The 54,206-nt window shown below is 32.9% G+C and overlaps 3 protein-coding genes, 1 non-coding gene and 1 pseudogene across 4 annotated transcripts in view; 3 read left to right on the forward strand and 2 right to left on the reverse strand.

Annotated features, from left to right (window-relative positions):
- The first annotated feature begins 2,375 nt into the window (after window positions 1-2,375).
- LOC136974883 (cytochrome P450 4V2-like) lies at window positions 2,376-15,735 on the forward strand. The gene is made up of 11 exons (XM_067269856.1): window positions 2,376-2,562; window positions 2,626-2,738; window positions 2,810-2,895; window positions 6,624-6,811; window positions 6,935-7,004; window positions 7,537-7,663; window positions 7,738-7,923; window positions 8,567-8,740; window positions 13,821-13,887; window positions 13,959-14,138; window positions 15,520-15,735. The coding sequence occupies exons 1-11, from the start codon at window positions 2,376-2,378 to the stop codon at window positions 15,675-15,677; spliced, it is 1,536 nt and encodes a 511-aa protein (XP_067125957.1). The 3' UTR covers window positions 15,678-15,735.
- On the forward strand, window positions 13,434-13,506 carry TRNAR-CCU (transfer RNA arginine (anticodon CCU)). Its single transcript has one exon. It is a non-coding gene; the product is annotated as a tRNA-Arg (tRNA).
- Window positions 15,736-33,100: 17,365 nt separating the features above from the next.
- Window positions 33,101-38,771, reverse strand: LOC136974877 (glucose dehydrogenase [FAD, quinone]-like; annotated as a pseudogene).
- Window positions 38,772-39,644: 873 nt separating this feature from the next.
- Window positions 39,645-41,420, reverse strand: LOC136974878 (SCAN domain-containing protein 3-like). Its single transcript, XM_067269852.1, has 2 exons — window positions 41,138-41,420; window positions 39,645-41,020 (listed from the first exon to the last, which is right to left on the reverse strand). Exons 1-2 carry the CDS (start codon window positions 41,418-41,420, stop codon window positions 39,645-39,647), a joined length of 1,659 nt encoding a protein of 552 aa, XP_067125953.1.
- A 3,988-nt stretch (window positions 41,421-45,408) lies between these two features.
- Window positions 45,409-54,206, forward strand: part of Rad1 (Radiation insensitive 1) — a 10,629-nt gene continuing 1,831 nt past the window's right edge. The window contains exons 1-6 of the mRNA XM_067269858.1: window positions 45,409-45,574; window positions 45,801-45,956; window positions 46,113-46,207; window positions 47,774-47,885; window positions 50,256-50,378; window positions 52,834-52,898. Coding sequence (XP_067125959.1) covers window positions 45,464-45,574; window positions 45,801-45,956; window positions 46,113-46,207; window positions 47,774-47,885; window positions 50,256-50,378; window positions 52,834-52,898 — 662 coding nt within the window. The 5' untranslated portion in view covers window positions 45,409-45,463. The remainder of the gene's footprint in view (window positions 45,575-45,800; window positions 45,957-46,112; window positions 46,208-47,773; window positions 47,886-50,255; window positions 50,379-52,833; window positions 52,899-54,206) is intronic.

Here is a 54,206-nt window from a genome sequence, read left to right on the forward strand (position 1 = left end):
TCATCAGGGTTTTATATATGTTTCTAATTCCCTAATCGCTTAATTATTTAACTACTACTTAAGTAAAAATAAGTTGAAACCGGTTACTTTGTATCTGAATATCTGTAGTCTTGGGAAAACAGTGGAAAGACAAATTTTTATGACAACGGATATATAAATCGTAAATTTAAGGAAAATAAATTCTAGAGCTTTTTTCTGTACCATTGTACGTCTCATTCATTAAATTTGGTTGTAAATGATGCTGCCAAAGTAACAGTTAATTTTTAACACTGTACTAGAATTGTACACGTTTTTTCTGCATCCCCTTACAGATGGGACATACTAAATCGTAATATCGCCGGTTTAACATTGAAATCCGTAAATAATATAAGATGGGAGAGCAGAATAAACGCAGCATGAATATATCAAATATTTTAATGGATTTTTTTTAAAAACTCCTGTCAACTACACAGAACTATCATAAAAACATGCCAGTAAACTCCTATCGGTTGGGTTAAGTTATAAATCTAGTCCAAGGGTGAGCAACCTTTTTTATAACATGGGCCAGAATAAATTTTACGTTTTTCCCGCAAGCCGTAGTAGTCAATTGACGTTCTTGTGACTTGTACTTTTTTTAGTCTGCAAATATGAAATAAATAAATAAAAAGTTAATTACTACATTTATTTCTCTTATCGTTTTCGAAAATTATAAAGAATAGGAAAATTCCAATTTAATAATCTATTAAAGATTTCGCGGGCCGGATAGAAACTTTTCGCGAGCCGTAGCTGGCCCGCGGGCTGGGGGTTGCCCGCCGTTGATCTAGTCTGCTCGTGATTCACATAATCGGGCGAGGGTGGCTGAATATCTAGCAGGCGGCTAACAGCCCACAACCGCTCTGGGATATAAAATGCTTTATGCCTGTGTTGCTTCTACCAGCTAAACCGGGTGAGGTTGGTGCACTGTAAACCGCATGTGCTAATGCCTATATAATCTGGCTGATTAGAAACTGACCCGGTTTCGACATTCCTCCCGCCACTGAGTTATTCGAATATACGATAGCAATCTTATCGTTTTTTTTCACATGTAGTATAGAAATTTGTAAAAGATACATAATGCAGTTATAATAAAATATTAATTTTAATTAATTCAAAGTACGTTAAAGTATGAAAATTTATATTTTCATACTTTAAGGAACTTGGAAGGTCATTGGAAGGTGGAAGCGGCGCTTCCATCGCTTCCAATGACGGCACGTCACTGCTTAACACTATTTTTTTTTAATCTTTTCTGTTTTATATTTTTTTATATTTTTCATTTACTGCTTTTTGCTTTTTTCCTTCACTTCCACCAGCACTTTCACTGGATAGAGGTCGCTTGGTAAAATATCTATCCAAAGAGGTTTGGATTTGCCTACTTTTTAAAATGTTTCTGAAATGACTTAGGCAAATGTCATTAAACTGAGCAGCAATGCGGCCAGTGTGAACCTTTTCGGGATGTTTCTTTTCAATAAAATCGGTCACAGTCACAATCAGAAAGAACACGTGATCATGACGGTGGCGCTGCGAACTAATGTAACGTCGTATGGTGAGCTTTTGTTCGTACCGTGGAGCAAAAATATGTTCGAATTTCATGTCGTATACTGAAAATTTCGTAAGCTGAAGCGTTCGTATGTAGAGGTATTACTGTATTTAGTTCTGTTTTATATTTGTTGTGTGCATTATTTCTTGTGGGAGAGGGAGGTGGCCCGGTAGGAAGAAATGTCTTAGGCCCCAAAGTGCGTTAATCCGGCCCAGCCTACAATAAACATATGTTTAGTCGAAAATTCTTCCAAATACAGTTATAAAATAGAAATATACACTTATATCGAGCGGATAATCGCACTTAAATATACACTTAAATGTAAGACGGAACGTCTCACATTTAAAGTCATTCTGTGCATCGCCTTCGATTGTTTTGTTCTTAAACCGCCTCTTTCATACCTGACAAGTGCAGGGATGGCTTCTTTCTTTCCGACTCCGCCTGAATTCTATCGCGATACGACAAAGTCGCGCGATTTTCTATTTATTTTTGTTATTTTTAAGAATGTTTTGGAGACAAATCTGAGATCAATAATTATTTAATCGATGGACTGGACTTAGATAAATTATAAGGAGTTGACTCATACATAAACCATGTGACTGACGTATGATATCGACTGAGAGGAGTCGAAAGTCTCTTAAATAATCTAATATTTTTTAAACTAAGATATCTATACATTTACTTATTGGTTATTTTATTTGATATTTCTTAAGGGATGTTATATTACGCTAATTCTTTCATTAGACTAATATAAGTTTATTCGCCATTGATATGTTTTTAAAATCGTAAAATTTTAAGGCATTAATTTAGAACTCTTATAATGTTTAGTGAGTTATTAATTGTGGCATTTTTCTCGATATTTTTCGGATTTTATTTTTGGATAAAACACAGCAGAAAAGAAAGCGAAATCCCTATTTGTTCGTCACTTCCATTCATCTATACTTTAATTAAGATAAGATTAACCAAAAGTAAAGAGCAGAGAGAAAAAGAATATCATCCTGGAGTATGTGAGTATTTTATAAAATAATTTTTACGTTTATAAAAATTTATATAAATAAATATTTAAATAGGGCTTAACAATACTGTTAATTATTGGTGCAATATCTACAAAGATGAAAAAGTATATCAAATTCGATGGAACTTCTTCAAACTTGTTATAATTCATTGTCCAAAATTTGCTGAAGTAAGAGTGTTAATAACCAAAAAAGTGCTTAATTAATAATTTTATATTTATGTGCATCATAAAATATTTAGGTAGTTTTAAACGACAGTGATCTTATCGATAAGAATTGGCCCTATACCTTTCTGCAAGGATGGTTAGGAACTGGATTGCTGACAAGGTAAGTGTAATATAAGCTGGTTATGTACGGTACACGATATTCAGCAGATGGTGTTAAAAATATAATACTTTTTCGATAGAAAAAAAATTTTTTTTAAATTCTTTAAAATTGAAGCTAGAGAATCCAAATAGTTTTCCCATTTATAGTCTTGAAAAATCATTTAAAATCCCTTATTTATAAATAACGTATATGAAAATTTAATGAGCTATATACAGTAGACCCCCTATAACACGGGAGATACGTTCCGTGTTATATGAATCCGTGTTGTACGAGTCACTTAAATACATGAGCCAATCACAGCCTGGCACTTGTGCCGTTAGGGGCTATGGCTGTTTGAAAGGTTTTCTTCCATAAAATTAATCGATTCTAGACTAATTTGACTCAACATTTCCAAATCACGTATAATTTTCTTGGCTATAATCCATATAAACTATGCTACAAACAAAAAATTGTAGGATTACTTACCGAGTGTGCGCCATTCGACGACGACATTGCTTAAGCTTGTTTTCGTCGCGGAGCGGCTCATCGAATGGTGGGCGCATGTTTCCTGATTGGGGAATTTTTCGCAGAAAAATAACTTAACTTTGGAGACATCGTTAATAAAAATATAATTTTTACGGCCGTTAAATAATAAATGTTTTTTAGTAGGTCCAGTGCTCGTTTAAACTGAAGGGTTTGTACAATATCCGCTATTGGTCCAGATTCGACCAATCCTGTTGCGACACGAGTCGGCAATGACGTTTTACCGTGTTGTACGAGTCTCTTTTAGCGTATTATTCGAACCCGATCGCAATTTTTTAGCCGTGTTATACGAATCCGTGTTACATGAACTCGTGTTATAGGGGAGGTCTACCGTATATACTTTTTTAAAATTTCGTAAAAAAATAAAAATTATATTTAAATTTAAAAAATTTGATTTGTTATTGATAAAAATATATAGAAAATGGAATACGATATATATTTGAGGCGAAGGGTTAGCGAAGCTTCTAAAAAGCTTAAAGAATTATGTTCGTTCTCAAAATCTGTTCGATCGATTTTTATTAAACTTTGCCATTTTCCATTAATTGAGACGAAGAATTCAGAAATGTATTGTAGGTCCATTTAAATGTAAAAAATTTAGCAACGAATTAACTTTCCTGGCAATATTTTGGTGGCATCTGTTACGATATTTTATTAAAAATCTACATTTTTAATTACTATAAAATGGCAAAAAGCTTTACTTTGAGTGTAGGGATGAGTTTTAATAAATAAAAAAAAAATTGTAAATGCTAATAACCAGTAAAATCGTCATTAAGTCTGATCCTACTCGAGACACGACACACGACTCCCCTTTTCTTCCCATCCTATGAACTTTTAATTACCAAAATTTAATAGCATCAACCCCCCTAATAAAAAGCCAACCTGCAGAATTTTGGAAATTTTCGAAAGGACAGGAGTTATAACGCTTCACAGATGGCGAAGAAAATCGTTCTCCCCCCCATACACATTAACATCCATACAAACAGAAAAAAAACCCGAATATTTTTTCATTTCTAATGTTTGAAGGTTCCCTGAGTCCAAAAATGCAAAAATCTTTGGAGAGGGTTGATTTTTGACCAATTATCATACTTTTCCTCTGTTATCTATAACAGAACCAGAAAAGGGTTGTATTCCTATGGCTCTGTTATAGATAACAGAGCCATAGGAATCCATGACTTCTTTTTCGATGTACAAAAGTATTACAGTGACAATATCCGTGCCCTCTAATGCGACTGAGCGCACCTAACGGAATTTAGGCCAAGAGGTCAAAAATAAAAACAGCATTGCGTGGCCTAACGGAAAATAGGCACGAAAAATGGACAAAACACAAGAACAAAGCAATTGCCATCGATTGCTTTGTTCTTAGATCGTCTCTCCGTACTTGGCCAGTGCAAGGATCGTGTCTCCTGTGGCCTGCAGGTACCAAAAAGGGGCAAGGGCAACGTTCGCCAGTCCGCGTCCGTCAAGTACAAGAATCGCTTCTTCTGTACCTTACAGGTGCAGGGATCGCTTCTTTACTTTCGGCCCCGCTTCAATTCTATCGCGATGCGACAAAGTCGCGCGATTTCCTAGTTTTTATAATATAGTAGAGTTGTTTTTATATTGTTTTGTCTCTTTCCATCTTATGGATTAAGAAGATCTTTTTCATATCAATCATGGTTAGACCAGGCTCACAATGGGAACTACCGGGTATAGGGATGGGCTGCCGGATTCGATCTAAGGTCCCCCGGAGCAATAAGGCTGACGCCTTAACCGTTTCGATCACCAAGAGTAGAATCGAAATACTTGTAAGGATTGAGAACTTTTAAGATTTGAATAAGTTTCTGAGAATTGAATTCCTGAGAACAAGCAACGAATATAATTTTTTAAAACAGCGGGTCATGTGATTAGAGTTAAATGTAGGCGTTTAATTGAAGATTACAGATTTTTTGATTGTAAGCTAGTTTTTACTTATAGCTTACTAGTAGTAAAAGGTTGAACCGTTTACTTGCTTCCCAAATGAATGCTTAAGTTGTGTGATAAAACACTAGCAATTTTCATTTTTCTAGTAAATGCTTGAAATTTTCCAATTTGCTATTATAGCAATTCGATTCACAAAATAGTAATATAGAGGAAAATAAACAGAGAAGAATAGAAATGTTATTGTATTGAATGGATGACTTTTGGAGATAGCGCTCCAACCATATTAAGTGGTATTTGTGCCTGAGAAATAGCACTGAATAAGGATGGAGCGCTATCACCAAAAAATTAAGATGATATTTTTGCAATATCTAGCAACTGTGCTGTTGATGAAAATTTGGATAATTGATCATATCACAGTTTGCAAAACTATAAGGTAAGTAATAATGTACAGTACTTAGTATACAACTTACATATATACTCTTATAGTGTAGTAACCAACAAGTTAATTAAATAAACAGATACCACTTCTGACTAGGCATAATTTAACTTGAGATATTTAGTTTTAAGTTTTATCTAACTTAAAACATAGTTTTCAAAAACACGTAACTTATTTTCCTTAAAAATTTGCTTACCGATCGACATTTATTTTTTGTATATGACATATAATCTATTACCATTTTGACCAGAATCTATGAAACAGCTCGTCATCACATTATATAATATTATCTTTTCGGATATGATATAAATAAGTTCAATAGACAGCGATTCCAACACTCCCGGTACAGAAGCCGGGAGTGTTGGAATCGCTGTCCTTTGAACTTATTTATATTAATATATCATCTGATGTTATCAAAATATGATAACATCAGATGATATATGAATAACATTTTTATTATGATCGCTCTTACATAACAATATTACAATACAATATACTTATACAAATACGTAGTACATAATTTTAATAGGAGAATGAAAGAATTGTTCGGATTTTTTCCTGGATAATCTATGGAAAACGATTATCCATAGAAAAAGCATTACTCTATATTTGAAACTCCATCCGCAGGATATCGTATTCATAAAAGAGGTTGCATTCAACCTGATTGTATTAATTTGTCCATAAATTCTTCTCTTATTCTAAATAATTTAATTTATAAAGTATTAATAAATTTAAATATATATATATATATTTTTATTTTATATATATATATTATATTATTATTTATAATATATATTATATAATATATAATATATTATATATATTATATTCTTATATATATATATATATATATAATTATTTCGGTAATTAGTTCAGGGACAAAATGGAGAAATCGAAGAAAATTGTTAACGCCAGCTTTCCATTTCCGAATTTTGAATGATTTTATTTCTGTTTTTAATCGTCATTCGTGTACCTTAGTTAAAAAGTTGGAAACTTCTAACGGCCAAGAGATCAATGTGATATCTTTTGTTTCACTTTGTACCTTAGACATTATTGGAGGTAAGATAGATTTTTTTAATTTGCGGTTCGAATTTATGTACTGTAATTCCACATCGAAGTAAAATTAACAAGAGATTATCAATTAAGTGAAATACCTGTTAAATCTTGTACATTTCAAAATAGATTCAGCAATGGGAGTGCATCTGAAGGCTCAAGAGTTCTCTGATTCCGAATATGTTCAAAAAGTCAAGAAGTAAGTGCAATTTTCTTTGATTAATTCAACTTTTCTTTTGATTAATTAGCTTAAATCGGCTTTAAAATAGAGTAATTTACAATATAATAACACGGAAATATTAAATGGTACAATGCTACACTAGAATCTTTCATAGAAGATTCAGGAATATACAAAAGTATGTTATAACTAACACACAAATTTTTTTAAGTCTAAACTTTTCCTTTGTTTTGGATGTTTATTCGTACCTTTATTAAGCCATCATCCAGTGTATTTCCTAAAATATTTTATTAGTTATATAAATATTTAATTTGGTTTTATCTTGAGGAAACCGTGTTTTATATTTTCTTTCTTTCAGAGACACAATGTAGTGACAGTAGATTTAAAATACTGGGCGAATTTTTCATCCTTTATTCGGTTGGACCAACAGAATAAAGGATGAAAAATTCGCCCAGTGTTTTAAATCTACTGTCACTACATTGTGTCTCTGAAAGAAAAGATTTAATTTGGTGTTTCGAGATATAACAATTATGCTAATTTTGTTTATTTGCAGCATTTCGCAATATATAATGACCCAACTTGTAAATCCTTGGTACTGGTTGAAACCTTTATACTATTTAAGTAAATTAAGAAAGCTGAATGAAAACTGTTTGAAGACACTTCATACATTTTCGAGAAATGTATTCAAGTTTAAATAAAATAATACCGCACCAAAATTTAAATTTAAAAAATACTTTTTAACGTTATTTTTAAGGTAATAAAAGAAAAAAAAGTGGAATTAACAGAACGATTGAAAAATGAATCTGTGGAAGAAGAGGTGATTGGATTTAAGAGTAAAAAGAATAGAGCATTTTTGGATTTGTTACTTTATCATCATTTAGTTAATGGCAATCTCAGCGAAGAAGACGTTCGAGAAGAAGTCGATACTTTTATGTTCGAGGTGAATATCTTATAATATTATCGAATCACATAAATGTTTCAGGTAATTGTCCATAGTGCCGGACAATTAATTAATAAGTATTAATTTACAAGTATCTATTTCATTGCGATTTCTTTCAACTTCAACCTTTTGAGCAAAATGACATCTATCGCCGTGACCATTCTGAATCGAAACTGATCCGAATCTTCACAATTTAACATGGATAATTCAAATAGGGGCATAATTCTCATCCTTTATGCTGATTGATTTAAATGCGAGTCGAACCGTTGATGAGAATATGGCCCAGTATCAATGTGTCGGCAGTGTGCCAATATGCTAATATAATTGATGGGGTAGACGGCGTATACCCACTTCTTTTTTGCAACTACATCACTGTTATTGGTTCCATTTAATAATGTTGCTGGAGCACAAAGAAAAATGTATTGAAATAATTACTCAGCATTAAGATTAATTTACATTATTTTTATTACAAACATGACTTGACTGTTTATGAAATCTTTTAGTTGATTGTTAGCATTATTCTTCATAATGTAAATAACGATCTGAAAGGTGACGGATTAGTAATAATATTGAACATTTTTTATTGTGTTTCCAAATAGATCCAAAATGAAGTAATCAAGTAACAATTGTATTGCTGTTTCAGGGTCACGATACCACGGCTATGGGTATTAGCTGGACATTGTATTTTCTCGGTTTGTACACAGATATACAGAATAAAGTTTATGAAGAAATTTTCGAAATATTTGGTGATGATAAAGAACGGAGCATTACTTCTGAAGATGTGAAACGAATGAAATATCTAGAATGTGTAATAAAGGTAATATATTTAAGTAAGTCGTAAAATATGTGAAACTTAGCATCAGGTTGTAATTTTTAAAAGTTACCAAGTTCTTGAAATCAGAATGATTTTTTATACACTTTAATTTTTGGTCAATCCATGGTCATCCTGAGCTTGATCGCTTTGGTTTGGTTTTATGGCATAAAGCGATCTTTCAAAAGAAGGCTTCTCCTGGGAGATTTTAATGGTCCTTATTAGGTGTTAGACAAGTGAAGGAAACCCAGAAAGTTCCACGAGGCCAGCCATTTGGTGAGGCTTGAACCACGATTAGTATTCAGTGGTTTTATCCACTCAGCCACTGGTGGATGACATTCTCAGCTTGCAACGAACACGATTTTATAAACAATGTTTTGAAGCTTGTTTAGATTAATTTTTTTTTGTATCAGTGGGAAGGGCTTAAGGAGCTTAAGGTGGTCCTGTATCTGACAGAGTTCTGGGGATCTCAGATCGAATCTGGGCAGTTCGAAAAAACCCACAAGTTTTTGATGGTGGTCTGTGCTGGATATGTCGGACCCTTTCGTCACCGCGTGACTATCCTCATTGTGAGCCAGGAAGAACCTTCGATGGGCGTGGAAAATAGGCCCTCTTAGTGTCCCCAGAAGAATATATGAAAAACTATATTTTATATTAATCTTAATTTAATATATTGTAATTTTTACAGAATAAATGAAAATGCCCAAAAATTTTATATATATCTTTTTAGATCAATTAATGAATCATTATACAATGGAGTTTCAATTATTTTAAGAACGGTTAAATTCGGTTTAGTTTGGTTTGATTTATTTGAATGCGACACCGTGGGCGATCTTCCGAGGGAGGATGTTTCCGGGAGGACTTTTATAGTAAACTGGCCCCTATTTAGGTGTTACAAACGAGAAGAAAATCCGGAAAACTTCACATTGGCACGGCACAAATCCACGATCACAACCAGTGTTCAGTGGTTTTATCCATTCGGCCGCTGGTGAACTAAAATCGGCTTGGAACAACTGCATATTTTTTGTAGTTCAATCTCTTTTACTGAAACTATCGAGCTTAACCTTCAATAATCTAGCTCTTACCGAAGCTCGATTACTGAAGCTTAACTGACTTCTAGACTGTACTATACTATATACAGGGCATTCCGTGGAAAAATGGCAATATTTTTACAGCATAATTTAGAGGCCCAGAGGATCCAAAAATGTCATATAAACATAACCCTTCAAACGCATTGTTTCAAGGCTAGAAAGGTTTAAAGATCAGACTAGCTACCCCTTTAAGAGATGCTGCTCTTCGGCACTGGTAATTGCTGTGGAATTGTCGCAATTACTCAACCTACAGAAAGCTTGCATTTCTTGGTACTGTAAAGCTACGGTATTCATAAAATTCCAAGCGAAATTGTGAACTATTGCCGCTGCTGTTTCCTTTGATCGGGACGTCTGCAACTAAAAAAATGTGGTCTTAAACACGCACACGGGAAGGATTTATCGCCGCCGTGTATCTTCGAAAAATGTCGAATTATATAGTACAACTCAGAATTAGTGGGTGTAGTTTTTTACGGTTGGGCAGAAACGAGGGAAAAAATCCGTCCGTCGAGGTGGATTTGAATCACCGACCTATGAATAGCTCTGCTACTACAGCCCACTGCTCTACCAGCTGAGCTATAGACAGAACGAATACGTCCTCTGCAAATTTTCGTGAAGTACATTATTTCCGCCGAACGTTTCTTCCACAATGTTGTTGCATTATTAACTTTCAGAATTTCACAGTTTCATCTGTATGAGTGTAGTTGCAGAACTAATCGGCACATTTCAGCTGGTTTGGATTTGAACGCTGACCAATGTGATTGAAACTCTTGAAGGTTATATCACTACAGATAACACGCCACGTCGTCCAAATCGGAATCAACTTTTCAGAGTTTACGAGATGAAATGCTGTGAGATAATCTCCCGGGTTATCGATAATCATATCCGATCATTCGTCATGCTGGTGCGACCAATATTTTGAATGCAACGGTTGGTGCCAAGCGTTTTGAAGAGTTTGGCAAAAATGCACGAAATGGCCGAGAGGTTGAGGTGATGGATTGCTAATTCATTGGATTATACTTGCGTGGGTTCGAATCTTACCCTCGTCAAGTCCTCGTTCTTTGAATGTATATATATTTTTCGCCTGTGTTTAGCGCGGAGTTGTGCTGTTTCAAGCGCACGCGAAGAAATCGCATTGTGATATTTTTCTTAAGCCTTGTAATTGTCCAATTCTACTTAACCGTGATCAACTTTTGAAACTTTCTGGCAAATATTTTCACATTCCTGAACTACAGGCTTTATTTATTCGAACCGGAAAACGTTTTAACATTTTGGTTTTTAACTTGAAACTTTTGTCGATGCAGGAGCGATCAAGCATTGCTCTAGACCAGTGGTTCTCAAACTTTTTGAAGTCGGTCACATTTAAAATCCTACAAATTATTGTAGGCACACTGTATACAAATTTCTGAGAAATATGTTATAATAATTAAGTTAAATATTAAAGAAAAAAATTATAAAGTTTAAGCGTGATTTTGTGGTAATTAAACAAAATAAATACGACAAAATTAAATTCATTCTAACATAAAAATGATTTTTTATGTTACATTTTTTGAGTTATGCTTTTTAGAATTCGTAAAAAAAGAGGGGTTAAAAAATTAAAAAAAAGACAAAAAGTTATTTTTATATATAGATAGATACATTCGTAGTAAGATTTAGTAAATTCGGCAAGTCCCGGCGCGAACGTGTTAAGTTTTTCCATTCTTGTGTTTATGAGAAACATGAGCCTGATGTGTCCTAACGAGTTCTTCAATGTTTAGGCATATATTTTAAAGGCAAAAACTCATTTCCTCGTCAATACATTGAAGAATTTCTCTTTTTATTCTAAATTGTAGAAGGTAGAAAATCCCAATTCACATAAATAGGATATTGAAAATTGTAGTAAATGCTCAAAGTTTTTTAGATATTGCCACATATTCTTCTTTTGTAGAAATCCAAAAGGTTTCGAGAGACAATTCCTTATGTTTAATCATCATTCCACGATCAGTGGATATAGCTGCTAGTTTTTCTGTCAAGGTTTACTAAAATCACTTGAAGTTTCCATGAATGAGTTTCTAATCCAATCGTATTGTTCAGTGTTAAGTGATTGAAAATAAGAACCCAATTTTTCTTCTGAACTTATTAAATGTTCAACTGTTATTGGAAGTGTTTCATTTATGTTAGTGTTACTTACCAATGGAAACATTTCCAAACTACCATCAACAGCTTTTCTTTTCCAAATCTGTGGTTTTCTCTGAAACGCTTTCATTTTGTCAGTGGATGTGAGAATATTTTCTTGTTTCCCTTGCATGCTAGTATTCAAAATATTGAGCCGCTGAAATATATCTACTAAATACTGTAACCTGACAATCCAAAATCCGCACCGAGGGAAGTTACAAAAATTTAACTGTTTCATCTCTTCAAAAAACGCAAAGTTCTTCTCGTAGCTCATGTACACGGGTATGTACTTTTCCCCTTGACAATCCACCTTAAAATAAGTAGCCCACCTAAATTATGAGCTTTCATATTTTTTGCTTTGAGTTCTGAGACTTGATAAGAAGTGATTTGAGCTTTATCAGAAACAGTCATTATACTTTTAAAAGAATTTGCCGCTTTTGTTTGCTGTTCAGACAATCTCTGGAAAAAACTTACAGATTCATCTTGTAAATTAGAGTGTATAGTTTTAAAATGTTTACTCAATTTACTAGGAAGCAATGATTCATTTGCCATTTTATATCCACATACTAAACATAGCAGTAAAGAATGTTCTTCACTTCCGATCCAAGTGAAACCAAAGCTTAAATAACTTTCATTATGTTTGCGAGAAAGCCGTGATTTTGCTTTCTTACTTGCACTTAACTTTTGCTCGCTTCCAGAATCGGATTCTTCAATATCACGCTTCTTTTTGAGAAATCTGTCAATTTTATTTGGGGGTATTTATCTAAGAATAATATAATGATGTCTAAATTAAAAGACACAATCGTTTCTAAAAATTGTTTAGACAATCACCATTTTATTTCTTGTTCTTAAAATTTGGAAAACTTTAATATCGCAATAATTCGTCACCAGGGGAAGTAGAGTCATCATCTACATTTGACAGCGCTAATTACAAGTGGATCTGAAAGACTCGAAATTCCGGAATGGAGAATGATGGAAATACTAAGACGTCGTAAGGTTGCCACTATTCCAATTTTAGAAATTTTAATTGGACTCTTTTTTGTTTTCTTAAGGAACTATTTTAACTGGACGGCTAAGTAGCCTCAAAAGAAAGGCCTGGTCGTCAACAGTTTGTTCTAGAACAAGAAAGAAAATGGTGATTGTCTAAAGAATTTTTAGAAACGACTGTGTCTTTTAATTTATACAGAAAAATTTTTACCATCCAACGAAAATTTGGAAAAATATAATGATGTGTAAATAATAAATATGGGCCTACTAATGATGTGTTAACAAAAAGAGCGGTGTTTCCGTAATGAAATGGTATAATAAAGTTACTATATTTATTTTTATATCTGAGCTTATATTTCTCTGGAATACCATAGGGTGCACCCGGAAATCTTCTAGGGCGCAGGTTTTGAAAACCACTACTCTAGACAGGCGTCCGATTTTAAGAATACGAAACGCGGTATGTATGTATTGCCCCTGTGGCCTAATGGATAAGGCATCGGTTTCCTAAACCGGAAATTGCGGGTTCGAATCCCGCCAGGGGTACTGTTTTTGCAATCGTCACGAACTTAATTTTTTTTACTCGGCCATTCTCTTCGTGTTTATTCCGAAACTGCAATGCCAACATCTGAGTTATGATAAATTTTCGCACGCGGAAAAGACTTTCGCTTTAAGTCGTGCTAATCGGGCGTGGTTTGGTTGAGATGCGCAAAGCGTTTGGAGTATGTGCAGTCCGTCTCTAAAAATATTGCCATTTTCTCCTATAGCATCCTGTATATGACAGTTTTAGAGGAATGTATTATATTAATAGTGACATTTCTAGAGCATTATGCATTATTTACATTTCTCTTCATTCGTAGGAGAGCATGAGATTGTGCCCTCCGGTTCCTTTCATTGCGCGATACTGCAACAAAGAAATAAATATTGGTGAGTTCGAATACGTAATAAAGTTGTTATTATATTATAATTAAGAAGTTAATCATTATGTTTTCCCTTAGGTGAATATAAAGTTTCAAAGGGGAATACATTTTTAATTTCCATCAACAACATTCATCGAGATCCTAACGTATTTCCTAATCCAGAACTGTTCGATCCTGATAGATTTCTTCTAGAAAATAGTTCGGGAAGAAGTCCTTTCGCTTATGTTCCATTTTCTGCAGGACCCAGAAATTGTATTGGTAACTATCAACTTTTTAAGATAGTTTAACTTTCGAAATCTTAAGCAAATTGAATACTTTCATGAATAAGATAATTCCAATATTTCAGTAGAAGAAGTTATCTAATGGTATGTTTCTTTTTATATTCGTACGACCCTTTATATATATATATAAGGGGTCTTATAAATCTGGAACCATAGGAATTAAGTTAATCTTTATGTAGTTTTTTACAGGTAAAGCATGACACTAAGTAATAAGAAACGAATTTAAGGTTATACTGTAGTAGAGATTCACAGTCAGTGAGAAGTCGCCGAAAGGTTTAAAACATTGCAACCAGACTATTGCGTGTAGTGAGAAGTCTGGACCGTGTTCAGTGACGCATAATTCTGGCTTAATCAAGATGTGCCACGATATTGAACAATGTTCTTAGTAATTCTGACACCGTCCACTGTAAGAATTTTCATTCATTTATTCAGACTACTATTAGTAGACTTGCTGTGCTTAGTGACTTAGTAACGTCACTCTGTATCTCTTCGTTTTTCCTTTGAAGAATATTATGATTACGACTGTAGTGGCTGCTCGTGCTGAATTAATAGCGAGGTTGAGGCCGAAGTTTTAAACTCGAAAACGTGTACGTCGGACGTTCAGCGCCGCTTTGCTGTAAGCCTAAAAGTTTGACAATCGCGTTTGGAAAGTCAGTGGAATCATTCTGGACATTCCAAACGCCATTCCTCGCTAATAACTTCATTTTTAAAATTACATTAAAATTAAAATAGTAACTTTTTATTATTTTTCTTTTTATTTAATTTTAACTTTGTCTGTCAATTTTTCTAGTTATCTGGCAAAGAATAATCGTGCAATAATGCTCAGAACGCTCTTAACTCCGCCCAGTAAACCGCTCAGAATTCTGGATTAAGTCTATTCTGCGTTACTTAACACGGCCCTGGATTTGCTATTAAACTATTCAGCAACTTCACGCTGGTTGCGTGCCCGCCATCAAAATAATTTGAATTCGTTTCCCCTTACTCAGCGTCATGCTTTACCTGTAAAAGTAAAATCATACGGTTCCAGACTTATGGATTATCCTACGTATACAAAAGAAATGCAAGATTTTGTTCTTTTCCTTGTTAAAATCTTGTTTTAATATAATTAACAAATCAATACAACTTTCATTTAAAAAGAATAATCTAATAACTTACAGTGTAGTTTAAAAGTCCTATTTCGGTTTACTGACTTCTAGTCAATAAGTAAAAATTTTGAAATATACAGTAGAAGCGAACTTTTTATATGGAAAAATCTAAATATAAAAATAATTTATGATAATTTTCTGTTATATAATAAGGAGAATTTTTATTGTAAGGATGGTTAATATTATTTCGTATATTCAGTCAATATTTTACAGGTCAGAAGTTTGCCATGATGGAAGAAAAAATAGTTCTTGCCAACGTTATACGAAACTTTAAATTCACCTCGATGCAGCAAAGGAATGAATTACTAATGGATTCTTCTTTAATCCTTCGACCTTTGAATGGAATTAAAATGATTTTCGAAAACAGATGAAAGACCGTCTGTATCAATCAGCGTATAATTCAAATTGTAACAATAACGTCGATTTTAATTTCCATAAAGTTTTGTATACCGTATCAACAAAGAAAATCAGGCTTTCAAAAATATTATATAGAAACCCTAAAAGTTATGTTTTTAAATCGTAATCAGAATAAATGAGCATGATTTGTTATAATGTCTATTCTGCGTTACTTATTGTCTGTTAACTCTTTCCATCCTGTGGGCGCTGACAGCCATTTTTTATTAAGTCCATTATGGATTAGGTCAGACCCCCAATGGAGCCCATAGGATAATGCGCCACTGAGTTAAGACTAAAGCCCTGGTCACACTATGCGATTTCCAGCCGCGCGGGCGACTGCAATCGCAACTAGAAACAAAAAGATTGTTCTACTCGCGCCGATTGCAAACGCGCATCCAATCAGCAAACGCCTTTGTGCCATGTCATACGGTGACAACATTGAAAATAGTTCGTCCTCATGGCGGATAGTTAGAGGATTTATACTTTTACAGAATCGAGATTGATTGAGCTTATTCGGGCTCACGAATACCTGTGGGATTTTAATTCTTCGTTTTATCGAAGATTTTATCTTTTTGTGTATTCTCGCCAAAATAATTGCTTTTTTTATTTTATTCATTTCAGAAAAGGAACTGCTTACCATTTTAATGAGAAAAGTGGCTAAAATTCCGTAAATACTATGAAGTAGAACGTAAAATGTCGGTAAACTCACGAAAGTAGTCAAGCTGCTATAATTTTATTGGTTTATTATAGGGTCACGTGTTTCCGAGTTGCAACGTCAACGAACAATGTCCATGAGAAGACGCGCGTGACTGGCGCTTGTTGCAGTCGCGGTCGCCCGCGCGGCTGGAAATCGCATAGTGTAACCAGGGCTTAATAAAATTTACTCAGTACTAATAAATGACAGAAGACATAATTATTTATCTTGAATATTCCCGTTTTAATTGCTATGATGAAAGATAATGGTGATCTCAACGTTAGATCGTGTTAAAAATTAATTAAAAGACAATAATAATTAATCATTTCAGAATAACATATCACAATGTTTAAAATATTAGATTTTTATATCTATTTAACAAAAAGTAAATAAAATGTATATAGAATAGTAACTGCACGCACGCAATAACGCTTTCAGGTGGTGTTTTATAAGTAGGCCTATATTGCAGATTCGAAGAAATAAGAGTTTTCGGTATTTCCCTATAAGAAGGATAAAGAGTAATAAATATATAATGGATTCGTTCAATTGGGGCTGTTGTTGGCATCTACAATATTATGAATTGACGTTAGTGTTTATTGTATTATCGGTGTTGTTTTTTGTTTGCACGAAGATAGCGAATGACGTGCTTTCGATTTCTGTCTTCCTACTCCTCCTCTTACAAAATTATCTGTCGTTTTCCCTTCCGGACGAGGATATTTAAAATGGTATTTCTCAATAAAATTAACAGAAATTCAGATTTAGCATTTCTTATAGTTTGTATTTCGGTGTTAGAAATTGAATACGTGCCATTATCTGAAAAATGTAAACGAATATCGCAAACTTTTTTATATTTTCTAAACCAAAGATACTGTATTTTTAATAGAAATTAAAACGTTGCTTAGATGTAAAATGTAGGAAAGTATCGTGTGGTCTTCAGATTAATTTCCACAAACTTCTTTAAATACAATCAAATTGATACAGAAAATGGGAATCTATAACATTTACGATTGAAACATTTGACAGATTTGTGATGTTAAGCAACTCGTACCTAGATTTTTATCGTGGAAACGTACGGCTCTAAACAGCATTTCAAGCTGGAGATCCAGAATACATCACGGAAATTGTTGTCTTCACTCTGCTGTCACGATTCACCTAGATCAGTTGCATCATTGAAGGATTCAAACAACGTTGTTCACTGCGAAAGACCACGCTTCTCCTAAAGTCCCTTTTTATGTAGAATTCAATTTTCTAATCACGTATATTGTCCTTTAAGTAGATTTGCAGTTTAGGTGAAAGTTTCAGTGTTTTATGGTAATAGAAATATAAAAATCATTAACGCAATGTTGTTTTCAATAATCTATTATTAAAGAACCGGCCGGACGCTTTATATTCAAGTTTGCTGACAAGAGGGACCCTAGCGGTGGTGACCGGATCCTAAACACTGGAAAGTTCGGTCGTGGGTTTGCGCAGAGATCGGACTGGCTGGCTGCTTGGAGTTTCCTCCTTACCGATAACGACTAAATAGGAGGCCAGTTCCCCATAAGTCCTCTCGAAGGGCATTCTTTCTCCTCGCACGCGTTTAGGCCGTTCGGATACGGCTGGCTCATCAGTCGCATAGCAATCAATAACGTCTATCGGAGAGAGCCTATATGAGCTAGTATCTCCATATTAACCATTCAAAAGAAAAAGAGAGAGAAAATAAAGAGGGACCCGGCCATGAAGGGCTGGTACCTATAACGTGTATAAATACTTTGATTTGATAGATCAGTTATTTTGGGTTAGTTCTACTGATCAGAAACGGCAATGGATCATTGAGTAAACGAGAGTGTAAATTTTCTCCTATTTTGGATACACCTATTCTAATATTGAACTTTTAATTAAAATAGAAAATACGGTTTTTCTGCACAGCTTAAATCATAAATACTTAAAATATTAAAAATACACCATTTAATTAAACTTCCATTTACTTTCAATTTTGCAAAACCTTACAAGTTTACTCCAAAAAAAAAAAATCAAATTTTTACGTAAAATGTAATTATTAAAAATCAACAAAAAAACTTCTTTTTGTGTACAATAAAATATAAATTGGAGTATTAAATGTTTTTTCAAACAAATACAACCTAACCGTATTTTTATCTATTGTTTTTCACATTGTTTCGTAAAAGGCATTATTTAAGATTGTTACTATTATGACGTCTCTTAATATGATCATATAAAGTCGATCTGAAAGCAAATTTCTCTAAGCAATAATTACAAGAGAATGGCTTTTCTCCAGTGTGAAGACGACGAACATGTCTTATCAATGTACACTTGCGTGCGAAACATCGTTTACAATGATCACATGTAAACGGCTTCTCCCCTGTATGAGTTCGCAGATGTTCTATCAGATGCTGTTTTTGTGTAAAATTTCTTTTGCAATGATCACATGTAAACGGCTTTTTTCCGGTATGAATCTTCATGTGACAAAGTAGATTGCTAGTTTGGTTGAACTTACGAGTACAGAATTTGCAAGGCAAGAGCCCTTCTCCACTGTGAATCTTCTGATGATACGTTTAAATCCATGCTTCGAAATAAATTCTTTCTGGCAATTTTCACATTTATATTTCCCATTCTCTGTGTTGCGATGAGTTAAACCTGCAAAATATGATAGATACTATAGATAAGAATAGTAAAACTCTAGATAAGAAATATATAAATATAATTTTAAATAAGTAATTTTAAATAATTCATAAAGTTGTGTTTTCAGATACAAATGTAATTTGCATAGTCCTCACAACAACACTTTTTAACTAAAAAGTAAAGGTTACAACTACTCCAATCGCATCATGATATCATATACACTAATTGCACGCACCAGTGTTCACAAATTTTACCGACACGCATAATAAATATCTCAAATTAATGTAATTTGTATGCATTTTCCTCGAAACAATTTATATGCAAAGTATTTTGCAAAATAAAGTATTTGGAAAATAATTTTAGAACGTCTTCATTTAATTTTCTCTTCTGATTCATTTGCACGAAATATGTTCTTTCTTTGATATATTTCTTATGGATGTTTTGGATTTTCTTCTTCCATAAAGTATTACACACATCCTTCAACGCTTCTTGTCTTCTTTTAGAAACATTTCATCGGTTATTATACAGAAATTTCCTGTTTTGGCTGCGACTGAATCTGAAAATTAAAAGTTTCGTATAAAAATAAGATACGGGAATAATGTCAAACACGCTTTCCTAACTGAAATTAATTATTTCAAAATTAAAAGTAACAGTTCTGCGAATTCTTCCTTCGACGTTTTAATCACAGAATTTCATCTTCACTCAAAATCTGAAAGAGAAAGAAATCCAAATTACATTTTATTATTTAAAAAAAATGTGTATTTTTACGTATTAATTGAATTGGTAAAGTGACATTAATTACAACATTTAACGTAATTTCACCCACGACGTTCAGAACAAATGTATCAGGTGCAAGCGTGTTTTAAAAAAAAATGGATTTCTATCCATTTATCATCTTGAAACTTTCCGTGAAAAAGTGGGTATTCAATATTACTTCCAAAAAGACAATAATAATTACAAATCTACTTACATTTTGTCCACACTTACAAAAAACTTCGGACAACGAAGGAACATCGAGAAATTGAAATGCTTCTTACGTCAGTTACAAGAGTTTCTCAATACCACGAGAAATCTTCCCGTTCTTTCTTTCCAAAGTAACCGTCAACGTGATTTTCTTCTTCAATCGAAACTAGAAAGCATTACCTTAATTGAAGGAGTTTGACATAGACAACGAGCACCGATTTATTCCAAAACGAATTAATTCTTACAATTATAATTACAAAAATATAATTTGTCCTTCTGGACGTTAACCCAAACGGTCTTTAAGTCCGCATGTACAACGGAATATGAAATTTGAATGAAATTAAGTGGCGCCGTCTGTAATTCAAAATACATAAAAACACTAAGTTTCTATTATTTTCGAAAACGAGAGTTAAACTTCGAATGATATTTTACTCGAATATAGTTCGTAACGAATAATACAGTGTTAAAAATGTATTGTATATAAATACTCCGAAGCGTAATATAGGAAACGCCTTCGTTACTTCATAGATCTAAAAACGTGGGGAATCCCGACTCTGACCTTATCTGAATCCTGGTTATCCGAATTTGACCTGGGTCAAAAATGCCCCGATTATATATGTAACGCTTTTAATTCATTTAATGTTATTTTACCGGCATTGTTTTATCATTTACTATGTGTCTGTAATCTATGAGCAGAATTAATTAATCGAATTTTGAATTTTGTTGGAGCTGAGGACGAAAACACGTGCAAATAACGAAAAGCTGTGAACTCTGAATGAGAGATTTTCCTGGCCCAGGATTGTAGATTCCTTGTACGCCGAGTAATAACGCCAAGGGAACCATACTTGTACGTGTGACTTTCCTCGAGATATTCTCCCCCTCCGAATGTTGTACGACGTCATTCTGAGCTATCTGAGCTTACACTTGCAAGGGGAGCTACATTTTCACTCACGCAGTTTCTGGGTGTCAAGAAACGGTTTGCGGCAACTAACCTGCGCGCGTTGGCTTTTTTACTCATCCGCGATCGCGTGCTGTTCTTGTCGCTGTCGTCATTTCCTCTTTGAGCATTGCCTCCACGTTCTTTCTCTTCCACTCGCATTTTTCAGACTCGTTATCTATCGCCTGTAATTATAAATTTCTATGAATATAGTATTACAATAATTGCTGAGTCGGGATTCGGGGCCCACCAGCGGCCAAGCTGTCTTCGTTCCCTGAACACTGGGGGTTCTAGCCTCGCTGGGATGGTCTGGCCACGTAGAATTTTCTGGATTTTTTCCAGGTCTGTAACGCCTAAGTAGGAGCCAGTTTCCCTTAAAAAGACCTCTCGGAAGACATCCCCCTATACAGATCGCCCAAGTGTAGCATTGCCATAACTTAACCAAACAAACAAGTCGGGATTGGATTGCGGATCTTCGGTGGCGGCGGTTCAGTTTTTCTTTATATGCCCACGAGTTAATTGATACAACAATTTACTTCGGGCATGGAAATATGTGGAATCTGCGCGCGTGTCACTCCATTCGCACTTCTTTCTCTTGCACTTAGAGATGCATCCTGCCTTGCACGCCGAATAAGGCTCAGGATATGGGTCACGTGATCACGGCTCTTCTTCCCAAAGTTATATAAGCCGAATGGTTGACCTCTTGCCTTTGCAGTGATTACTTGTAAATTAAAAAAAAAGTTTTCAACATAATTATGCCTTTCATCTGTGACCCAACAGAGTTTCTAGTTTTGAGACACAACCATTTTCAACATAATTATGCCTTTCATCTGTGACCCAACAGAGTTTCTAGTTTTGAGACACAACTATTTTCAACATTTTTCATTCTACTACTTTCTTTCTACTTCTATTATCTCTACTACTATTTCTCATCCTACTATCCTAATGATGAGGCTGCACAGAAATTTTACCATCTATTGGGGCTCGTGCCTCATCCGGACCTAGCCGTTTTTCGTATATCCGTGCGCCCATTGGGAAAGTAAGCGTTAATTGATCTTTACGCGTAATAAAATGTCGTATGCGGTTAACATTTATGAACTTTTAACACGGGAAGTAACAGTGGTAGTATTCATTAACAGCCACTCATACTGGACTACTTTTTTCATGTTCATGCAATATGTTTGTCATAATTTTCAGGCATGATCCGCAAGAAATCGGCTCCACCCAACAAGTTTAGATTCGTCCACCTTTTTGAAAATTACAACGAAACATGATAAAATGGAACGTAGGACCGTGTACACCGGTAGCTTCACTTGAACCCACAACACAAACTGATTTTTAAAATAAAATGTCATAACAGCCGAGAAAGTTACGCAACTCGTTGCTAGATTTTTTTAAGATCAGCTTTCTGTCAATGACGCGTTGTCACTTCATGGAACCCAGACAAATTTGAATTATGGGCCTCACATATATTGTTGACTTTAGACATTTTTCTTCGTAAGAATTTTTTGGGGCAATTATCCGGTATGCTCATGGATTTAACACTGCCCGTGACAGAAAAATCTAAAGAATAATTTTAGATAAAATTTTTTTAAAAACAAAAGAAAATTAGTTATATGGCATTCATAAACAATTAAATATAACCAACAAAATAAATCCGTACATAATACACTTAATTCAGTTAGTATGTGATTTTATTGCTTCGAATAATAAACTAGATTAACTAGAATAAGAGAAATTAGGAAATTCACGTTTCGTCTACTAAATTATAATCTTTCCAGAGTATATTTTATAAGTCTGCGAACTAAGCAGACTATATTAATAAGAGTATCAGATCATTATTCTTTTTAAAGCGTTTATTTTTAAGCCAAAAATGATACAGAAGTAAATAAATAAAATCAAAATAATTATACAGAAGAAAAATAATCTTTTTCCATTACACAGGACGAACTTCCCAATCTTCCGAAGATGATTCTGTCAACGGAACAGATGTTTGGTCATCGTTTTCTAATAAACACTTCTGGGAAAGAACACCTCAAGTGTTTCGTGCTGCGATAAATAAAAAGTTTTGTTTATTTCGCTATCAAGTTACAGGACAAATTTTCCTGGAAAAACCCATTTCTATCCATTTTGTTTCAAACTTGATTTTGAAATTCGTAGCAGTGGAAAAATTTTTTCTCGTTGAAAGCATGATTTAAATCGGTAATACGGTCCAAAATAGAAATTTCTCTTATCTCCACTTGTGTGTCAGGTTCTATCTTATGACAATGTTACTTTTGTCGTATAGTTGTCGAAGCATGTTTGTGTATTTGCGTGTCTTTATCAAACTTATCGATGTAACGATAAGACTTATCATTATAATGAGCAGGAATATTCTGTTCGAGCATTACAACGAGTATTTGTGTGTTATTTTCAGTTATAAAATGTTACCGCTTGATGTGTGCCAAAGTGATATTGCCCGTCCACGTCTTTAGTCGTTGTTTGCACAATCTAATTTCCATGTAATATAAATTGTTGCGCATCCTGTTAACATTATCGCTTCGGTTCCAAAGACGTAGAATAATACTTTAAGATAATCCAATCTTTCGGTTTTCGTGTATTCTTGGTTTGTTTGTTTTATTAAGTTATGCAACGCAACACTTGGACGATCTGCCTAGGGGAAATGCCTTCCGGGAGGTCTTTTTAAGGGTAACTGGCCCCTATTTAGACGTTACAAACGTTGAGAAAACCTAGGTAACTCCACTTGGCCAGCCCATCCTAGAGAGAAGCGAACCCACGACCGAACTCCCAGTGTTCAGGGAAAGGAACCATTTAGCCACTGGTGGGCCTAATATATTCTTGAAGTCAACTATATTCGAATTTACTGTTATTGTTTATTTTGTTATTTTGTGCTGGTTTGTTTTGAACCAAGATTGACAATAACATGATTTTGAATTCTTACTTTCTTTTTATCTCTTCTTACAGAATTTTCTGTTTTAAGAATATTCCTCTGTTTCTTGTATGGAGCATATAAATGAAAATATAATTTTTTCTGTCGTAAGGAAAATTTCGGTGAAACGTTATTTCAGTGGTCTGATTCTGTCATTAAGCTTTGTTTTGATAAGAAAACGTGATCCTTATCCTTTGAGTTTTTCTCTTTTTTTGAAGCTGCTCGAAACGAAACGGAATATTTCTATTCTTTGACTCGTCCGCTTGGTGAAAGTTATCACGTTTAGAAGAAAATATTCTATTTGTATTGCTTTTAATACGAAGTAACACGAAAATCAATAGCGAGGTTGAGGCCGAAGTTTTATACGCGAAAACGTGTACATCGGACGTTCATCGCCGCTTTCCTGTAAGCCTAGAAGTTTGACAATGGCGTTTGGCATGTCGAGCGTGATTCCACTAACTTTCCAAACACCATTGGCAAACTTCTAGGCTTACAGGAAAGCGGCGATGAACGTCCGATATACACGTTTTCGCGTTTAAAACTTCGGTTTCAACCTCTCTATTATAAAAACAATGAAATTCTTTATGATTTATTTGCACTTAACGCGTTGAAATCTCGTTACCAAATAACCTCTCAATAATAATACATATTACATTATTAAAAGAATATAAGCATTACCTAATTGTAAAAGCCTTACTGTCCTTAAATTCTAATATTATTGTTAATTGTCAATTGGACTTTACTTATTAATAAGACTTTATACTGGTGTTTAAGGATTGGCACAGTAATGAGAGTTAGTTCAGGAATTATTACTACAGGTGATATAATAAAGAAGTTTTGTTATTTCCTGAACTAACTCTCATTACTGTGCCAATCCTTAAACACCAGTATAAAGTCCTGTTAATAAGTAAAGTCCAAGTAGACAATTAACAATAATAAGCATTACCTATCTGATCAGAGCATTCTAGACCCAGGCCAAGATTCGCATAAGGTCGGAGTCGGGATTCTCCACGTTTTTAGATCTATGAATTAACGAGGGCGTTTCCTATATTACGCTTCAGAGTATTTATTTAAAATAAATTTTTAACACTGCATTATTCGTTACGAACTATATTCGAGTAAAATATCATACGAAGTTTAACTCTCGTTTTCGAAAATAATAGAAACTTAGTGTTTTTATGTATTTTGAATTACAGACGGCGCCACTTAATTTCATTCAAATTTCATATTCCGTTGTACATGCGGACTTAAAGACCGTTTGGGTTAACGTCCAGAAGGACAAATTATATTTTTGTAATTATAATTGTAAGAATTAATTCGTTTTGGAATAAATCGGTGCTCGTTGTCTATGTCAAACTCCTTCAATTATGGTAATGCTTTCTAGTCTCGATTGAGGAAGAAAACACGTTGACTGTTACATTGGGAAGAATGAACGGGAAGATTTCTCAAATAACATTTATGGTATTGAGTGAAGCTCGAGTAACTGACGTAAGAGTATTTCAAGTTCTCGATGTTCCTTCGTTGTCCCAAGGTTCTCGTAAGTGTGGACCCATCAGTGGCCAAGCGATTTTCGTTCTTTGAACACTGGGAGTTCGCGCCTCGCTCGGACGGGCTGGCCACGTGGAGTTTTCCGGGTTTTCTCCACGCCTGTAATAAGGGCCAGTTCCCCTTAAAAAGACTTCCTGGAAGGCACCCCCTCCAGGCAGATCGCCCAAGTGTCGCGTTGCCGTAACTAAACGAACAAACAATCGTAAGTGTGGACAAAATGTAAGTAAATTTGCAATTATTTTTCTTTCTCGAAGTAATATTAAATATCCACTTTTCCAAGGAAAGTTTCAGTTCTTATGTTTTTAATTCTGCAATGAAAGTTGTAAATGAAAATAAATAGAAATAAGGCGCATACATTCATACATGATACACTTGTTACCAAACATTGCGGGTGAAATTTCTTTGAATGTTAATTAATGTTATTTTACGAATACAATTAATACGCAAAAATACACATTTTTTAATAATAAAAGTTAATTTGGATTCCTTTCTCTTTCAGATTTTAAGTGAAGACGAAATTATGTGGTTAAAACGTCGAAGGAAGAATTCGTAGAACTGTTACTTTTAATTTTGAAATAATTTCGGTTAAGAAAATACGGCCAAATACTCTTTTCTATCTTATTTTTATACGAAACTTTTAATTTGCAGATTCACTCTCAACCAAAACAGGGAATTTCTGTATAATAACTGATGAAATGTGTCTGAAAGAAGACAAGGAGAGTTGAAGGATGTGTGTAATACTTCGTTTACGGAAGAAGAGAATTGAAAACAGCTATAAGAAATGACACGAAAATATATCAAGTGTATTTCATAAAAAGAGAATGAAGGAAAAGAAAAAATTAAATGAGGACGTTCTAAAATTATTTTCCAAATATTTTATTTTGCAAAATACTTTGCATATAAATTGTTTCGAGAAAAATGTATATAAATTACATTAATTTGAGATAGTTATTATGCGTGTCGATAATATTTGTGAACACTTGTGTAGACAATTAGTGTATGTCATGATGTGATCTGAATAGTTGTAACCTTTATATTTAGTTAAAGTGTTGTTGTGGGGACTATGCAAATTACATTCATATCTGCGCACACAATTTTATGAACTATTTTAAAATACTTATATTTAAAATTACATTTATATATTTTTTCTCAAGTAAAGAGTTTTGATATTGCTATTTACTGTATCTATCATATTTTGCAGGTTTAACTCATCGCAACACAGAGAATGGGAAATATAAATGTGAAAATTGCCAGAAAGAATTAATTTCGAAGCATGGATTTAAGACGTCACCAGAAGATTCACAGTGGAGAAGGACTCTTGCCTTGCAAATTCTGTACTCGTAAGTTCACCCAAACCAGCAATCTACATCGTCACATGAAGATTCATACCGGAGAAAAGCCGTTTACATGTGATCATTGCAAAAGAAATTTTACACAAAAAACTAATCTGATAGAACATCTGCGAACTCATACAGGGGAGAAGCCGTTTACATGTGATCATTGTAAACGAAGTTTCGCACGCAAGCGTTCATTGATAAGACATGTTCGTATTCACACAAGAGTAAAGCCATTCTCTTGTAATTAATGCATACAGAAATTCAATTCCAGTTTAGGTCGTGATATTACGAGACGTCATAATAGGAACGATCGTAAACGATGTTTTATGAAGGAAAATGTGAAAAAGGATAAAAAATGAATGATTGGATGCATTCCTTTGAAAAAAATAACATTTGATAATCGTATTTATATTTTATTAAGCACAAAAAGATGATCTGCAAGTTTTAAATTTTACGTAAAAACTCTAATTTATGGACATTATAAGTAATTTTACAAACATTTCTTAATAAATGAAAGTAAAAGTACGCCATTTAAACTAAACTATCTTAAGTACTCGTATGATTTATTCAGTGCAGAAGAATCCATTTTTTATTTCAGTAATAACTCGTTTAATATTATTTGAATATGCCTGTACACAAACACGAGAAAATTTGCATACTTGTTTACTCAACGATCCATTGTTGTCACTTTATTATTTGTTAGCTCGGATTTAATTTTACTTAGATCAGTAGATGTACAGTACCGGTTATGGATTCCAATTCTACGTAGTCGGGTTCCTCCTGCCAAAATTAATTTAAATATAGTAATTTTTCACCCCCGGGAACCGGTCACACTTACGTTGTTTTGGAAAGTAGCATTAACAGTAGATGCTTAAATATTCAAACCGTATCAAAAGCCTCAACACCAGAGATATTTTGACAGGAATTATGGCATTTTCGTATTTTTTTATTGTCGTGTGAAAATTTAAAAATGGGCCTCTAATAGGCTAATGTAGTACGTTCGTTTTTGTCTTTAATTTAGTTTTGCATGAATAACAGTCCAGTCAGGAGCTTACATCCATTTTATAGACAGTTTTGATACACGATTTGAATCATTTTGGGCTTTTACATCAATAACAGTTAACTTTTATTAAAAAGATTTATTCGATAATAAATAAGTGTGAAATATCAATAAACAAAACACTTCTTAAATCACAAAAAAGTCAATATTATAATCAGGAGGAAGGATAACGAACAATTAAACCTGAAAAAATATAAATCTAAAAATAAAATATCCTTAGAAAAAATTAGCAAATAATATATTACTCGTTCTATCCGATTTCGAGAGATTTTAAGGCAAAATAAACGAAATAACAATCAAATACTAAGCATTTATTTTTACGTTTTTATCCACGTCCATAAAGTTTAAGGACACGCCACCGGCCCAACGAGTCAGATAGGTCTTGCGTCCGGTCCTGCTACTCCTGTACGACACCCCTACGACCGGGAGACAAGCTTTTTGGAAGCTGCCCCACCTAGACTGTGCCAGAGAGTAGCGACCCGGGCCAAAAACAGTCCTGATCGCCTGGCCCGCCATTGATGAGCCTTTCACTGGTCTCATCAGTGGATACAACCATCATTTAACAGAAGTTCTTTTATAATGGACTATATCGTCCCAGCATGCATCTACAGACATGCCCGTATTCAAATTTATCACATTTGCATAACTCAGTATACAGTAATGTTCGATAATGCGTCTTTTTACCAGGTTTTTTACTTTATACAGAATTTTTACATTATTTCTGTTAATTTTACAATTAAAAATATTACAAATATCACAAGTATTGCTGCCTCGTGTTCTTTTAACCTTTTTTCCAGTCTTCTTTTTGTTTCTCCTATGTAGAATTTTGGTCTATGACACGTACACAACATTTTATAAATCACTGCTGCAATCTCCAAATGATTTCCCTTGTATCTATCTTCTTTATTAATTGAATTAATTATATCAATTAATCTGTTTTTTGTTTCGCTACTATGCAAATAGAAAATTTATTAAATTCTGTTTTATATTTTTCATATAGTTGATTTATATATGGAAACTGGATATACAAAGTGTCAATCTTTTCATTTTTAACGTTATATCTATTATTGATATAATATTCATACCACTTACGATGTCCTTCGGATAATTATTTAATAAATATTTTGTCTCTATTTCAATATCTTCTTGTAATATCGTTCTATACATTATTTTCCTTAATTCCACCAGGAATGTATTTCTCTTGATATCTAATGGGCAATAGGATTTATAATTAATACTTTTTTAGTTTACATGATTTTTGTACTTATTTCTTGGTTATTTTCATCTTCGTATGCAAATTTTAAATTATTGTTCAACTTATTTGCGTATTACTCGACTTCTTTGGTGGTGGTTATTCCTAATTAAACCTATTTAAACTTACCTTAATTATCTATTGGTAACAGTCTGAATATTGAACAGATTATGCGCAAATAACAAACGATTTTACCTTTTCATTGTATTTAAGTGTGTACACGTGAATATCGCATTTATAGAAAAATTATTAGAATTGGTTTGGTTTATTTGGTTACACCTGAGCGAATTGTCATAAAGGATGCATCTCGGTAAGACTTGTGTAAAGATGTCCCCTATTTAGGAGACAGCACGTGACCAGTCAGTTGGTGACGCGCGAACTCATGACCTACTACCGATGTTCGATGCTTTTATCCACTCGGTTAATGGAGGATACCTATTGGGCTGCAATTTTGAAAGAGATTATAGACCTATAAATTCACTGTCGTCCATCCGCTATTTATCCCTAATCTCGAGAACGGAGTTAGACACATGAATGCCGAGACCAGATATGGAAATTTTAGGGGCAGTAGACCCCAATTAACTATATAAAAACTTCCGAAGGAAACCTAAAGTCGCGTTATTTCAACTCAAATATTTTGCCTTGAACGCCGTAAAGTTCAAAATCCCGTGTCTACAGAAGTCTCGGTCAGAGGTCCTCCTCCTCTACCTTAAAATTGAGTGTTACGGTTCATCAGGAAGATACTTGATGACCCGAATTTTAATAGTCAGATGTAAGAGTTGATTAGGTATAAGCTTTTTTAAAAAAATAAAAGTAAATTCAAGATTGTATATAAATCTTTTATGTTCATACTGTTTTATTCGAGCAATGGCGGGTACATAAGCTAGATATATATTGAATACAATACTCAAGTGAGTGTATAAAAAATTATAACATGTCTTAATTATCATAAAATGTCACAGAGTTCTTTTATTAAAAACGTTTCTAAATGCTCGTTATTAGAATTTAGAAATTTATAAAATCTTTTATAAAGTTCGACTTCACTCGAAATATGACACACGACCCCCATCCATCTCCCAGTTTTTCGACCTTTAACCACCAAAATCTAACAACATCGATCACTCTAATATACAAACCAACCTGCGAAATTTCAGAAATTTTCGACAAAATGCACTGGAGTTTTTAAGCTTGAAAGAGGAAGAATAAAATCGTGGTCCACACAAACATTCATACATATTTAAAAAATCGATTTTTTGCATTTCTCGAAGGACCTTGAGTCTAAAAATGTAAAAATCTTGTGGTTCATTTTTTGACCGATCGCCACACTATTCCTCTGTTAAGAAAAAACAAAATCCACTAATGATTGGTAATAATTTTCGTTAATATTATTAAAGAATGTTTATTCTTAAACCATAAAAATACAGAAATAACTAAAATAAAAGAAAATTTATTCAGCAAGAATATTCGCCCATTAGACGAGAAATTTCTCAATCTTCTGAGGATGATCCGGCGAATGGATCAGCGGTTTTGTCCTTTTCTTCAAGTGAACACGTTCTGGGAAAGAACACCTGGAAGTGTTTCAGCTTCGCATGTATCAGATCTTTTCTATATTTTGTAGTCAAAACTTGAATTCCTATATTTCTTTATCCATTTTTAATAATATATTATAAAGTTCCTTATGCAATGACATTTTCTCTGCAGGAATTGCTCGTATCGACATAAAATCTGTGTCCTCTTTAGACGTCCAACTTCTTCTTGTAGAAATGATAAGTTGGAAGTAAATTAAATCTGACTATTTTATTCTCGTTCCTCTTGCTTTTCATACAAAGAAAGAATCGTTTTGGTTGTTTTAGACTTGATTTCGATTGTTCTTTTGAAATTTGTATCAGTGGTTGCATTTCTGACTCGATTCCTTTCTCTTTGTCGTTGCAGCAAACGTTAATATCATCTGAAACAGGAATTTCTTCTATTATTACATGTTGATTAAATTTCATTTTGGCCCTGCATTCTTCTGAGAATATGAGGGGTTTTTTCATGTAATCAGAAAAGAACGCGAGTTCTGTTTTGGAATTTTTATGGAACCCATCCTTATAAAGCTAAGTACCATCAATATCATCAGAAGGAAGTTTCTCTTCAAGCATCAGGAAGGATGTGTCTTTTTGAGTTTTGGTTCTAAACTGTATATCTGGCTGATATGTACCAATGACATTGGACATCCATTCCTCTATTCGATGTTTGCAATATGTAATGAATTTCTTCAAAATGTAGGTGAATGTGTACGCTGATAAAATTACTGTCTCGATTTTTAACACGTACAGTAATAGATTAAGGTTTATGTTGTCCCAGTTTAGATGGTGACGTTGTTGGTTTTTTTAACTCTTACCGCCCTGTGGGCACCAAGAGGGCTTTTTTTTAGCCTACCCATTATGAGTTTGGCCAGGCCCACAATGGGGCGGCGAGGAACGGAAACCCAACATATCCGGACGGACCACTCCCAGAAAAATTCCTGGGAATTTTTGGACTCGTCCGGATTCGATCCCGGGTCTCCTAAAGCAGTAGGGCTCAGGCCTGTATTTCTCGTTGGCTTTGTATGTCGTGTGACGCCTCCAAATTACAAAGCCAAGTCACGTGATGGTGATTTGTAAGCGTTTAACGTATAATGTGCCACTCCGCGATTAGGCAATGGCGGCTCCGTCCGTGCTTAGTCGCTAAGTAATTGCAGCAGTTTTCGTTTCTATCTCTTTTCTATGGGTCTCTGACATCGGACATTTTTATTTCTTCTTATTTCGTATCCCAATCTTTTCATAATATAATTTAACGTAGTCTTTATTAAGTAAATATTCTTATCCAAACTACGAACTCACAGGATAGGATGCGAAGAGGCAGCTAAAAATTCAAACGAGCGAACCCGGACTCATAAGAAAACCACTCGGTGCACAATTTGACATGAGAACATTTCGTCCAATGGACTATTTAAGCGCCTGGGAATGAAGAACGGAAAAAAATCATCCGTCTAGAATAAACCTTGAAAAAAATCTGGCTAAAGAAGATCATTAAAATCTGACTTTTATAATTAATAAATAATTTATTTATTTAAAGCAAAAGAAATACACACGGGAGTTTTTATGTTTATTTATTAAGATTCATAATAACTTTTTGTTTTTTGACAAAAATTTCGCGCGAACACGAAATAATTTTGTCAATTCGGTTCGAAACACAATGGCGGGCTGATTTATCGGTTTATTCAATTCGCAAATGAAAAGGGACACGCCATTTTAAAGGTTGCAAGAAATTTTTTTTTACAATTTTATTGTAAAATAGGTTAGGGGATCGATGGGAAAGGCAAAGCAACACATAGCACAACTACCAAAGGGAATGCCTCCCGGAGAAAATTTTACTGGAAACTGGTCCCTACGTAGAAGGAAACTAGGATAACGCCACGCTTTCAGGCCCTTGGTCAGGCACTAACCCGCCACCGGTGTTCGATTTAAAATTACGAAGCAGAGCATCGCGTATAGGTGAAGCTTACGCCACAGTGAAGCCACTCGACCACAGGCCAAACTGGTCGAAAAAGAAACCAATAAAAAATTTTTTCCATAATGAATGAGATTCTGAATGTCATATTAAAATATATAATTATGTTTATATAGACATGGTGGAAGATTCTATCTCACAGAAGATCCGAAAAGCATCAAAGGTTTGAAGAGTCATTAACACCACAATTCTAAGCCCCACAAAAGTGTAAGTGGAAGTTAGAGATGGTTTGAAGAATATAGAGCTGAAAGAAAAAGCCAGCGACATGCTGAGCTCTTACAGATGAGGTAAATGTGGAATTCCGCAAAGAGTTGTTGGATGTATTAAAAAGTTTAATTAACCCTTCGATGATCTGGTAAATGGGAGGTAATTTTGATTTAGCTACCTCCTGTTTACCGGGACATAACTTTTTTGTGAAAGCTACTTACAGTCACTGGAATTAAGATACAATAATATAAATTAGATCGATCTCAAATGCGATACTTCTTGACACAGTATTTTTAAAATCTCTTCAATAGGTTAAGACTATAATAAAATTATTTCCTAACTTTGTTACCAAAAATACAAAGTATTGCGTATCAAATCAGATGCTTTCTCGGCGATCATGATTGCAGCAGCATTCGTATTTCCTGATGTAATAGTTGGCATAATTGAGGCATCAACAACCCTCAATCTCGATACTCCTTTAACCCTTTAAAATAGAATTGAATCACGTTAAAAATATAATGATTTCGTTTTCAATTATAAATTTAGGTTAATGTTACCTATGGTTCCAAAATGGCGGCTCGTCTCTGATTCCAACAAATAGAAGAAAGGAAACAGTGGGATGCACGTTCTAATCTAACCTAACCTATTCTATGGTAATAATTATGGTAATTTATTAGAATAGGTTAGTTTAGATTAGAACGTGCATCCCACTGTTTCCTCTCTTCTATTTGCTGGAATCAGAGACGAGCCGCCATTTTGGAACCATAGGTAACATTAACCTAAATGTTAGTATTTTAAAATATTAAATTAAACTTTCTATATTGTCAAATTATTATTTAAATATTTTCTTTAGAATGAATTATTTTCTGTAGTTAAAAGAAATATCGAACCTTAACTGTGGATCCACTACTGTCGTTGGATCTTCAATTGCACCCATTTTACACGTTCCCACCGGATGATACGCAGTCGTGCTTAAAGTTCTTACTATACAGTGCAAATCTTCATCACTAAATTGCACATATTTTTCGCATCCAGGTATTCTTCTAGGAAATATTCGAGAACCGTATATCTTTAAAGCAATGGAGTTACCGAGCCTGAGAACTTCCTTCAGGGCTGAACCATGCCAACGAAATACTTAATTTACATTTTAAAATATTTTATATGGTTATAAAAAAAAAACATTACTTACCATCAACTAAAACTAGAATATCTTCAAAACGAGATAAATAATTAGGCTGGATGATGGGATGATCGTGAGGATTTGCACTCCTTAATTTTATATATCCACGACTCTTAGGATGAAGCAAACTAGGTATTATAGCAAATGATTCTTTGAAAGAGAATGGTTTATAACAACGGTCATATATCTGTATAAATATTAAATTAATATTTTTTCAAAGAATTTCATTTATTTAATAATCAGACTTTAAAACAACTGACCTCTCTTTTAAGTCCAAGAATTGGAAGCGTAATTTTTCCTCCATCAAATGCTAGTGTGGCAGAAAGAAAATTGATCTCGACATCGGGATAATCATCTAATTTATTTGCATACTTCGTATCGATATATCCTATAAGGTCTAGACCTCCAGGTACAGTCAAAATTCCTTTTAAAAAGACCATAAGTTTTTAAATAGATTTCAAAAAAAATAAATCATTTACAGCATATTACAAACAATTTCTTACCTTTATTAAACTTTAAATATCGGGCAATGTTTATTGGTTTAAATAAACGATAAAGTACGTGACTAAAAGGAATATTAACTAAGAAATCCATTCCATATGTAAATACGTGATCCTGCAGATTATACCCGACTGGCAGATCAGAAACAACGGGAATCTTCACGAAAAGAATAAGAATTAATAATTACTATCGTTATAATAATATTAAAAGTTTAAATATTTACCCCAAATCTGTGTAAATCTTCTCTGGGACCAATGCCTGACAGCATCAAAAGTTGTGGAGAATTAATAACGCCTGCAGACAAAATGATTTCCTTTCTGGCATACACAATGTAAGATTGACCGAAACGTTCGAAACGAACAGCTCTAGCAACTTTATATTGATCAATAAGAATCTGAAAAGTTGTAATTAGTCTTGAAATCTACGGTTTTATACAATAAATATGCTAATTTTTTCTTACATAAGTCATATTCAACGTTTTATACTATAGTTAATTATAAAGTATGAAAATTAATTGAAATCATATTTAACCAACATTCTAATTTTATTTAGTCTGATCACGTGGAATTTCTTAGATTTCCTTTATTTATCTAACACCTAATTATGTACTCAAGTGTCAATTACAAATTAAAGCTCAGCTATTACGTTTTGATAGAATAAATTGTAGCTTCATTACAGTAGACTGCATGGTTGCAATTAACACTGCTTTCTCCGATTACCTAGCAAGGATTGCATCTCGGTTGAAGAAAATCGAGCATCAAAAACTATTGACAAATTATTTCTATTAAGGTATGTCAAAAATGCTTTATTTTTATCTAATACAGGCGTGTACTGTACTTGCTATTGTATTAATGTACTTGCTTTACCTCCAAACAAACCTGTTTACTGTTATAGGAACCTGTCTATCTCGAACTTTTCTATATAGGCAGGTTAAATTGTATTCATTTTCTTACCTTAGTGACAAATGAAAAAAGTAGAATAGTTAAATTCGGGCGATCTTTCACAGGCTGCAAGAATGCTTTATTAGTGCTACATCTCATTCCATTCCTTTTGGTCGCTTGAGGAAAAGCAAAACCTGAAATAAATATAAACAATTCGTTTATATTGAAGTCTTTTAGAATTATTTTTAACGTAAACAATTCTAAAAGACTTTACCTGTTTGAATAGGTCCATTGAAGTCTCGCATAACGTGTCCATTTAATAAAACAGACTTCTTAAATCCTTTTATTAAAGGTGTAAAATAGTTCGGAGAAGAAATTGTCTGGTATCCACCTGAACTGTGATACCCTTTGAAATGTTAAAATTTACAATTTATTATTTATTTATCTCTCCAAAAAAGTGTGCTGCGTAATTGATAATTGATGTAGCGATTCTCCTCTTTCAAGTAAAATCTTTAAATCTTTTCCATTTTATGTTTGACAAATAGAATTTTGGGTTAATGTTACCTATGGTTCCAAGATGGCGACTCGTCTCTGATTCCAGTAAATAGAAGAAGGGAAACAGTGGGGATGCACGTTCTAACCTAACCTAACCTATTCTAATAAATTACCATAATTATTACTAACAAAACTATTAGAATAGGTTAGGTTAGGTTAGAACGTGCGTCCCCACTGTTTCCTTGCTGGAATCAGACGAGCCGCCATCTTGGAACCATAGGTAACATTAACCGAATTTTGAATGTATTAAATGTATAATAGCTTTTCATTTTCAATATTTTTGGAAACTAAAGTAGAGAAATGTTGAAATATTTGCTGTGATTAATAAGATTTAAAGCTTTTTACTTCTATTTAAAAAGGGTATAATTCACAATTTAATTTTTTTTTAGTTCAATTCTATAAATCTAGGTCATCGGATCACGCATTAGAATTTATTCATAAAAACTTTTTAAAAATATATATCTTATTTATTCTTATTATTATACATTATCAATACTAAAATATTATTTTTTATTTACTAAATTTTTTTCTATTTATACTAAAATAAGTAAAATTTACGTATAAAAACTTTGCATTCCCACTATCATTAGCACTCACTCGTATCCACTTTCTACAAATGTGCTGGTGATTATAAAAATGGTCTACAGACTAAAAATATATGATTTACACCGCTTTTATAATCACCGGCACAATAAAGATCGTGTGGTTTGACACCACCTTTAAGAGCAAAGACTGGTTTTTCTGCACATCTGATTTGCAGTGAAGCCGAACATTGACTTATATTTTTCGATTTCTACTGACAATTATTAATTTTTATACATTTGTATGTGTTTTATAATGGTAACGTGTTTTATCTCTTCGTTTTCAACGCATCATACAATAAATAAATTTATTTTTACAGTCAAAGAATTGGCAGCATTCATGCAAATTGCTAACTACTATAAACGAAATTTCTAAATTATATCATATTTAAAAACGTTAATAACTCGTTACTTTAATATTTACCATTCTTTAGAACGTCAATGTCCGTGTTATCTTCCGATTTAAGGAAATAAGGGAATACTTCTTCCCAACTCCATCCATACGCTCCTCCTCGAGCCCAGTTATCGTAGTCTCTTCGATTCCCTCTACTGTATATCATAAAGTTAATAGAACTTGTACCTCCTAACACTTTTCCTCTCGGCCATTTTACTCTCTTTATTGGTAATAGATTTAGCAAAATATATTAAATTTATTTTATGGTTTCTTATAAAGTAATTGCAATAAACTTACTCGGTCTTGGAAACCAAAAGAAGCAAATTGCTGAGGTTCTGTTACGTAATTCCAATCCATTTGAGTACTTAGAAAAGATTGACTAAAAACAGGTACTTGAGAAAATACATTTTCATTGCTCCGGCTTCTAATAACAATACTTTATGGTGGGGATTTTCTGATAATCTGTTGGCAACCACCGATCCTGAAGATCCTCCTCCCACTATAAGTAAATATCGTATGTTTTATATGATGATTTGTTTTTAATCATAAGCATAATAGATTAATTCAGATACCAAGTTTTTAAAGGAACTATTTACTTTATTTGTTTAACTCTTTAACGTGTTTCCGTAATTAATTATCCACCTTGTCTATTGTGTAACCCGAAAACCTGGTATAATTCATTAAATACACGAAGAAAAAATCAAGAACTTCTTAGATTACATCAATTTTTAAGATTGAGGACACGATTTAAAAATTGTGAAGAAAAAAGTTATTAAAATACAATTTTTTAACTGCTATTTCTGCAAAAACAAAGATGAAACGATTAAATCAAAAAATTCATTATTTATTGATAAACATTTTTAAACAACTTCATTAAGTTTACGATCGTTTGAAAGCTTTTTTTCGTTACTGTATTATTAACCTAGATGAGCTGTTATAACTTTGTTCCTCCTTTTTCGACTCAGAAAAATAAAGTTTTTTTCGTTTATATATAACTTTATATACATTACACATACGAGGTACATCTGTCTTATAATATAACTTACGTTCTTCTGTTATATTTACGTCAATTGAATGGTATTTGGATGGTCTTCACATCAGTTTGGAAACCAATTTCATTGGTTTTTCTTATCTAAAGTTTCTGATATTTTTTGAAGGGTTCTGTACACATTATTCATGGAATAAGCATTATAAGCCCTATAAAATGTACAAAATAGCCTACATTGTTGTGTTAAATACCCTTATGTTTAATCTCGCGGCGGTCATGTAAAAAAAAGAAATTATAATAAGCCCAATTTAATTTAAAAAATGTAAAAAAAATTGCGAATAAAAACTTCATTTCGATTATTCCTTGCTGTTTTATCGATATAAAACACTTATCTATTGAGGCTATTATTAATTTTATATATATTTTATTATAGTAATACAAGGCAAACAAATAAATGTATGAAATTTAAATCTGATTATTCCTCGCAAGTTTCTCCCAGCCAAGCGTTGTTTATATATCTTTGTAGCCTTAAGGGTTTTATTATAAATCGAAATTAATTGACGTCAAATTTACAAATCGAAAATCACCAGTGGACGTGACTACCCCTTCTCCAAAATGTAAACAAACGTCTTCGACTATAATGAGGGCAGTCGTTGCTTTATAACGTTCTTTCTATTGCTAATAACTATAAAATCCTTTTATGATCTCCTTTCTACATATGTTTTCTAGTATTTAGGACTATCTTTAATAATTTTTTAAATAAAACTTACCAATAATGTAATCATATTCCCATTCTGGTTGTTTCGAAAGTTCTATTTTCTCATCTTTCTTTCTATAAAAGGCAACAATTGATAATACAAATGCTCTGACAATGTTCATTGCTGTTACTGACGATCGAAAATTATCCATACCTTATATATTAATCTAAATATTGGGAATAAATCACGTCGTGACCTTGACAGATATGTAGGTTGCGAGATAAGCCATTTACACCTGTAGGCTAATTGTTATTTAATAGTCGTCTTGAATAATAATTATGTATATTTGCATTAAATATAAACTTATAGAAAACTCTTTGGCAAATTTGTTTGAATCGCTTTACAGAAATTACCGAAATAATGCAATTTCACGTGTGTTAATTAATTAGAAATGAAGACACGAATGAGAGACACGCATATTGTATAAGACAGTTTGTAAGGTTGCTTTTAATACATTAAATAAATACACGTACTTTTTATTTAGTAGATGGTTTACATAATCAAAATGCGTGTTAAAAGAATAATAAATGTAATTTAAATTTGATTGAAGAGGAGAAAATGACAGGTAGTTGCAAGGTTAGAAAACAATGAAAGGATATCATAAAAAATCACTTCTGTCATGACAGGAACAAAGATACTAACATGTCAGTATCTTTTATCGGTGTAATCAGATTCTCTTCTACATTCACAATTAATATGGCAGGTTATATACTTGAAATTATACGGATATTTCATATATATATACCTCGTATACCGGTATGAGTAACCGTATAATTTCAAGTGCAGAACTCATAAATTGTACATAAATATATATACCAGTGTTTCCCAAACTTTTTTAGGCCACGCCCCACTTTAACATTTCTAAAATCATCATGTCCCCCCATATAATAATTTTAGTTAAAAATTTATTTTTGTTCTTTTTAGTAATATGAATGATAATTTTGAAAGCGATTTCTTACAACTGTTGTCAAAACAAAGAAACGAACTTTTAATAAATAAAAATAAGATATTTTTAAAACTTAATTTAATGTGATTTGTGGACTTGATGCTTTTTACACAGCGATTTTATATCTGGCTCAAGCTTAGTTAGCTTAAGTCTCAAATCTCCACGTTGTGTTATATCCAGACGATTTCTTTTTTTAGTCAACAAATCACTCACAGCACTAAAGCCACATTCAGCTAGATATGAAGATGGAAACGGTAATAAGAGTTTTCTTGCACATTTTGTGGTATTGGGGTATTTTGCTTCTGTTTCACCGCAAAGCCATGCCATCGCACCTTTAATATTAAATAGAGTTATTACAGATTCGTCACTTTGCAACTCCGCGAGTTCTTCTTGATATTGCAGATTGGATATATCAGCTAAATCCACCAAAACTGGTTGCACCATCCATGTCGGAAAATTCATTTCTTTTAAATCAGCAAATCTCTCTTTAAAATCCGTAATTAAAATTTTTAAATGATTAACAATTTCAAGTATTGCAGAGTCAGAAACATTACACTTGTTGAGCCAATGAAACTGTTCAAAATTTCTGTTACTTAAGTGTTTCTGACTTAATTCTAGATTCTTAACAAAACCAAATATTTTTGCTTTGGCATCGACCAGTGTTTTGCTTGGTCCTTGTAGTTGCTTGTTCAATATATTTAGCTTCTCAAAAATATCGGCTAAGTAACTTACATATGCTTTGCCATTTGTTGTCAATAAGAACTTCATTTCAGGCTTATCAATTAAAAACTTTTTAAGCGAATCAAACAACTCAATAAATCGTTTCAAACAATTCCCTTTTGATAGCCACCTTACTTCAGTGTGTAGTAACAATTGTACATGGTCTTCATTTTGCTCCTCACAAAATAGCTTAAATAAGCGCTCGGTTTTAGCGCTGGCTTTTATCGAGTTAATGCATTTGATAACTGCATTTAGTGTTTCATGGAAGATAGGAGACATGTTTTTAGCCACCAAGTTTTCTTTATGAATAACGCAGTGATTAAGGGTCATTTCTGGATTATCAGCTTTCATCAATTGTAAACAACCATTTTTCTTGCCCATCATATTGGGGGCACCATCTGCAGCAGCACACGAAATAACATTCTTCATGGGGATCTCATTGTCATCCAAGTAGCATTTGAATATGTTGTAAATGTCTCTCGATTTGGTAGTGCTTTCTAATTGTTTACAAAATAGCATTTCTTCTGCAAACTGTCCACGTTCAATATATCTAACATAGGTGATAAGAACGGTTTCACTGTCTCTTAGAGTTGACTCGTCCATCTGCACAGAAAAATTTCTGGTTTTTAGTTTCAAAACGAGTTGTTTTTCAATGTCATCGCCCATCTCGTCGATCCTTCGGCTGACAGTATTTTTACTAAGAGGCATTGCTACTACATCCTCGTCATTTTTTTCTAAAACGGTTTTCATAAAAGCAGAAATAGAGGGCTTTATTAGATTCTCCCCTATTGTGTGGCTCTTCCCTGATTTAGCAATTAACAAAGAGATTTGTTAACTAGCCTCTTGGATACGACTATTTGTTACATTTCTAGACGTGAATATTGAAGTAATTGTCGTCCTTTTCTCGAACTTTTCCTTCAATGTTTTGAAGAAACTTAAATCTGAATTAATATAGTCCTTGTGTTTGGCCTTCAAATGTGCTTCAAGCCGACCCAATTTCATAGATTCGTTTGTCAAACATTGCTGGCATATTAAGCAAAACGGCATCCTCTCATCATTAACTGCTGGTATGAATCCATATTTCAGATATTCCTCTGAATATTGACGAACTTTCTTTTTTGTTGTTCCACTCATTTTTTATGGGCTAAAAAAATAAAATTTTGTAAAAATAATTCAATATGGCAGAGTAAACGTAAATTAAGAAAAAATTGTTTTTGTGTAGATATACATCTTGCCGCAAGTAATACTAGGGATGCTGGAATCTTCAGGGCCGCAAGCCCTGAAGATTCCAGAAGATTAGATTGCGGGAATTAAATTCTTATGGACTCCTTTATCAAAGACACTCCTATTAGAGATATTCAAACTAACAAAAATAGCACAATTTATTAGTTTATAAATATTATCAATAGTTTTAACTTTTTATATAAGTTTTTAAAGTTTAAATGTTTAAAAAATAAACAAAAATTATTCAATACGTAAAAATTATATTATACAACATGTATCAATAAATTCATTTAATCATATAAATGACAGACAATTAAAAATATTACGACATATAGGTGTTAAAAATATAAGAGTTAAATTCTTAGAAAAATTTTGCAAAAACGTTGTTACTTAGCGACTTTAAAAGATACAAGATTTCTGCGACAAGAGATACAGCAAAGGGAAAAGCTGAAAAGTTACAGTAGTGAACCGAAAATCGGAATCAATTGGGGACTGGGGTTGTTCAGATTAGGGATTTGTTCCGATTACGGTTTATGTACGAAAAAATATATTAACCTGTCAGATGTTCAAATTTTTCTCCGTTGCGTGTCGCTTCGTGTTGAATTTTCGTCGATTTTAACCCTAACGAAAATTTTTATAATAATAATCGAGGCTATCGTATCGTTAAAAATTATTTCTGCATTTTGTACAAACAAAATAAATATATTGAAGAATATAAAAACATGAAAATTATACTTTAGAAGTAAATTTAGTATCAAAAACGTTCGATTCAGCACGACACAGTCCGACTGAAAATCGTGCCGATTACCGGCGATTCCTATTACCAGGGTTCCGATTTACAAGTCTCTACTGTACTTGCGGACTCTAATAACATAGTTTCGGTTTTGATACCATCTTAAAAATTATTAAGGGGGTATTATTATTATTATTATTAAGGGGGTAAATTATGTCATGTCAATTCTCAAATTGCCCCCCTCCAACCAGCAAATTGCCCCCCTGTGGGGCGTACGCCCCACTTTGGGAAACACTGATATATACAGTGCTTCATAAAAGTATAGAACCGCTGCAAATTTACTATAAGAAGGGTAGGAATTACACGTATGATGTAGCTACCTTACTTATATTGTTCAGGATATATGAAAACATAATTTACCAAAACCCATTGTTTCCTATATCGCAGCAAACAGCGGAAATTGTATTTTAAAAAATTAATTTTAAGCACCGCAAAAGTATAGAATCGTCTAGTAAACGAATGTAAAAAGAATTATATACTACAAAGTAGCTTAACTTAGTAATTTACTTGCACACCTCCTTTACTGATAACATTGAAAATGCAATTTGACACGCTATCAACAAGGTTTTTTTTATGATCGATGCCTGAAGGGAGTTCCAAGCAGTGACAATTTTTTTCGCCCAAAAAGATTATCTATACGACAAAAAGGTTGTTATTTATTGTGCTAGCACAATAGGTCTAAACGAAACAAGTGGCCATGTTTATACTAGCAAAATTGAGTTGGGCAGCTTTGTGCTCAAACTTAAGAGCAGGGCACTTCTCATTCGAGATCAAACAATGTTGTTGTTGCCATGTAAAACCCTTCGAACGGTGTCGTAATGTACTCAAATACCCAAATCGTCCCAAATTTTACGCGTGGACGCTATGGAATTAGAAGCTGCATTAATAATTCATCTGCGGTCTTGTAGGGTAAGCTTTGAAGGACATCCACTTCTACGCTTTGGTCTATAATTTGCAGGATTTGACAAATAACGCTGAACGACCTTTTATGAACGTTTGATGGTGTTTGCTACTGCCTGCTGACTTAAATCAGTGCTTCTCGAAGCTACAATTTGTCCTTTATTAAGGTGTGTTAAATGGGTACAACGAGCGACGAAGGGGAAAAAAATACTTTTACACTTCAAACTTGCGAGAAAGATGGCGGTTCTATACTTGTGGCGGTATGTAAATTGACTTCTTCACTATTTCTCAGTCAGCCACGAATAAGTTAGGTGCTGAATTATACGTAAAAAAATCTATTTATATCTATTAGTGCATGTTCTGAACTTAAAAAACCAATTTACAAATAATACAGTACAATTTTATCTCATTGTCAAGTACCTCGTTATTTTCATAGTACTTGTAAAATACAAAGAAAAGAATTCCTCATAAATCATTTTTACGGCCTTCAATTTTGTTTTTCATTTTTGACTCTTTCGTTCTGTGGACACCAACGGAATATTTTAATAATTATTATTATGGATTAGACCATACCACAATGGCGCAGGTTTGTGATTGGGGACGGGATCAAGGAAAAATTCTAGAACCAGCAATAACAGGATTAATATTAAATTAAATGATTAGAACTTCAAACAAAGTTAAACCATTCTTTTATTTAGGAAATGAAGTAAATATCAATTAAGAAATCTTTCAAAGCAGAATTCAAATTTCAAGATTCTACCAGATTATTAATGGAATAAGATAAAGCTACCGACAGGTATTTCAAACTGTATAAAGACAAACTAATATTCATCTATTCAAATACTAAATAGAAATACAGTAATTTTTAAATGAAAAGCAAAATTAATAATTCATACAGTTGACTTGAAAATTTAATAATTGTTTTGATGCTATTATTACAGAAACAATGAAGACGATTGTCACATTTTAAGACTGTTTATTTCGCAGTTTATTGTTTAGAATGCCGTAGAGCCGTCAGGTTTCGAGTGCCCGGGAGCTCGAATCCAAGGATTCTTAATATAGTTACGTTATTTATTATTACAGGATACTTAGCGCCAGATATACCACAAATTACACGCTCCATCTGACCCAGTATGGAATACAATAGGTTGTCCCCAGAGCCAGGTAGGTATTAATCCATCAATCGGCACGAATTTTAAAAAAGGAAAGAAATGCATGGACAAGGTAGACGACGACCTAAGAAAAAAGACCGATGACGTAACGCTGGTGTTTGCGGAGGAGTAGCGAAAGAATAGAAAGACATCGAAGTATTTGGTCCACGCTCCTAAGAGCGAAAAAACACGATTTCGTCAATTTTATTACAACACATCCTTACAAACACCCCTCGCCGTAACATTCACAATTGAATCATTATCTAGTTTGTTCGTCGCATCCAATCATTTACATATCACGCTTCGTTACCATAAATGATACCGTCACATAACACCAACACTGCTTCCCGAAATCCAATCCCTAGGTTCTCGTCCTGAGAAGTGGAAACGTCACTCGATGTTTTCGAGTGGCGGCAAAAGGGGTTCTGGTACACTGGATATACGCACACTACAGTTGTCTTAACTCTTTCCGTCCTGTGGGCACTAAGAGACCCTCTTTTTTAGCAAGTCCATTATGAGTTCGGCCATGATGGAACGGCATGGTGATGAAGGACGGGGCCCGACATATCCGGACGAACCCCCCCCCCCGAAAAATTCCTGGGAATTTATCAACCCGTTCGGATTCGAACCCGGGTTCCCCAGAGCAATAGGCTGCCACTTTGACTGCTCGGCCATCCGGCCATCAATTTTTGTGGTTAAAGGTCGAAGTGGAGAGCTACAAGTGGGTCATATATCATATCTCGAGTTGGATCGGACTTAATAAAGATTTTACTCATTATTAGCAACGACAGATTGCTGGGCATTTCCTATTACCAATGTGATAAGTTCTGAAAAGAAATCTTCATTTCGTTACTCGATAACTTTTTAAAAGTAAAAGAAAATGAAAAACAAAAACATATTTTTTAAAAATATAGTTTTGAAGTAATATGAAAATCCGATAGCTTCAGATAGAAATTGAAATAATTTAATTTTTTTTTTCAAATCGAAAATATTTGAAATTTTGCCAGATGGCGCTAAACAAGCGCCGTTTTAGACACGTGGTGTTTGTAGTGTAAAATATGTAAACAAATCTTGGAAGTTCATTTTTACTTTGGAAGAAAAAATTTAAAATGTCTCAGACCGATTTTGCATCTCAAGATAATGCGGATTATGCTTTGGTTTGCAGCGTGGATAATGCTCGAAATATTTCTCAATTATTAAAAGCAATTCACTTCAAAGATGTAAGTCCACTTTCTCATATTTCAGTATAAATATATTCATGTCAAATCAAGAACTAAAGTTCTATGTGTATGAAACCAAAAAAGTGTTAGGCTATATATTTCTATTAATGGTGATATGTAAATATAAAATCAAAATCCTAGAAAATCATTAACAAATTAATGAAAATTAATAGTATATAAATATATACTTTTCAATCATTCATTAATAATAATTTTTTAAATTTAGACAGCAACTATCTGTGCTAGTGAAAATGGCTTAAAAGTTACAGTAGAAGAATCAAAATGTGTTCAGGCTAATGCTTATATACAAGCAATTCTGTTTCAGGAATATAATGTTCGACAAGAAAATGTCACATTTAAAATTAATCTCAATGTCCTCTTGGTAAGTAAAAGCAAGTTATTACATTAAAAAAGTAACAGTATTTATATTTTTATTATATATAATTACCCTATATATGTTACAACTGTAGGTAATAAAAATTTTCTGTAATTATTTACATAAATCTAAACTAAAATTAACTTTAATTAATTATGATAGGAATGTTTGAATATATTTGGAAATAGTAATATTCCTGGTATCACAACGGCTCTGAAGATGTGCTATGGTGGTTATGGATCTTCACTCATTCTAGCGTGGGTGTATAATTTATTTTGAATCATTTATTCTTAACTATAAAATAAAGTTAATTATTACTCATTAATAATATTATTGTCTGTTCTTAAATTTATTCTTTAGTTACAAAATGTGTTCTTCAGTCATAATCTGTTCAGTTAAATGGCAGTCACATGGCAGTTTAACTGAACAGATGTGATGTTCCAGGCACAAATTGTCCTCCGGGTAGTCTGCATTTTGTAGCTCTGCCTGATAAACTACGGTCTTCGAGTGTCCTTGCAAAAACTTAAAGATTTGGCACCTAATAGTCCACTCTACATGATCATCACAAACAATCCAGTCTAATAAACACACACTTTTGATGATGAGGGAAAGTGCTTGAAACTGCAATAAGTTATATTTAACAGTGAGATAATTCATCTGTTATTAATACAATTCTTATGAAAAATTGGCATGATTATGCTTTTAAAAACATGGAAATTACTGATTTTTTTTTATCTTACAAAGAAGATATCCAAAATGCGCTCACTGATTAAAATGAAAATTTAGTCACAATAAGTATTAACCAAAAGATGATTTTTCAAAAAATTAACTGCTAATGATGCTTTATTTATTGTTTTTATTTGACAAAGTTGTTATAACAGTGATTTTTAATATAAAAATGACTAAAGCATAAAGGACGTTTGCATCACAAACAGATTATGAACACACCTTTACAATATTATCTCCAAAACAGTCTTTGTTCTTCAAAAAAAATGAAAATTTCACAGTTTTGTGATGAGATAGTCTACCATGAAGACATCCTGCCTTAAACCACATGCTCTAATCTTCATTTAATTTCAATTTCATAACAATTGTTATCCATACATGTGCATAATACGTCTAAAAGTAAAGGTAAAGCTAATATCATTGTCATAAAGAAACAGTTCAATATTTACTTACCAAAAATCTGACATTTTAAATTTAATTTCTTGAACTGTTATTGGCATAGATTACTTTATTAATGTAACAAATTCTTTGTGTATCTTTCTCACAACAATATAACTATTAATTTTGAAATAGAAAAATAATTTTTCTATTCAGATATTTTCATTAAAAAAATCTTAAAAGATGGCCTTTTAAGATTTTTGCATAAAACTGCGGAATGATAAATAAATTCATAATAATTCCAATCGTGGAGGGACATTTTATCATTTACATATTAAAAATTATAGAAAAAAATTACAAAATATTCCTTATTAGTATAAACTACTCGTTAGTTCCTGAAAATGGAATTGTACATTTGAAGACTCCAAATTTTAAAGACATTTTGTATATTTTTTAGATGATTTATATAATTACCTGATGTTTTAATGTGTTTTTACTATTGAGTCTGTAATTGTATGAATGAAAATGTTTTTTTTTTTACATTTAAAGGATGATTGTCTTTTTAGATAAATGTGTATAAATATATTGTCAAGCCATGTATTACCCTGTGAACTCTCTTCATCTCTAAATATTGTACATGGTTCACTAGCCGAAGATGATATTTAGATCTATAGAAAAATAAAAAGTAAGCATTAATAATATCATTTTTTTGTAATTAGATTAGAAGAAGAAGGAGTTTTGACAGATTGTCATATTCATACTCAAGAACCAGAAAATTTACTTAATTTTGATTTCTCTACCACAAATATAATAAGCAAAGTTATAATGAAAGTAAGTTTTAATTTTATATTATAAAGATAACATTTATTGTAAACAATGAGAAAATATATAAATAAGTTGGTAAAATGTAGTTTTTTTTGACATTTTAACAGTAATTTTGATGTCTGAATATGGGGCTTGGGCATGTATGAATTACAATTTGTTCATAGTTTAACAATGCAGTACATTGCTAAATGCCAACCAAAACCGAATGTTATTGGGATAGAAACGGCTATAATGTTAATAACTTATAAGACAATTTGGCACTAGAGTTAGGCATTAGGTGCCATCTTTTGATAAATTTAATAATAATTTAAATTAAATAATTTTAAATAATTAGCCATTTCTTGCCCGATAATATTTGGCTTTGGTTGGTGTTTAGCTTTAAAGTATATCGGGTTTAGTGATGTTTATTTAGCAGTACATTGCAATTAAAAAAGTAATATTAGGAGGACTGTCCAATGTAATTTGCCCCACTTAGCTAGTAGTGGACAAGATGAGTGAAACAAAGTTGCACATTGGTGTCAAACAGTACTTAATAATCAAATCTTGACCAAAGAAGGCTGTAAACTGTCAGCAATCTGTTTCAGATTGAAGACAAGGTACAGTAATGAGGATGTGATACTGACTGTTCAAGTATGCTGTTTACGCCAGATACTTTTATAGTTATTGCCTCATTTGCTGAGGTTAGTAGTACTATTTGTAAGGAGGTTTAAGCAAATCCTTTGATTCTCTTAGGTCACACTTTAGTTCTCTATCAATAGACAGCAGCTACACAGAAATGAAGTCATGAATAGCTCCTAGTTTGCCTTTTTGAAGTTGTAACCAACACTGTTGTTTAGAGGTTGTTGTTTCTTTTCAGTTACTTCAAAGGGCATTGTGTCTAAAACACATTCTTTATCAGTCATATGCCAGTTAGCCTCAATATATATTAATATATATATGACACAATATAATTATACATATAATTATCTTTTGCCATGCAACTAATGAACTATAGTCTAATTGAGGCAGATTAGCAAAACCTCTTCTCTGTGATTTACAGAATGGAGTTTATTCTCAAAATTTAATGGGCCAATTTTGATAAAACTTTGCCATGGAGAGGTGAATCAAGAACAAAGCAATCAATGGCAATTACTTTGTTCTTGGATCGCCTCTCCATGTTAACACATTCAAGGATTGCCTCTTTCTTTCCAGCTCTGCCTCAGTTCTATTGCATGATGTCCTAATAATAATCTACTAATGTTTATACGACTTTTTACAGAGTTTCAAAATTATGTGATAATCTGAGGCCTTTATGCTTAAATTGAAAATTTAAAAATTTCACAAACAAAAACCATTTTTTTATAGTTGTGAGTCACAGAAGGACTTTTTTTTTTCGATTTAGAAGGAAGTTCCCGAGGAGAGATGTTGACTTTGATATCAACTCAACAAGGAAGTTACTCGTTGCTTCTCTTCTCAGGTGACTCAAATCGTCCCTAATTATTAGACGGATGAAATCCTATAAATAGCTCAAACAGAAATGCCCAATGCTGGAACTGGAAACCAAACTCTCAAGAAAATTTGTGTCTAAACTGAAAGAGTTTCCTACCAAATGCAGGAAACTGCAGTCAGTTTCTCTAATGATTCAGAAGAATATAAGGAACCAAAATGAAGTATTATATTTAACTCAGATATGTAAATTCTCTCATCAGGATAGACTTAGTGGGATAGAATTAGATATCCTCGCATATTTGATTGTTGGACCTAATTGTTTTGTTATAGTTTATGACACTTTATTTAATGTATATATGATAGATATAAGTTTTTGTTTAAATAAATAATTCTAAACTGTCATTTAGATTGATTTATCATTTTTGCCTAATTCCATCATTGGCCCACAAATCATGTAGTAATTTTTGTGTTTAATCCAGAATCATCCACTTTTCACATTCATCTTATAAAGCACTGTCTGTAATGATATCAATTAATTACATTATATAAGATATCCATCAATTATCAATGGGATGTTCAGTGTAAGTTTTTAATTGATTTTGATAGAAAACACAATATTGCATACAAGAGATAAATAAATAATAATAATCCAATGATTGCCTAAATGTTCGGGCTATAATATGGCTATAATCAAATAATTAATATAAATAGATATGGTACTAAAGGTAAGCGTTAGGTGCCGTCTCTTATCTAAATTAATAATTTAATTTATTATATTAACTCATCGGGCTTTGAAATGTGTATTATATGTAAATAAAAAATAATTGCAAATTACTGTTATTGTAGATAAATTATTGTAAAGGACATTTTTTGTCATTTTGGCATCAAATGATAAAGGCACAAAAGCAATAAATTGCAAATGTATTTAATACATATTTATTTTTTCAGTCTGAGGTTCTTAAAGAAGTTTGGAATGATTTGGATCTGAACAGTGAAGTATTAGAAATTACAATATCTCCCAATACACCAAGCCTTAGGTTTTCTACAGTTAGCAATTTAGGTACTATAAATGTAAGTACTAAGACAAATTGACATTTAATTTGTAATTTAAATGAAAGTATTAAACTTTTATTTTCTAGCTCTTTTAATTTAGATAGAAGTTTTTGTTGTTTTTTTTTTACTGTCATTGATTAATTTTTCTCCCAGTTTTTATAAACAAAAGTTTTCTTATTTAAGGACATTTTTCCACAAACATATTTTATTTAATGAAATTAATTATCTATAAAATCTCACCATGTCTCATTTATGTTCATTATAAGGTGAGCATTGCTCAATTCATTAATTCAATCAATAACAAAGTGAATTCTTAAGTACACTCAATTTAAAAATAAAAACCATTTATTTGAAGATATTAAATTAATTTGAATTTTTATTAATAAACTAGCAGATGAGCCCGGCATTGCTTGGGCAAAAAGTAACAATAGTGAAGATTAAGATTATTAGATTATAGCCAGTCTTACCCGTTTTCACCGGGTGCAAGAATTAGGTTCTCCCTCTTTGGAGGCTAATTAGAGAATTTTTAGATGGTCTAAAAATATGTTCAATTTTCTGCAAAAACGCAAAACACCGAATCTAAAATAGTACAGTAGAAGCCAAGTTCTTCATTGTAATCCTTAACCCTCTCCCTGGGGGAAATTTCCAAAACTCCCTTCTTAATGTACTTTCTCGTGACGTACCCTGTGTGCCGACTTTCAACTTTCCTAACCGTTTCGGCTCTGTGCTTATTATCATCAACCCATCTCAATTATATTATGTGTATTGTCCACAAAAAAGTATGATTTCAGTTACAGTTTGTTCACCACATTCACACTAAACTAACCTGATTATTGCCCATATGATAATGAACATATCTCTATGGATAGAAATTGTAATATAGTAAACAAAACAATTTTGTTTCTAATGAGCTTTGATTGATCAAATGCATTGATACCTGCTAACTTGGAAAACTTGATATCACTTGCATGAATTAATCATTTTGTATTTGGTTTTTATGAAAATTATCTTAAATAATTTCTTTTACTCTGAAACTGAAAGCTGTAAAGCTGAAACCTGCTTTAAATGTATAAATTTTTGTCACAATCTGTCTTAAATGTGAAACAAAAATAGCTTTATTTATGTATAAACAGTTTATGAAGTGAGGGCCTAAATGATTGCAGTTCTGTGGAGTAGACCTCTTTTCTCTCTGAGAGCACTAAGAGGCCTAATGGAATGAGGGCCACAATTTTATTCTTGGATCATATATTGGCCAGTTTTCTTGTAAGTTTTAATTTATGTTACAAAATCTGGTATGTCAACCCAGATGGAAATATCAAAATAACGTCTTGTGACAATGCGCAAAGCGCACCTTAGGTTTCTGCACCACTTGACCGAAGGGTTGATATCGCTTCGGCAATGACTACGTCAGGATAGATGACACCACACAGCAACTAGGGCTGTTTTTTTTTAATCTCAGGATTGTTGTTGTGAGGTCATGCGAGCGGTCGTGTGCACAGGCAATCGGATTCGAGATGGAGGTGATCTGAGAGATGGCGAGTCGCGTGGAGGAGGTCAGAGAGAAGGCACGCTGGAAGTGAATCACTTGAATGCCAGGTTAACAAGTAATAACTGTTTAATAACAAAGCAAAAGAGTACATGATACAGATTTTCATTTTAGTAAGACATTAAATTTACGGATATGTATGACATTTGTAATTGCAGGAGAGAGAGTTCACACGAGATTCACGTGGAGATAAATACCTGTAGTTTGAAGGATCCATTTGTAGACCTGATGCAGGAGAAGATTCATTCTGTCCCTTAGGAAGGTTGAACAAACAAGGAGGTTGGCACCTTAGATAAGTTCTGGATAATGATCTGAGTCAGAGTTGATAGTGTATTCATTTCAGAAGCACATAATTAACAGTATCAGTTGACAAATTGGCAAATTGGCATTATAGGACTGGATGGCAACTTGTTGCATCAGGGAGGAATGGGCAACGACTACCTTGACTCAGCAATGACTGACTCCTTGGGCCATCAGTTCTGATATTAAAACTGTAGAGAACAGTCGGGGGGTCAACAGGTCACGGGAAAGCATCGCTTTTGCCGTCAAGAAAATCTAAATCAAGATGTTCTCAGGTAACAAAGGACAACAGTCATCCAAATAGGTGTGACAATATCATACAATTTTTTCTTCGAATTCCAGGTTCTCACAGTTTTTTGTCCATTTGGAAAAGTCAAAAGAAATTTCTTAAAAATTATACATCATTCGATATAAATTATCTTAACTTTTATTTTAGCCTTTCTAAGATTTTTCAAATTATGTTTCCCTATTCTCTGATTTTCTTTATAAAGGACTTTGTAACAAAAAAGTAATCTCAAATTTTATTTGTTATAATGCATTAAAAATTTTTAGATGTATTTTATATGTGATACAGATTTATTTATTGATTTGAATTGCATAAACACTAATAAAGATTTTATTTTACAGTTAGATTTTTCCAAAGATTCAGATATGATAGAAACTTTCACTTGTTCAAAAGAACAGACAAATAGGTAAGAAAATATGCATTTTTTTTTTACTGATATATTATTATAATGAAATCTTTCAAAATTAAATGTTACATTACTTTGGGCTTTTAAAAAGAATGGTTAAAAACATTCTAGCAATGAGTTGCATAACTTTCCCAGCTTTTATGACATTTTATTATAAAAACTTTTTTTATTTTTGATTATAAAATAACAAAAGACGTAATTTTGAGGGTAGATGTGAGTTTTATAAAACACTATAAATGCTAACAACAATTAAAATCTTCATTAAGAGTGACCTTTCATGAGATATATCACATGACCACTTTCTATCTCTGCACCTTTCGGAACCAAAATTTAATAGCATAAATGCCCCTTATATACAAGTTACCATGCCAAATTTTGTTTTTTTATCTTCACCCAGTCCCGAGCAAAATAGATGCCAACACACACGTCTATGGAATTTTTTTTTATCCTTTTTTTTGGGTTTGGGGTCTCAAACATGGAGATTTGCAAAAAACTCGGAGGGTCAAATTTGACACGATTCCATTACTTTCCCTTATTATGCATACGTAACAGCCGAGAAAGTAAAAGTCCAAAATTAGATAGAGAATGAATATTTTTAAGATCTCTATCAACTTTAAAAGTTGAAACGACTGAATGTTGAAGTTCTGTGATTTGTTGAGTAGAATCTGAAGCCAAGAGAATCTTAAAAATCTTCATCCATTATCTGATTTAGGATTTCCTTAACTCGCTTGATATTTATTATTATAGCTTCTTGTTCTTTTTATTTATATTTTATTCTTATATAACTACATATTTTTGGCTATTATTTTTGTACTTATCACAGTGTTTTCTTAGGAATCTTGACTTGGCTTTTTTCTGTTTATTTTTTTAGTTATTAAAAACTAAAGAGTGAAATGACAAGTCAAGCTTCCCAAGAAAACTTGACTATATTTTATTATATATCATTGAACAGGGTGATCCAAGTTCTATAAAGTGTCTCATCTTACAAGACATGCTCAAACTGTTGACAACCTTATACTTTTTCTATCAAGTTCCTCGAGACTTTCAAAATCGAAACAGAAACCTTGCTGATTGTTCTGAAACGATGTTGGGCTTTAGTTCCACAGTTGTGTGAGGATTGGTTTTGATATCCTCTCCCTTAATATATCTCTATAGAAAATATTCTGGTAACCTTGAAGGTCACAAACCGTTACTTCAGTGATCACTGAAAAATTCAGTCAGTTACCCAATTTCTATATGCAATACCATTCAAAATATTAGTGAAGAAAGGTGTGATTATTGCTAATCAGATATAATACACCACACATT

Source organism: Centruroides vittatus, unplaced genomic scaffold (assembly GCF_030686945.1).
Source record: "Centruroides vittatus isolate TY-2023 unplaced genomic scaffold, ASM3068694v2 contig_358, whole genome shotgun sequence".
Classification (NCBI taxonomy): domain Eukaryota; kingdom Metazoa; phylum Arthropoda; class Arachnida; order Scorpiones; family Buthidae; genus Centruroides; species Centruroides vittatus.

What these genes read in the sequence shown, in the direction of transcription:
- LOC136974883 (XM_067269856.1), top strand. Translation starts at nt 2,376, where the DNA reads ATGTTTAGTGAGTTATTAATTGTGGCATTTTTCTCGATATTTTTCGGA. An exon ending in TATGTTCAAAAAGTCAAGAA is followed by an intron (nt 7,005 to 7,536) that starts GTAAGTGCAATT and finishes GTTTATTTGCAG; the next exon opens with CATTTCGCAATATATAATGA. An exon ending in AGGACCCAGAAATTGTATTG is followed by an intron (nt 14,139 to 15,519) that starts GTAACTATCAAC and finishes AATATTTTACAG; the next exon opens with GTCAGAAGTTTGCCATGATG.
- LOC136974878 (XM_067269852.1), bottom strand. Translation starts at nt 41,420, where the DNA reads ATGAGTGGAACAACAAAAAAGAAAGTTCGTCAATATTCAGAGGAATAT. An exon ending in TAGAAATGTAACAAATAGTC is followed by an intron (nt 41,021 to 41,137) that starts GTATCCAAGAGG and finishes AAACCGTTTTAG; the next exon opens with AAAAAAATGACGAGGATGTA.